A 72,089-nucleotide genomic window follows, 5' to 3' on the forward strand; every position below is an offset into this window, starting at 1 on the left:
TGACCGTGAAGAGACATGTTATGTTTATCCCTCTTATAAATCAAGTTGTTCAGGAGTCAATATGCCAGATTTAGACTACAGATATAACGGGATTAGTTGTGATAATCTAGGAGTGTAATCCAGCCCTGCCCTGCCCGGCACCTCAGATCTCAGACCAGTGTATCTGCTGTTTCTTAACTAGAAGCTTTGGACCGATGCCAGATAATTAATCCCTGAGTGACTGCAGTGTTGTACCACTACTACTGTTCTACTCAATCAAAACCTGTAGTTTTTGACTGAAGGTTTTGATTGAGTGGTGCAGCAGTCTAAGGCACTGCATCTCAGTGGTTGAGGTGTCACTACAGACACCCTGGTTTGAATCCAGGCTGTATCACAACCGGTCGTTGTGATACAGGGCGGTGCACAATTGGCCCAGCGTCGTCCGGGTTTGGCCTTCATTGTAAATAAGAATTTGTTCTTAACTGACTTGCCTAGTTAAATAAACTAGAAAAATTAAAAACAGCAGTTTCAGGAGTAGTCAACACAGCATTGATTCATTATGATTGTCTTTCACTGTCATTATTTACAGTCAACATTGTATTGTTTTTATAAAATCAGTAGGTGCAGTAACCTGATGTAAATAGTGGAAGAAACCTCACAGAAACTATATGGCTGATTTATATTTAGGGATACTATACTACCTGCCGCCCCACGCAGGTAGCCTAGTGGTTAGAGCATTGTGCCAGTAACCCGAAAGGTTGCCAAATAGGTAAAAATATGTCGTTCTGCCCCTGAACAAGGCAGTTAACCCTAGGCCGTCATTGTAAATATGAATTTGTTCTTGCCTAGTTAAATAAAAATACAAAATAGTTGTATGGTTTTGGACAAGAGCCCAAAGATTTCCGTATCACGGTGTTGCTTATGCATATATCAGTTTTGGACATATTGAACTGAGCTGTGATTCCATTATCTTTTCCAGCGTCTTCTCCTCATATACAAAATGGGGGGCGGTGGCGTCTATTTATACCGGCGGTCTAAAAGCTGCGAAACCAGATGAGATTTGTAACTTCCCCTTTTAAGATAGCGCTGTAACGAACGAGGGTTGGTCGGTGGAGTCGGAAGGTGTAGCAGCGTAGCATATTATAAGAAGGCTACTATATTTGGAAAACGGGGTATCTAACTTTATACATTATTTATTTGTTGAAACAGAGGAGTGGGACATGCTTTTTCTGCTGTCCTAATCGATGACGCCTCGGCAGCTGAAAACGTGTGGCCAGAATGTCATTCTGCATGATCTGAACGGAATATCGCTGCACTTTGTATTTTTCCCCAAGGACGGGTGAAAGCCTTGGATCGGTTATTATTTTCTGCAAAAATAATGGCGTTCTTGTTGAATAGGATTATGAAACGATGCCCTCTGTCTCGCTGACCTGACTCATCGCCGTCGCTCTGGACTGTTTATTATTTTGTTTTCAATTTTCACAAAAGATCTTTGCCCCTCATACAAATATCGCACGACAAAGGCGCATAATACTATGCTATGGGGTTGAACGAGTGATGTCAGTTTATTGTGCTCAGACGGGAAATGCTGATCTCAAGGATTTTATTGTGCTCAGACGGGAAATGCTGATCTCAAGGATGTGACTCGACGGGAATACGGTTCAGCGATTTACCATCCCAGCCCGAGCGCGTCCTAATCGCCCATGATGCACAGAGGTTTACGGAGACTCGTGCACCTGGTGCTGTTTTGCCCTCTGTCGAAGGGGCTGCAGGTGGGACCAGTACCTGAGATTTGGCTGCGTTTTTGTGCCATCAGATAATCACCAATTGAGAGCTCTTTCTGTATAATTAGGTCGGCCTAATAACACCATAAACCAGTGTGTGAATTTTATTTTGGTTGAACAAATGTGAAAACAGGTTATTTGCCTTATGGACAATGAGGTGCTATTGATTATCAATGTGGAAAGATTTGAGTGATATAAATCTGTGGTATTCATTTTGGAGATGGATGCACAAGCCTCCGTTTTTGGCTGCGGTCATGGCGCCTAAACTGAATGGTGGCTTGGCAAATTGCATGAAAATCGAGACAAGTTACTACCCCCACAGCATATGGGCTGCACATAGCCCTACTTCACTTATGTATTAAAAGTTATTGTTCATATGTCATATTCATATGACAATCAACCCGTTTGAGGAGTAAAAGAATGGTGCCAGAAATGGCATGGCTAGTTTCACGTTTTTTATGTCACCTGCACAAGTACAGTGAAATGCCTTTCTTGGAAGCTCTAAACCCAACAATGCAGTAATCTTTAACGCTGTAATACTACAAATAACAAGGTAGAACAAAAACACGAGAAATAAAAATAACAAATAAGGAACATGAGTATGCAAGTAAGCATACTATTTACAGGGGCAGTCAGTTTCAGGTCAATTTACTGTGTGTGTGTGGGGGGCGGGGGGGTTTAAGGTGAAGAGCCATCGTGAGTGCGTGTGTGTAGAGCCATTATTAATGTATGTGCATATTATGTGTGTGTGTTGGAGTGAGTGTGTAGGGCCCTGTCAGTGTGCATAAAAACAGTGCAAAAAAAATGTTTGTAAACTCAGTCCGTGTAGCCATTTTGTTAGCTATTTAACAGTCTTATGGCTTGGGTGGCTGCAGATTTCTTTGCACATGAGATGGTTCAACAACAGGAAATCTGTTAAAAATAATGTGTACTTTGTTAATATCCCACTCTGGCACGGCACTACAGATAACAGTAAATACAGGTGCCAATGGCCCAGTAAGTTAGAGCATGCTGCTGGCAATAAGTTGATTCCCGCGTGCGCCACATACAATGCTGACACTTCTGTAAATTGCTTTGGATAAAAGCATCTACTGAATGACCATGGTGTCTTCCTCTCTCCCATGTAGAGTCGTCTCCCGGTGTTAAAGGTGAAGTACCTGCTGCTGGCCTGGTTGGGTATCCTGGTGGCCAGCTGGGTCCTCTACATGCAGTATGCCTCCTACTCCGAGCTCTGCCGAGGACATGTCTGCCACATGGTCATCGTAAGTATGAGTGTGCTCACAAGATTGGATAGCTTACTTTCTAAATGTAATCCATAACAGTTACTAGTTACCTGTCCAAAATTGGAATCAGTAATGTAACTTCTGGATTACCTTCTGTTACTTTTAGACTACTTTCCCTGAAAGAGGCACAGGTTAGTATCTGACACAGCAACAAAGTTATAAAATCTGATTTTAAACCTAACCCTAACCACGCTGCTAACCCTAATGCCTAACATAACCTTAAATACTGTAACGACCCTGGGTTTATAAGCGCGGAAATCAACTCTGCCGCTTGAGCATGCTTTTGCGGCACAGTCGATAGCGCGCCGAACCCTCGACCTTCAAGCCCGAAGTCCGGCGCGCTATCGACTGTGCCGCAAAAGCATGCTCAAGCGGCAGAATCGATTTCCGCGCTTATAAACCCAGGGTCATTACAATACATTTTTGTTTTCATACATTTTTACAATATAGCCAATGCAAGTAGTCTTACTCCCATCGGCTACGGAGAACGTGATCACAAAGTCGTCCGGAACAGCTGATGCTCTCATACATGCTACAGTGCTGCTTGCCTCGACACGAGCATAGAACTAATTTAGCTCGTCTGGTAGGCTTGTGTCACTGGGCAGCTCATGGCTGTGCTTCCGTTTGTAGTCTGTAATAGTTAGCGAGCCCTGCCACATCCGACGAGCGTCGGAGCTGGTGTAGTACGATTCAATCATAGTCCTGTATTGACGCTTTTCCTGTTTGATGGTTCGTCGGAGGGCATAGCGGGATATATTATAAGCATCTGGGTTAGAGTCCCGCTCCTCGAAAGCGGCAGCACTACTCTTTAGTGCAAATGTTGCCTGTAGTCCATGGCCTCTGTTTGGGTTATCTTTAAAAAAATATATATCTATTTAACCAGGTAGGCTAGTTGAGAACAAGTTCTCATTTACAACTGCGACCTGGCCAAGATAAAGCAAAGCAGTGTGACACAAACAACACAGAGTTACACATAAACAAATGTACAGTCAATAACACAATAGAAAAATATATGTACAGTGTGTGCAAATGTAGAAGATTAGGGAGGTAAGGCAATAAATAGGCCATAGAGGCGAAATAATTACAATTTAGCATTAACACTGTGGTGATAGATGTGCAGATGATGATGTGCAAGTAGAGATACTGGGGTGCAAAAGAGCAAGAAGATAACTATCAATATGGGGATGAGGTGTGCTATTTACAGATTGGCTGTGTACAGGTACAGTGATCGGTAAGCTGCTCTGACAGCTGTTGCTTACAGTTAGAGAAGGAGATATGACTCCAGCTTCAGTGATTTTTGCAATTCGTTCAAGTCATTGGCAGCAGAGAACTGGAACGAAAGGCGGCCAAAGGAAGTGTTGGCTTTGGGGATGACCAGTGAAATATACCTGCTGGAGCGCGTGCTACGGGTGGGTGTTGCTATGGTGACCAGTGAGCTGAGATAATGCGGGGCTTTACCTAGCAAAGACTTATAGATGACCTGGAGCCAGTAGGTTTAGTGACAAATATGTAGCGAGGGCCAGCCAACGAGAGTATTGGAGGCTATTTTGTAAATGACATCGCCGAAGTCAAGGATCGGTAGGATAGTCAGTTTTACGAGGGTATGTTTGGCAGCATGACTGAATGAGGCTTTGTTGTGAAATAGGAAGCCGATTCTAGATTTAATTTTGGATTGGAGATGCTTAATGTGAGTCTGGAAGGAGAGTTTACAGTCTAACCAAACACCTAGGTATTTGTAGTTGTCCACATATTCTAAGTCAGAACCGTCCAGAGTAGTGATGCTGGGCGGGCGGTTGCGGGCAGCAATTGGTTGAAGAGCATGCATTTAGATTTACTAGCATTTAAAAGCAGTTTGAGGCCACGGAAGGAGTGTTGTATGGCATTTAAGCTAATTTGGAGGTTTTGTTAACACAGTGTCCAAAGAAGGACCAGATGTATACAGAATGGTCTCGTCTGCGTAGAGGTGGATCAGAGAATCACCAGCAGCAAGAGCGACATCATTGATATATAAAGAGAAAAGAGTCAGCCCAAGAATTGAACCCTGTGGCACCCCCAATAGAGACTGCCAGAGGTCTGGACAACAGGCCCTCCAATTTGACACACTGGACTCTGCCGATAAGAATGCGGTGATTGACAGAGTCGAAAGCCTTGGCCAGGTCGATGAAGACGGCTGCACAGTACTGTCTTTTGTCGATGGCGTTTATGATATTGTTTAGGACCTTGAGCGTGGCTGAGGTGCACCCATGACCCGCTCGGAAACCAGATTGAATAGCGGAGAAGGAACGGTGGGATTCTAAATGGTCGGTGATCTGTTTGTTAACTTGGCTTTCGAAGATTTTGGAAAGGCAGGGCAGGATGGTTATAGGTCTATAACAGTTTGGCTCTAGAGTGTCTCCCCCTTTGAAGAGGGGGATGACCGTGGCAGCTTTCCAATCTTTGGGCATCTCAGACGATATAGAAGAGGTTGAACAGGCTAGTAATAGGGATGGCAACAATTTTGGCGGGTCATTTTAGAAAGGGTCCAGATTGTCTAGCCCAGCTGATTTGTAGGGATCCAGATTTTGCCACTCTTTCTTAACATCAGCTGTCTGATTTTGGGTGAAGGAGAAGTGGGGTGGGGGCTTGGGCAAGTTGCTGCAGGGGGTGCAGAGCTGTTGGCCGGGTAGGGGTAGCCAGGTGGAAAACATGACCAGCCGTAGAAAAATGCTTATTGATTATCGTAGATTTATCAGTGGTGACAGTGTTTCCTAGCCTCAGTGCAGTGGGCAGCTGGGAGGAGGCGCTCTTATTCTCCATGGACTTTAGTGTCCCAAAACAATTTGGAATTAGTGCTACAGGATGCAAATTTCTGTTTGAAAAGCTAGCCTTAGCTTTCCTAACTGACTTTGTATATTGGTTCCTGACTTCCCTGAAAAGTTGCATATTGCGGTGGCTATTCGATGCTAATGCAGAATGCCACAGGATCTTTTTGTGCTGGTCAAGGGCAGTCAAGTCTGGGGTGAACCAAGGGCTATATCTGTTCTTAGTTCTACATTTCTTGAATGGGGCATGCTTATTTAAGATGCTGAGGAAAGCACTTTTAAAGAGCAACCAGGCATCCTCTACTGATGGGATGAGGTCAATATCCTTCCAGGATACCCGGGCCAGGTTGATTAGAAATGCCTGCCTGCTGAAGTGATTTAGGGAGCGTTTGACAGTGATGGGGATGGTCGTTTGACCACGGACCCATAACGGACGCAGGCAATGAGGCAGTGATCGCTGAGATCCTGGTTGAAGACAGCAGAGGTGTATTTAGAGGGCAAGTTGGTCAGGATGATATCTAAGAGCGTGCCCATGGTTACGGATTTAGGGTTGTACCTGTAGGTTCCTTGATATTTTGTGTGAGATTGGGGGCATCTAGCTTAGATTGTAGGACGGCCGGGGTCTTAAGCATATCCCAGTTTAGGTCACCTAACAGTACGAACTCTGAAGATAGATGGGGGGTGATCAATTCACATATGGTGTCCAGGGCACAGCTGGGGGCTGAGTGGGGTGTATAACAAGCGGCAACGGTGAGAGACTTGTTTTTCTGGAAAGGTGGATTTTTAAAAGTAGAAGCTTGAATTGTTTGGGCACAGACTGGGATAGTATGACAGAACTCTGCAGGCTATCTCTGCAGTAGATTGCAACTCCACCCCCTTTGGCAGTTCTATCTTGTCAGAAAATGTTGTAGTTGGGGATGGAAATTTCAGGATTTTTGGTGGCCTTCCTAAGCCAGGATTCAGACACGGCAAGGACACCAGGGTAGGCGGAGTGTGCTAAAGCAGTGAATAAAACAAACTTATGGAGGAGGCTTCTGATGTTAACATGCATGAAACCAAGGCTTTTACGGTTACAGAAGTCAATAAATGAGAGCGCCTGGGAAATGGGAGTGGTGCTGGGGGCTGCAGGGCCTGGGTTAACCTCTACATCACCAGAGGAGGATAAGGGTATGGCTAAAGGCTATAAGAACTGGTTATCTTGTGTGTTCGGAACAGAGAGTAAAAGGAGACGATTTCTGGGCGTGGAAGAATAGATTCAAGGCATAATGTACAGACAAGGGGTGTCTGTAGGATGTGACTACAGTGGAGGTAAACCTAGGCATTGAGTGACGATGAGAGGTTTTGTCTCTTGAGGCACCAGTTAAGCCAGATGAGGTAACCGCATGTGTGGGGGCTGGGACAAAAGGGTAATCTCAGGCATATTGGGCAGGCCTGGGGGCTCTACAGTGAAATAAGACGATCACTAACCAAAACGGCAATAGACAAGGCATATTCACATTAGGGAGAGGCATGTGTAGCCAAGTGATCATAGGGTCTAGTGAGTAGCAATAGGTGAGTCAGGGTGCCGATTCAGTAGTCGCTACTACGCTAGGCGAGCAGGAGACCCAGCGATTCAGACAGCTAGCGGGCCGGGGATAGCAGATCGGCCTTTGGCGATGTCGCAACGGAAGAGCCTTTTGAAACCACCTCGGACGATTACGTTGGCAGACCAGTCGTGATGGATCGGTGTAGCTCCGTGTCGGCAGTGAAGAGACCTGGCCAATTGGCAAAAGAGGTATTGTAGCCCAATAATTAGCTGGCGGACCTCTTTGGGAAGCCGGAGATGGGCCTAGCTCGAGGCTAGCTCAAGGCTAATTGGCACTTGCTTCAGGACAGAGACGTTAGCCAGGAGTAGCCACTCGGATTGCAGCTAGCTAGCTGCGATGATCCGGTGTAAAGGTTCAGAGCTTGCGGTTGGAATCCGGAGATGTGGTAGAGAAAAAGGAGTCCAATATGCTCTGGGTTGATATAGCGCTGTGCAGACTGGGAGGTATTGACCGAGCTGAGGCTGGCTGGTGTCCGAGTTAACGTTGAAGACCGCTAGCAGTGGCTAGCTAACTAGTAGCTAGTTAGCTGGCTAGCTTCTAATGGGGGTTCCGGTTCTAAAGTATAAAAATCGCAGATCCGTACCACATTGTGTGAGGCGGGTTGCAGGAGAGTATGTTCAGTCTGTAGATGGAAAGTGAGATTAAAATATATATGGGAAAAAAACGAGGAAAACGGTATTTACACGGGACAGGACCTGGCAAGACAAACACACGTCCGACTGCTACGCCATCTTGGAACTCTGCACTATGTACGTACAATCACTGTGGGGACGACGTCACCGATGCACTTATTGATGAAGCCAGTGACTGATGTGTACTCCTCAATGCCATCGGAAGAATCCCAGAACATATTCCAGTTTGTGCTAGCAAAACAGTCCTGTAACTTAGCATCTGTGTCATCTGACCACTTCTTTGTTGACCGAGTCACTGGTGTTTCCTGCTTTAGTTTTTGCTTGTAAGCAGGAATCGGTAGGATAGAATTATGATCAGATTTGCCAAATGATGGGCGAGGGAGAGCTCTGTACGCGTATCTGTGTGGGGAGTAAAGGTGGATGCACATTTAACAGGCTGGTAGAAATGAGGTAAAACTGATTTAAGTTTCCCTGCATTAAAGTCCCCGGCCACTAGGAGCGCCGCCTCTGGATGAGCGTTTTCCTGTTTGCTTATGGCCGTATACAGCTCACTGAGTGCGGTGTTTGTGCCAGCATCGGTTTGTGGTGGTAAATAGACAGCTACGAAAAATATAAATGAACTATCTTGGTAAATGGTGTGGTCTACAGCTTATCATGAGATAGTCTACCTCAGGTGAGAAAAACCTTGAGACTTCCTTAATATTAGATTTCGTGCAACAGCTGTTTACAAATATACACAGTCCCCCACCCCTTGTCTTCCCGGAGAAAGCTGTTCCATCTTTCCGATGCAGCGTAAAACCCCGCCAGCTGTATGTTATTCATGTCGTCGTTCAGCCACGACTTGGTGAAACATAAGATATTACAGTTTAATGTCCCGTTGGTAGGATATTCGTGATCGTAGTTCGTCTATTTTGTTATCCAATGATTGTACGTTGGCTAATAGGACTGATGGTAGAGGCAGATTACACACTCGCTGTCGGATCCTTACAAGGAAATCGCTCAATTGCACTGTCTCTTAAGGACAAGACTTGTCAACCTGCTTAAGATGCATTAGAAGAAGACTAAAATTAGTATTACCAATTTAATGACATCTATTGCAGGATACATCAATGTTAGAGGTTACATAACTGGCCATAAATGGATGTTGCCTTTTACTTTATGGGTTGGTTATGGAGGCTTCTTTAACCCATTGCTTTCTACTACAGATAGTAATACCGTTAGGAAATATTTTTACATAAAAATCAATAAAAAACGGTCAGATTTCCAGTCATTCCAATTAATTTAATACCCCTTGATCTTTAAGAGTAGGACTTGGAAATATAGATTAGCTAAATTGTTTTACCTGAGGATAACCCCAAAACCAATGATTAATTAGCCTTATCTTTTGTAGTGATTTGTAATTGTCATGGAGGACTGATTGGGCTCATTGCTTGTAGTTGGAAAAATAAACGCTGGTTTTGTCTTGTTTTGTGCTGTTTGCGTCCGTAAGGATACGCCCCTTTTTTAAAACAATTTTTGCCTAAAATGACATACCCAAATCTAACTGCCTGTAGCTCAGGCCCTGAAGCAAGGATATGCATATTCTTGGTACCATTTGAAAGGAAACAAGTTGAACTTTGTGGAAATGTGAAAGAAATGTAGGAGAATATAACAGAATAGATCTGGTAAAAGATGATACAAAGAAAAAACCAACCGTTCTTTTGTATTGTTTTTGTACCATCATCTTTGAAATGCAAGATAATGGCCATAATGTATTATTCCAGCCCAGGTGCAATTTAGATGTTGTCCACTAGATGGCAGCAGTGTATGTGCAAAGTTTTAGACTGATCCAATGAATCATTGCATTTCTGTTCAAAATGTTCTATCATGACTGCCCAAATGTGCCTAATATGTTTATTAATAACTTTTCATGTTCAAAATGATGCACTCTCTTCAAACAATAGCATGGTATTCTTTCACTGTAATAGCTATTGTAAATTGGACAGTGTAGTTAGATTAACAAGAATTTAAGCTTTTTGCCAATATCAGATACAGTGAGGGAAAAAAGTATTTGATCCCCTGCTGATTTTGTACGTTTGCCCACTGACAAAGAAATGATCAGTCTATAATTTTATATTATATTTTATTTACAAATATTTTTTATATAAAAAAAATCTTTGGTAAACATAATTCCACTTTGATGTTATGGGGAATTGTGTCGGCCAGTGACCCCAAAAAAAATTGGGCTGTAATACAACGAATTATGAAAAGTCAAGGGGTGTGAATTCTTTCTGAAGGCTCTCGGAAGTGGTTGGGAGTGCTTGTGTTTGTTGCTCAGCAGTCAGCACACATATTCAAGTAGTGAAGGATCATGAGAGAAAAAGAGGCGAAGTGTGAAGATTAATGGACAGCCTGAGGTGGTCCTGTTTTGGTTTCTCTATCTTTGTATTGTGATCAATACGGCAGCACTGTTGTGCCCAACTCTTCTTTGTGCTGCGAGAGGGAGGCAGGCTCTCTGGACTTACAAGACATTGAAAACAGTGTCTGAGAGAGGAGAGTAAGGGAAGGAGGATTGTTCTGCCTCAAAGCACAAAAAATAGGATTTCGACACCCACCATCTCTGATTGTGCTGAATTTGTTTCTGTAGTTCGAAACGTAACATTAGTATTCTTGAAACAGTATTTTGTTGCAATGTAATTTGATCTCTGTGAAATTAAGCTAATTAATTGCACCCAAATTGCCCATTTTAATTTATAAGATTCATATAATCTTCAATAAATATAGTACCTAAAATCCGATTTGGAACAATTCTTCCTATCAATGAGTAAGGCATGCGGAATCCAATAAAATGCTCAAAAGCCACTCACGGAGCCTCCATACCCCACGCTAATCCCACCCCAATTGATATTAGATCGAAGAAGTTTACACAAGGGAACTTTACACAAAGTAGTGTGGTGCTGCAGCTTGGAGTATTGCTCTTTCATCCTATGTAATGTATTCCCTGTGAATGTCTTTTTTCGCCATTCAGAGAAATTTGCCATTGAAGTCGCTTGCATTATTTACCATAAATTAGTGTGAAAGTACTAGGTTTTGCCCACTATATGCCGCTGTTTGTGCTATTGCCACATCCTTTTCCATTTTGCTGGTCTCTTGTGTTTATTAAATGGATACCTCTACCCAACATTGAGCAGAAAACCAATAGCTTTTTCTCATGATGAAAATAAGTTGTGGTCATCCTTACAATTCAAGCCAGTCCTCCATGAAAGCAATTCAGTTTGTCTTTCTCTTAGGTTTAATCTGTGTCAAGGAATCGGCCCCTCTGTGTGGTTTTTTCCCTTCAAAAAGATCTGGATTAGTTAGACCATCCCTGGTGAACAAGCAAACCATTAACCAAACCAACCAGCAGTTGTAAGTACATTTACATTTTAGTCATTTAGCAGATGCTCTTATGCAGAGTGACTTTATGGATCAATTAGGGTTAAGTGCCTTTCTCACCTGGGTACTATATTATGTGAATCCTAAAATGTATTTTTTAAATAAGGAAAAATAAGCATACTGTCTTAATAAAAGCACAATTTTCCACCACCATGCTAGAGTGGCTAATGGTACTTCCTGATGTTCAACCAATCAGGTTGCAGCAGTCTATTGTTTGCCCCTGGCTTTACCCCGTGTGCATTTTTTTGTTCGGTGGCTCGCCAATAAAGCTAGTTAAGGAGGAAATTGACGCCTTTGCAGCCTGAATGCAGGATGTTTTAACCCTGTGTGCATTTTTTGGTTCGGTGGCTCGCCAATAAAGCTAGTTAAGGAGGAAATTGACGCCTTTGCAGCCTGAATGCAGGATGTTTTATGTACGAGCCTGTCACCAGGGGACACAAGTGTATAGCTGGCTGCATACATTCCAGTTGTATGCAGATGACAAACAACGTAAAAGGAATAATAGCGCCATCTACCGACCGGTTGGGCTACTTGACTTGAATGATGCAATTCATATTCCACTTTCAAAAAATATAACATAAAATTCTAATGAACAAATCCCCCTGTCGTTTTATAAGATATAAACCACAGTAACATTTAATTTGGGAGGTATTTCATGTTTTACATGTGTGAAATCTGACAAACAAATGCACGTAATTAGGCACGCTTCTCCATTATTTTGTGTGAAATTGCGCAAACTCAAAAATAACAGTCCTGGGATTCCATTTTGTTCTGAAGCTGGCAGCTTTGCTGGCTCGGTCTGAGTTGTTATTGGAGGGTCTAATTATCCCCTACACCCTCCCTAATTTTCACTCCCTTAGCTTTGTGGACACTTGTGCATATGGCGGAGGCGAGGGCCGAGGATAAGGAGGTAATTTGGGATTCTGTGTGTGTAAGAGAGTGTTGGCAATGTTGTGTACTCCCAGGGTAATCTGCACATTACTGTGACATTAAGGACAATAGAGTAGCTGGGCCTGCAGAATTACCCCCCCCCCCCCCCCCCAAAAAGGAAGATAAACAAATAATTTAAAAAAGTCCTTTAATTGGTTGGCTCGCAATCCATAGTGTCCATAATTAAGTCATATTACCATAGCAACCACCATACAGTGGAGGAGGAGGTCACAGCCTATAGTCTTAAGTATTTTTGTTTGGTATGATTCATACTGTTTGGCTGGATCTCATTTTACTGGAGCTAGCTCTTAGAACAGTGGAGTTAGCTCCAGGCTGGCAGGGTGCCTGGATGTTTCCCAAGCAAGATTATCTCACACCCCAAAAGCATGCTATTTTATGCTGTGGTTAGGGTTGCAAATGGTCAGAAACGTTCCGGTAAATTTCTGGAAATTTTCCATGGGAGGTTAAGCCTGGGGATTTTGCTTAAAACCTCTTACATCTAGACGTTCCGCTAGCGGAACACCTGCTCCAATATCCAATGATGGGCGTGGCGCGAATTACAAATTCCACAAAAATCCCAAAACTTCAATTTTTCAAACATATGACTATTTTACACCATTTTAAAGACAAGACTCTCCTTTATCTAACCATACTGTCCGATTTCAAAAAGGCTTTACAGCGAAAGCAAAACATTAGATTGTCAGCAGAGTACCCAGCCAGAAATAATCAGACACCCATTTTTCAAGCTAGCATATAATGTCACAAAAAAACAAAACCACAGCTAAATGCAGCACTAACCTTTGATGATCTTCATCAGATGACAACCCTAGGACATTATGTTATACATTACATGCATGTTTTGTTCAATGAAGTTCATATTTATATCAAAAACCAGCTTTTTTTACATTAGAATGTGACGTTCAGAACTAGCATACCCCCCGCAAACCTCCGGTGAATTTACTAAATTACTCACGATAAACGTTCACAAAAAACATAACAATTATTTTAAGAATTATAGATACAGAACTCCTTTATGCAATCGAGGTGTCCGATTTTTAAAATAGCTTTTCGGTGAAAGCACATTTAGCAATATTCTGAGTAGATAGCTCGCCATCACGGCTAGCTATTTTGACACCCACCAAGTTTGACCCTCACCAAACTCAGATTTACTATAAGAAAAATTGGATTACCTTTGTTGTTCTTCGTCAGAATGCACTCCCAGGACTTCTACTTCAATTACAAATGTTGGTTTGGTTCAAAATAATCCATAGTTATATCCAAATAGCGGCGTTTTGTTAGTGCGTTCAAGACACTATCCAAGGGTGACGAAGGGTTACGCGCCCGACGCGTTTCGTGACAAAAAAAAATCTAAATATTCCATTACTGTACTTCGAAGCATGTCAACCACTGTTTAAAATCAATTTTTATGCAATTTTTCTCGTAAAAAAGCGATAATATTCCGACCGGGAGTCGTTGTTTTCGTTCAAAGAAGAAAGAATAAAAACATGGGGTCGGCTCGTGCACGCGCCTCAGTCTCATTGTACTCAGATCGACCACTATCAAAATGCGCTAATGTTTTTCAGCCAGGGGCTGCAAAGACATCATTCAGCTTTTTCCCGCCTTCTGAGAGCCTATGGGAGCCGTAGGAAGTGTCACGTTACAGCAGAGATCCTCAGTTTTCAATAAAGAGAGTCAAGAAGCCCAAGGAATGGTCAGAGAGGGCACTTCGTGTACAGAATCTTCTCAGGTTTTGGCCTGCCAAATGAGTTCTGTTATACTCACAGACACCATTCAAACAGTTTTAGAAACTTTGGAGTGTTTTCTATCCAAATCTACCAATTATATGCATATCCCAGCTTCTGGGCCTGGGTAACAGGCAGTTTACTTTGGGCATGCTTTTCATCTGGACGTGAAAATACTGCCCCCTACCCAAGAGAGGTTAACCAAAACATGCCACAAGACCTAGAATTGCCTTATGTGTATCCCACAACAAAGGTTCACTGTTATACGCTAACTTTTTTGATGAATTTAACCTGTTATGGATAGGGGGCAGTATTTTCACGGCCGGATAAAAAACGTTTCTAAAACTGTTACAATTATGTCTGTGAGTATAACAGAACTGATATGGCAGGTGAAACCCCGAGGACAAACCATCCCCCCCCCAAAAAAATCAGCCTACCACTGTTTTCAATGGCTGTCACTTTTATTATAAGGCGAAATCCTCCCAGATTGCAGTTCCTAGGGCTTCCACTAGATGTCAACAGTCTTTAGAAAGAGTTTCATGCTGGTTTTTGGAAAAGTGAGCCAGAAATTGTAGTTTTCTAGGTGGCTCCCATTTTGGAGTGCCAACAGAAGAAGATCATCAAAGGTAAGGCATTTATTATATCGCTATTTCTGACTTTCGTGTCGCACCTGCCTGGTTGAAATATGTTTTTCATGGTTTTGTATGCAGGGCGCTGTGCTCAGATAATCGCATGGTGTGCTTTCGCCGTAAAGCCTTTTTGAAATCTGACACAGCGGCTGAGTTAAGCTTTATTTTGATGTATTACACTTGTGATTTTATGAAAGTTAAATATTTATAATTCTGTAGTTTGAATTTCGCGCTCTGCAATTTCACCGGATGTTGGCCAGGTGGGATGCTACCCTCCCACCTGCCCATAAGACCCACCTGCCCCTCCCCATTAAACTATCCCCAATTCAATGGAATTGCAACCCTTTGCGTGCACGGTGCATTCTTTCATCACATGTACAGCTGATTCTCAAGATCTTGCACGCTAATGAGATGCTATTGAACCGACACTACTACACTGTCTGAGCCATGGACTAAATGCTTTCTGGTAAGGTTTTGATTACAATACTTTGTGGGGTGAATGTCATAAAAAATATACATTATTTTTTGTTAACTAGTAAATAGTAGCCTACAGCAAAGTGTGTTTAAATCATTTCTAACATGTTAACAATTTCTGGCAGTTAGTTTTTGCTACCATGTGGGTTTTAGCTTGCTTGAGCCTGCTAACTGAGGAGTGTTAATTCACCTGTTTCCATACATGTTTCATTTTGAAACATTTATCTTACAAAGGAGTTTTTAATCGAACTGCTTAACTATATTTGTACATGGAATTGTATTTTTGTTTTTTTTACTCTTTTTTTTTCTAATCTTTACATGTGGAGACATTTCACTGCAGCTAATGTAGAAGGAAAAGCTGTGCACATTTGCAAATACTGTGCCAAATCATATGTTAAGAATGCAACAAAGATGCAGAATCATCTGGCCAAGTGCATAAAATTCCCTCAGCGCTCACAACAAGCAGTCTGACAGAAGTCCCTGGAATCAAAAGTTTTTTTTGACAGAATGGAGGAACGTAGTCATAAAAATGCTGATGAATGTCTTGCTCGAGCTGTGTATGCAACTGGTTCACCTCTGATGCTCACAGGCAATGTATATTGGAAGAGATTTCTGAATGTTCTTCGCCCAGCATACACCCCTCCAACCAGACATGCTTTATCTACTCATTTGCTGGATGCAAAGTTCAACAGAGTTCAAGGTAAGGTCAAGCAAATCATAGAGAAAGCAGACTGTATTGCAATCATCTCTGATGGGTGGTTGAAATGTTCGTGGGCAAGGAATAATTAACTACATCATCTCCACCCCTCAACCAGTATTCTACAAGAGCACAGACACAAGGGACAACAGACACACCGGTCTCTACATTGCAGATGAGCTGAAGGCAGTCATCAATGACCGTGGACCACAGAAGGTATTTGCACTGGTGACAGACAATGCTGCGAACATGAACGCTGCTTGGTCTAAAGTGGAGGAGTCCCACCCTCACATCACATGCATTGAATCTGCTCCTCAAGGACATCGTGGTACTGAAAACAATGGATACTCTACAAGAGAGCCAAGGATATGGTTAGGTATGTGAAGGGTCATCAAGTTATAGCAGCAATCTACCTCACCAAGCAAAGTGAGAAGAATAAGAGCACCACATTGAAGCTGCCCAGCAACACCCGTTAGGGTCGTGTTATCATGTTTGACAGTCTCCTGGAGGGGAAGGAGTCTCTCCAAGAAATGACTAGATCACAGTCTGCCGATATGGACAGCCCCATCAAGAGGATCCTCCTGGATGATGCATTTTGGGAGAGAGTGGTAAGCAGCCTAAAACTCCTGAAACCTATAGCAGTAGCCATTGCATGGATTGAGGGAGACAATGCCATCCTGTCTGATGTTCAGACTCTGCTTACAGATGTAAGAGAAGAAATCCATACTGCCCTGCCCACTTCACTGTTGCTCCAAGCAGAGGAAACTGCAGTTCTGAAATGCATCAAAAAGCGTGAAGACTTCTACCTGAAGCCCATGCATGCCATAGAGTACATGTTGGACCCCAAGTATGCTGGCAAAAGCATCCTGTCTGGTGCAGAGATCAACAAGACCTATGGTGTCATTGCTACTGTGTCTCGCCACCTTGGCCTGGATGAGGGCAAGGTTCTTGGCAGTCTGGTGAAGTACAAGGGCTTTGGGATGGCGATGCAATATGGCAGTCTTGCCAACATATCTCATCAGCCAACTGGTGGAAGGGACTTTGTGGATCTGAGACTCTTTCCACTGTTGCCTCCATCCTCCAAATCCCACCAACATCAGCCGCCTCAGAGTGCAACTGGTCCTTGTTTGGAAACACACACACCAAAGCACGCAACAGGCTGACCAATACAAGAGTTGAAAAATTAGTTGCCATCCGGGCAAATTTGAAGCTTTTTGAGCCTGACAAAGAGCCATCCTCAACAAGGTTGGAAAGTGATAGTGAAGATGAGGCCTCAGTCTGACGTTCAAGAGGTGGACATTGAGGAGTTCCAGGGAGAAGACATGGAAGCCTAAGAGGATGACAACGAAAGCTTTAGTTTCTAGACTATCATTTTACAGATGTATGTTGAAAATGTTTTGGGGAGATGCGATGGATCATTGGGATCATTCAATATTCTCTTTTGTTGTTCAGTGAAATCATCCCATGTGAAGAGTCAACTCATTTAAATAAAGTTAAATTCTAAACTAAATTGTTTTTTAAAATGTATATTGGAAGGATTTAATAATTTGCAATTGTCTGCTTATGATAAGGTGAAAGGTTTCTGTCTCCATATGATATGGTAAATATATCCAATGCAAAAAACATCTACATTTAAATGGTATTAATATTAATTTGCATATATTTCCATTAATTCCCAAATATTCCCGTTAATTCCTACGGAAAGTTTCCACCTCTGAATATTCCCCAAAATGTACAAACTTTCTTTTAGAGATCTTTTTAGTGTGTGTGTGTGTGTGTTACATCACTAAAGTGTCAACAATGAAGCTCAGTCCTGGGACGACTACATATGGACGGGTTTGTTGTTTAGCAACAAAACCAACTTGTGTGCAACTATGGGGTAAAATAGACTGGGTTGGCTTAGATTGTTGTAAGCTATGTTTAGTCTCCAGTGTTTATTGAAAACATAAATAAATGTGCACAATGAGCACTTGTCTCTCAAGTACATTGTTAGAGTTGTTGCTTAGCAAATGTTTTGCTATATTAGCATTGACATGAAATCAGTGAAAACACCTCAAAACAAGACATAAAATAAAACATTACATTTTATTGGGCACATGCGCCAAATACAACAGGTATACAACAGATATATTTGTATAAATAAAATTATCTTCTTTATCTCAAAATCATTGTAAATTGAAGAAAAAAAATTATTCAAATCTAAAAGAAGAATTAAATTAAACCAACGAGCGTGCGCACTTAGATCGCGGGAAAAGGCCGCACTTGAATCACAGTGAATCGCTAGGCCTGCTACGCTGCTGCAAAATGGACCACCATCGGCTAGTGGGATAGAATGGTGGGCTTTTGCACAGAGTCGGCTCCATTTATGGTGGGACAGTGGTCAGGCCTCTGCACTCTAGTTATGCATTTGTCTCCCTCTGCCATATGGACGCATTGTATGATACACCAAGAGCGAACCGCATCCACTGTGTGCACGCCTGCTTGCAAAACTGTGTAGAGATATGGGATCAGAGCATGACAATTTGCTATTTCACACCGAGGCTCATATTTTGTTAATTGAGGAACTGTTGTCATTCACAATGGATGTAAAAAAAAACAAAAAAAAAAACGGACTTTGTTGACGTTTTGTGTGATGAAAAGAAAATGTGTCTCCTTGCCTATGTAACAGACATATTTGGGAAACTGAACGCAAGCATGCAGGAGAAATACAAAAACATTAAATAGATGAGTGACCAAATCAGTGGATTCTGAGGAAAGAGTGTCCCACACGAGTGATGCCCGCTCACCTCCAACGTTTGGAAGAGCACTTTGGGACCTAAACTCAGCAAAAAAAAGAAACGTCCTCTCACTGTCATGGTTGAGCAGGGAGTACAGGAGGGGACTGAGCACGCACCTCTTGGGCGGTATGCGAATTGTAGTGGGTCCAGGGTTTTCTGGGATGATAGTGTTTACTTTGAATACTTTCGCAAGCCACTGTACGTATGGTCACTGTGGGGACAACGTCGCCGATGCACATATTAATGAAGCCGGTAATTGATGTGAACTCCTCAATGCCATCGGATTAATCCCTGAACATATTCCAGTCCTGTAGCTCAGCGTCCACTTCGTTGGACGACTTCCGTATTGAGCACGTCACTAGTACTTCCTGTTTGAGTTTTTGCTTGAAAGCTGGAATCAGGAGGATAGAGTTATGGTCCTCTGTATGCATCTCTGTCTGTGGAGTAAAGGTGATCTAGAGCTTTTATCCCTCTAGTTGCACAGGTGACATGCTGGTAAAACAGATTTCAGTTTTCCTTTGTTAAAATCACCGGCCGCTAGGAGTGCTGCCTCTGGATGAGCATTTTCTTGTTTGCTTATGGCCCTATACAGCTCATTGTGGTCTTAGTGCCAGCATCGGTTTGTGGTGGTAAATAGACAGCTACAAAAAAATACAGAAACTCTCTTGGTAAATAGACATGGTATCAAGAACAAGATGAAATGAGCTGAAACGAACCACTTACGATTCCCCAGTTGTCATTCTTGCTAGCATTCAACGAGCCACTTACGATTCCCCAGTTGTCATTCTTGCTAGCAATCAGGCCATTCAGAATCACAAAAACACGCTGGCTTCTGCCCCATGGAAGCACAGCTAACCCATTCATAACTCACTAGAACAGATAGGATTTTTTCTATTTTCACCCCGTGAGATTCTAACTTGACATCTATGTGGGGAATCTTGAAATTCCCAATTGACATCTACAGTATACATGACTTGTTTGCGGGTGGGATTTGGGCCATAGTACATATGAGCAAGAGATTGTAGGATCCTTGGGTCCTCTTCCTGTTGATTAATGTATTTCTGGTTTCATGTCTGTCTGTGCCAGTGTGACCACTACAGAAGCGGCATTGTCTCAGGGTCGTCCTGCAAGGCCCTATGCGAGGAAAGGACTCTGACCCTGCAGCGATGCATGTCCACCTCTTCCACACATCAGGTAATACGCACACACACAGCCCAGTGATTACACATGCACGCATACCACTTGACAAAACCCCACACACTACCTAATGACTGTCTACCTGAGGTGGCAGGTAGCCTAGTGGTTAGAGCATTGGACTTGTAACCGAAAAGTTGCAAGATCTAATCCCTGAGCTGACATGGTAAAAATCACGTTCTGCCCCTGAACAAGGCAGTTAACCCACTGTTCCTAGGCCGTCAGTTCAACTGACTTGCCTAGTAAAATAAATAAATGACGAAAAAAAATCTGTGTTTTGTAGGTGTACAGTGGTGTGTGGAAGGAGAGGCCTGTGGTCATTAAGTGTGGTCTGGAGGAGCCTCTGAAGGGAGACGTTGCTCCTGACTCTGTTCTGAGACAAGAAATGACTCTGTTTGACAAGCCCACCCGCGGGACCTCCATGGACGAGTTCAGAGAGATGCTGCACAGCTTTCTGAAGGTCTGGCTGCTCATTTCCCTTCATCTCAGTCCTCACAGTTAGATATAAGAACTTTCCACAATGGAACTGTTTTTTTGGTTATGTTAGGCAGTATTACAGACAGGCACATTTGAATACAATACCATCACACAAAATATGTTACTTGTAGTATTATGAGAAATTTTACAGATTTAAAAGATGTACTGTAATTTACACATTGACCGCGGGACCAATAATAGAAAAGTGAGGTGAGGACCATAATTGGAAATTAGTTTGACTTTGTGGCGGAGGGAAATTAGGGCATTTTGATACAGTATATTGAGTCGGAAGCTAACATTACATTGTAACTGATAATCACAGTGAAGCTGAGTCTCTCTGAGGGACGGTTCCTCTGTAGACAGGCTTCATGTAGCTGGTGCTGGAAATGAACAAAAGGCAGGGCAGAGTGACCTTATTACTAGTGTGTGTGCTTTCAGAATGCTGCTGGCTCCCCAGAGAGAGAGAGGAAAAGAAAGAGGGAGGAGGGGTTAGTGTGCGATGGAAGGAGGCAGTAGACATAGGGGGAGAATCTCAATTGCATACTCCTCGTGTCCTCTCTTCTCACCTCATTCTCAAACCCCATTGGAGGAGAAGGTCAGAGGGTAGGTACCTCTGGCTTTCTCGTCCAATGGGTTTTGAGAAGAAGGCGAGGAAAGAGGACACGAGGCGTATGCAATTGAGATTCTCCCAGGGAGTGTGCGTGACGGAAGGAGGCGGTAGGGGGAAGTGAGAGAAAGAGCAGGAAGCTAAGGGTTACAGCCCTGTGCCAAATATAGTGCAAGACAAGGTGCTGAAATAGCAGTCATTTTTCAGCACAATGGATCCACCCAAATGTAGTGAGATCGAATCATATTAGTGTCCCCCCCTGCCAATTATCTAATGGAAGTCACATGGAAGAAATCCAGCACATTTCAATCATTCCACAGTCTTGTTTTAATTATAGTGTGTATGACTATATGAACTAAAAAGTGACCTGTTGTTTAGTTTCTCTTTACATAGCATTATATACAATGAGTGTATAAAACATTAGGAACACCTGCTCTTTCTATGACAGACTGACCAGGTGAAAGCTCTGATCCCTTATTGATTTCACTTGTTAAATCCACTTCAGTCAGTGTAGATGAAGGGGAGGAGACCGGTTAAAGGATTTTTAAGCCTTGAGACAGTTGAGACAAGGATTGCAAATGTGTGTCATTCAGAGAGTGAATGGGAAAGACAAAATATTGAAGCGCCTTTGAACGGGGTATGGTAGTAGGTGCCAGGCGCACCGTTTTGTGTCAAGAACTGCAATGCTGCTGGGTTTTTCATGCTCAAAAGTTTCCCGTGTGTATCAAGAATGGTCCACCACCCAAAGGATATCCAGCCAACTTGACACAACTTGGGAAGCATTGCAGTCAACATGGGCCAGCATCCCTGTGGAACGCTTTTGACACCTTGTAGAGTCCATGCCCTGATGAATTGAGGCTGTTCTGAGGGCAAAAGGGGGTGCAACTCAATATTAGGAAGGTGTTGTAATTTTTGTACATTCAGTGTATATTTCAACTTGTTTTCTAGTCTTTACTGGCTGATACTTACCCCCCCTTGCGTAGTTGACGGAAAGTTTAACATTAGCTATGCAAGGTTTGAACATTACTCACCTGTAAACATTTCCTCACTTCCTATTTTCTTCTCTCCATCCTCCCTGCAGTCTAAACTAGGGGAGCAGCCCTCTCTCACCACCTTGGTAGGGCGTGTCATCACCCTGGCTGACGTCAACAAGGACGGCAAGGTGTCCCTGGCCGAGGCCAAGTCTGTGTGGGCTCTCCTCCAGATTAACGAGTTCTTGCTGATGGTGGCTCTGCAGGAGAAGGAGCATACCCCTAAACTGTTGGGCTTCTGCGGGGACCTGTACGTGACTGAGCGCGTGAGCCACAAGTGAGGACCACTTTGGAATCAGAAAGCTTAATTACAATGCAACAAATATTGTTCCGGTTTTTCTCTTGGCTTTGTAACCAACAGTCAAATCCAATCGTGTTTTCATTTATGCTTTCAAGTGATATCCTCTGGGATCAAATGCACATCTTGTTTATATAGACCCATTTCCCGGCCGCATCGTCAAAAATTGCACTCGCAGTTTCGAATCAAAAAGGGTTTTGTTTACATTCATGGTGAGTGGATACAGAATCCTCTGACTTCAAATGCAGCTCATGCAAGTTAACAAACACGTAATCCGATGGTTATTGTCTACATACATCACCGATGTCATCGCAGGGTTGATTACCTAGCAAATTAGCAAGCCAGCAAGGTACAATATCACAAATAGAGCTAGATAAAGCCAGGAGAATAATATACCTGTTGAACATAGCCATCAGACATGCGTGTTTTCATGGTCATCACTAACTCACTGCTAAGTTTATCAAGGTCCCGACATCAGTTAGCTATGCTGCTAGAGCATCTTTGGTGTAAGGATGTGCATGCATCACTCGAACTTAACATTTGCTTGTAAACAAAAGAATTCTCTATATACAGTACCAGCCAAAAGTTTGCACACCTACTCATTCAAGGGGTTTTTCTTTATTTTTACTATTTTCTACATTGTAGAATAATAGTGAATACATCAAAACTATGAAATAACACATGTAGTAACCAAAAAAGTGTTAAACAAATCAAAATCTATTTTAGATTCTTCAAAGTAGCCACCCTTTGCCTTGATGACAGATTTGCATTATCTCAACTAGCTTCATGAGGTAGTCACCTGGAATGCTTGTCCAACAGTCTTGGAGTTCCACAGATGCTGAGCACTTGTTGGCTGCTTTTCCTTCACTCTGCGGTCCAACTCATACCAAACCATCTCAGTTGGGTTGAGGTCAGGTGATTGTGGAGGCCAGGTCATCTGATGCAGCACTCCATTACTCTCCTTGGTCAAATAGCCCTTACACAGTCTGGATGTGTGTTGGGTCATTGTCCTGTTGAAAAACAAATGATTGTCCCACTAAGTGCAAACCAGATGGGATGGCGTATCACTGCAGAATGCTGTGGTAGCCATGCTGGTTAAGTGTTCTATGAATTCTACATAAATCAGTGTCACCAGCAAAGCACCCCCACAACATCACACCTTCTCCCCAATGCTTCACGGTGGGAACCACACAAATAAAATGTTATTGTTCACATACACATGGTTAGCAGTTATTGCGAGTGTAGCAGAGATCATCCGTTCACCTGTCTCACAAATTTGGACTCATCAGACCAAAGGACAGATTTCCACCTGTCTAATGTCCATTGCTTGTGTTTCTTGGCCAAAGCAAGTCTCTTCTTATTATTGGTGTCCTTTAGTAGTGGTTTCTTTGCAGCAACTTGACCATGAAGGCCTGATTCACAGTCTCCTCTGAACAGTTGATGTTGAGATGTGTCTTTTACTTGAACTCTGTGAAGCATTTATTTGGGCTGCAATCTGAGGTGCAGTTAATTGCTGATTTCTGAGGCTGGTAACTCTAATGAACTTATCCTCAGCAGCAGAGGTAACTCTGGGTCTTCCTTTCCTGTAGCGGTCCTCATGAGAGCCACTTTCATCATAGCGCTTGATGGTTTTTGCAACTGCACTTGAAGAAACTTTGAAAATTCTTGATATTTTCCAGATTGACTGACCTTTATATCTTAAAGTAATAATGGAATGTCGTTTCTCTTTGCTTATTTGAGCTGTTCTTGCCATAATATGGACTTGGTCTTTTACCAAATAGGGCTATCTTCTGTATACCACCCGGTGGGTAGACTAGTGGTTAGAGAGATGGGCCAGCAACCGAAAGGTTGGGGGATCGAATCCCGAGCTGACAAGGTCAAATCTGTTGTTCTGCCCCTGAACAAGGAAGTTAACCCCCTGTTCCTAGGCTGTCATTGTAAATAAGAATGTGTTCTTAACTGACTTGCCTAGTTAAATAAATACCTTGGCACAACACAACTTGATTGGCTCAAACGCATTAAGAAGGAAAGAAATTCCACAAATTAACTTTTAACAATGCACACCAGTTAATTCAAACACATTTCAGGTGACTACCTCATGAAGCTGTTTGAGATAATTCGAAAAGTGTGCAAGGCTGTCATCAACTCAAAGGGTGGCTACTTTGAAGTTTCTCAAATATAAAATATATTTTGATTTAACACTTTTTTGGGGGGGTTACTACATGATTCCATATGTGATATTTCATAGTTTTGATGTCTTCACTATTATTCTACAATGATGAAAATAGTAAAAATAAAGAAAAACCCTTGAATGAGTACCAAACTTTTGACTGGTACTGTGTGTGTGTCTGTGTGCGTTCTTCTTTAAAACATTTTTTTTTACCCAAAATAACATTGAATTCACAGCTCCCTCTACAGGCTGGAGGTCCCCAGCTACCTGCAAGCGTTAGTCCCGGAGGCCCTAAGCTCCAGCATGAACCAGTGGCTGGCCCCGGCGTGGCCCCGGAGGGCCCGCATCACCATCGGCCTGCTGGAGTTCATAGAAGAGGTAAAGATAAGATACTGACCGTGTCTGAATGCCCATATACCGTACTACATACCATGTATTCAACGTCGCACACTATTTAGCACGTACCATTTAGTAAAAAGTATGCAATATGCCACGGCTGAATAAACAGCATGATCAATACACAGGTGCACCTTGTGCTAGGGACAATTAAAAGGCCACTAAAATTAGAAGTTATGTCACAACACAATGCCACAGATGCCTTTTAGTTTTGAAGGAGTGTGCAATTGGCATGCTGACTGCAGGAATGTCCACCAGAGCTGTTGCTAGAGAATTGATTGTTCATTTCTCTACCATAATCCGCCTCCGTCGTTTTAGAGAATTTGGCAGTATGTCCAAACGGCCTCACAACCGCAGACGACGTGTATGGTGACATGTGAGCGAGCGATTTGCTAATGTCAACGTTATGAACAGAGTGACCCATAAGTTACGGACATCTAACACAATTGCATTTTATCAATGGCAATTTGAATGCACAGAGATAAAGTGACGAGGTCATGAGGCCCATTGTCGTGCCATTCATCCGCAGCCATGTTTCAGCATGATAAATCATGGCCCCATGTCGCATAGAAAATGGCATTTCTTCCATGGCCTGCATACTCACCAGACATGTAACCCATTGAGCATGTTTGGGATGCTCTGGATCGATGTGCACGACAGCGTGTTCCAGTTCCTGACAATATCCAGCAACTTCGCACAGCCATTGAAGAGGAGTGGGACAACATTCCACAGGCCACAAACAACGGCCTGATGAACTCAATGCTAAGGAGATGTGTCGCACTGCATGAGGCAAATGGCGGTCACACCAGATACTGTCTGGTTTTCTGATCCACGGCCCTACCTTTTTTTAGTTTTTAAGGTATCTGTGATCAAAGGCCTGTTGTGTCAAGTCACTCTGGTTCACACTGACCGTGTGAAATGCCATAAGAATCATAAGCTTTAGCCCCCACCCGAACTCTGACCATTTTACTTGCCCTAGCAGAGCTGGTTAGGCTGTTTTCATGTTATCCAAAGCGTTGGTGACTAACTGTGCTCCTGGCAACAATTGAATTATGCTTTTTTGCTGCACATTTACTGACACCGGCGATATTCAACCGGTGTTGAGCCTTCGTAAATACATCTGTTTTTCTGCGCTCTGGCACACTGACAAGAGTGCTCTGAAATAGTTGTTGCAGTGACATTCTATTGAAATGGATACTTGCATAGTGGAGTCTTTTGTTTTACTACGCGATACATTTCATAAAAAGCATCGTTAAGACATGATTACCTACACATACTGACCAGCTTAAATAGACAGAAGCGTGCTATATGGCAGACCAATCCAAATTAATCTCTCAGCATGTCCAGCCCAATCATGGCTAGCGGGAAGGTTGCTCACTTTGTGGTTTAATTTAACCATTTTATTCATATTTACAGATGGCATACAAGTATTATTTATTATTATTATTTTACCCCTTTTTCGTGGCATCCAATTGGTAGTTAGTCCTGTCCCATAGCTGCAACTCCTGTACGGACTCGGCGAAGGTCGAGAACCGTGCGTCCTCTGAAACAACCCAGCCAAGCCGCACTGCTTCTTGACACAACACCCGCTTAACCCGGAAGCCAGCCGCAACAATGTGTCGGGACGAAGCACCTTACACCTGGCGACTGTGTCAGCATGCATTGCACCCGGCACAGGAGTCACTAGTGTGCGATTGGACCCTCCCCTAATCCGGATGACGCTGGGCCAATTGTGCGCCGCCCCAGGGGTCTCCCGGTCGCGGCCGGCTGCGACAGAGCCTGGACTCGAACCAGGTTCTCTAGTGGCACAGCTAGCACTGAGATGCAGTGCCTTAGACCATTGCGGCACTCGGGGGGGGGGGGGGGGGGTCAAAATCCAAAAGTAACAGTCAATGCAGTTGGTGGCCACACCAGATACTAAGTACTGCAGTGCATCTCCTCCTCATGGACTGCACCAGATTGGCCAGTTCTTGCTGTGAGATGTTACCCCACTCTTCCACCAAGGCACCTGCAAGTTCCCGGACATTTCTGGGGGGAATTGCCCTAGCCCTCACCCTCCGATCCAACAGGTCCCAGACGTGCTCAATAGGATTGAGATCTGGGTTCTTCGCTGGACATGGCAGACCACTGACAGTCCTGTCTTGCAGGAAATCACGCACAGAACGAGCAGTATGGCTGGTGGCATTGTCATGCTGGAGGGTCATGTCAGAATGAGCCTGCAGGAAGGGTACCACATGAGGGAGGAGGATGTCTTCCCTGTAACGCACAGCGTTGAGATTGCATGCAATGACAACAAGCTCAGTCCGATGATGCTGTGACACACCGCCCCAGACAGAGTCAGTAGAAAGGCCTCTCTAGTCTCCATAACGGTGACTTTAATTGCCTACCTTCTGTAAGCTGTTAATGTCTTAACGACCGTTCCACAGGTGCATGTTCATTGAACAAGCATGGAAAACAGTGTTTAAACCCTTTACAATGAAGATCTGTGAAGTTATTTGGCTTTTTACAAATTATCTTTGAAAGACGGTCCTGAAAGACGTTTGTTTTGCTGAGTTTATTTTACTAGATGAAGAGCCGAAATGAGTATACATCCGGGCATTTAAACCATACTCCGTTTTCAAACATTCACATACTATGAAGCTTTCTATTTTCGCATACTGGTAATGCACAATTGCGTTGTTTCCCGTTATTCGATGATTTCAGTAGCGCATCCCCATATCTTGTTGATCAACTGTTGTCAGAGCCGAAATCAGTATGATATCTGGCATTTTAAAGTATACTAGATTTTCACATACTCAAACGGCCTACTATTTAGTATAGGTATTCGGATGCGACCACTGTGTTATCCCCATGACATTTTTGTTTTGCAGCTTTGTGCATACAGACAATTACAGAGACTGAATACAATCATTGGGAATAGAAAAAGTTCAGTTAATGTGTGATTCAGTTACCTAATTATATACCACATTATCAACAGGTGTTCCACGGGGCATATGGCAGCTTCCTGATGTGTGATGCCAGCCCGCGCCACGTGGGCTACAACTTCAAGTACGACTGCAAGATGGCCGACCTGCGCAGTGTGGCGTCTGAGACGGCGGTCCGCGGGTTCCTGCGGGGGCGTCACTGCGAGACCAACGCTGACTGCACCTTCGGGAGTGACTGCACGGCAACCTGCGATCGGTTGGTGAAGCAGTGTAACACGGAAGTGGTCCAGCCCAACCTGGCCAAGGTGTGTGTGTTGCTACAAGACTACCTGCTGTTCGGGGCGCCCCAGGACCTCCGCACAGACCTGGAGAAGCAGCTCCGCACCTGTGTGACGCTCAGCAGCCTGGCCAGCCAGATGGAGGTGCACCACTCATTGGTCCTCAACAACCTCAAGACCCTGCTATGGAAGACCATCTCCAACACACAGTACTCCTGAGGACCACAGAGATACTAGGATCCTGCCTCAGACCTGGGTCATATTCATTAGAAAACTTGACTCAGGGGTAGACGTAACATTCATTTGTGGATGTCCATCTATTTCATGTTACAAATTTCAATTTGTGGCCAATGTTAGCTAGGCGGCAGTTATGCTAAGTAGTTGGACATCAGCATTATACACACACCCAGCTACCTTGTTTTTTTGCCTGGCGTGTCCCGGATTTGTTTACTGTTACATCTAGTCAGGCACGCTGCGCTCCTGAGTGGCGCAGCATCTGTGCTGGAGAGGGGGTGTCACTGGGCAACCTGGTTGGAGTCCAATGGGGCGGCACACAATTGGCCCGTGTTGGCTGTCATTGTACATAAGAATTTATATAAAGCTAATTTGACTTGATGTTGATAGTGTGCCCTGATGAATAAAACCCTGGAGTCCCCCCCAAATAGAACTTCAACCAGGGAAAAACTACAGGACCTGCCGATAAGTGAAGCATGTCCAAACTACGTCATTTACTCTAGAGGTACTTGTACTTTTCTTAGAGCTATGCTGGAAGGTTGATGTATGCTCTGGGCCTTGCGATGATCATTTTAAACTACTCTACTTTAAGAGAAGTAATACTGAATAAACTAGTGCCATGAAAAGATGATGTAACTGTATGGTGAGTTTTTATACATTTCCTGTCCGGAACATGATCCACTCAGACAGCCAGGGGCATGAAAAAGGATTTCTCATGGGGAGATCCCGTAACCAATCTCATGAACATATCTGGAACAAGTAGACTGCACTCAAACAACGGCCACATACAGCCACTTATGGGGAAGTTTGAAAGCCATCCTGTTGAGGTCGACTGATTATGATTTTAATGCCGATTAAATCGGGCCTTTTATTTTGTAATAATGACAATTACAACACATCAATAAATTATACCTCAAATAATGCAAGTGTTGGAGAAGAAAGTTAATGTGCAATATGTGCCATGTAAGAAAGCTAAAGTTTAAGTTCCTTGCTCAGAACATATGAAAGCTGGTGTTTCCTTTTAACATGTCTTCAATAGTCCCAGGTAAGAAGTTATAAGACTCTATACGTGTTGTATTTCATATACCTTTGACTATCGGATGTTCTTATAGGCACTTTAGTATTGCCATTTTAACAGTAGCTTCCGTCCCTGGGCTTGAACCAGGAACACATCAGCCACCCTTGAAGCATTACCCATCGCCCTTGCAGAGCAAGGGGAACAACTTCAAGGTCTCAGAGCAAGTGACGTCACTAATTGAAGCGCTATTAGCGTGCACCCCACTAACTAGCCATTTCACATCGGTTACACCAGCCTAATCTCGGGAGTTGATATGCTTGAAGCACAGCGACGAGCTGCTGGCAAATGCACAAAAGTGCTGTTCGAATGAATGCTTACGAGCCTGCTGCTGCCGCCTACCACCACTCAATCAAATACTTAATTATAACACAGAAATACAAGTCTTAGGTCATTAATATCGTCAAATCCCGAAACTATCATTTCAAATACGGAACCGTTCCATATTTTATCTAATGGGTGGCATCCGTAAATTTAAATACCCTGACTGTTGCACAGAACGAAAGAAAAGTGACAATTTCCCTAGTTAAAACAACTTAATGTTAGCAGGCAATATTAACTAAATAAGCAGGTTTAAAAAGATAGTGTATTAAGGCATTGTTTAGGTACACATTGGTGCAACGACAGTGCTTTTTTTGCAAATGCGCTTGTTACTCATTTGGCGAAGTATTCAATGATAAATTAACAGGCAACGCAGCACAAACTAGTAATAGCAACCATGTGTTGTTAACTAGTGATTATGTTGAGATAAAAAAAAAGATATGTTAAACGCTAGCTAGCACCTTACCTCCTTGCTACATTCGCATAACAGGTAGTCAGCCTGCCACGCAGTCTACCCGTGGAGGGCAATGTAACCGGCCATGATCGGTGTCCAAAAACGGCGATTGTTATGAAACTTGAAATCAGCCCCAATTAAGTCGGCCATTCCGAATAATCGGTCGACCTCTAATCCTGTTGCTATCGGTGTGTATTTTGTCCCTCCATTTCACAGTCAAGGCATGAAGGTCACACTGAAACCATGCTCAACTTAATTTCCATCCATTCCAGCAGACCTGTGACTTCACACTGGTTTGTCAATTCAATAAGTTCACATCAACAACTTTCAGGTCTCTGTAGTTGTCATAGTGAAGGGCATCTGAAGAAAAAAAGCTTAAATTTCAACCAACCACTGAGACCAGCTTTTGTTTATTTCAATTATCTTGAAAGCAATACATGTATTTAAATCAAACAGGCCAGGTACATTGTTTAATTAGTATTTGTTGAGCCAATTACACCAAGTCAAAAGGGTTTTCGCATGATGAGCATGCTGTGGTAAACGGCATCTAAAGGCTATAATAGTGGCAGCTGCATACACATAAAATCAGATGGCACCCTAGTCTAGGACCGGCAACTGAACAATCTGCTTTCTTCTACTAAGGTACAACCCATTACTGCCACCTTACATCTTCAACTGAAACGGGTCACAATCTTCATTTGTTCTTCAGCACCTCTCCGATCTATCAATGAATCAGGAAGTGGGTGAGAATTAATGCCAAAAAAACCCTGCAACCTTAAGTGACCAAGTCCCAAAACCTCTGGTTAGTTGAATCAACTAAGTATTGGCCCAATGGCAATTACCTGTCGGTAATAAAATTGGTTTTGGCAAAACAAGATCAAGTACCTCAGTTTAAAACAAGCACTCAGACACCTGTTCAAGCACTATAAGATAACATTTGTCTACGGGTCTCAATACAGCCAAATATCGGTGCCATGATCACGCCAAGTACCCACTGTTCTGGGTCCTTGGCGTAGACATAGCCCTGTCACTCTCCGCCCCTCATGACACAGGCTCAACACGTACAGTCGGACTGCAACACCTCAAGGGGCAGATTTCGTTGAGACCAATATACATTCAGCCAGTGTGTAACCGAATGAGGCGGACTTACAATGACTTGCGGCTCCATGTCAACCCCACTACGACCAGTGTGCACTGCTACACCTCCAGACCATCTGAAAATAACAGATGTTACAGTTAAGTTTGAAAAGCCACAGATCAAGGCAACAGCATACATATTAAGTAGTGGGTCCAAATACATTGATGCTAGTTCTAGAGTATTGCACCACTAACAAACGTGATTAATAGGTTAGTACACTCTGCCCTCCTGGCGAGGGTCTGGGTACCTGGAAGTGTTCCGTACCCGCTTCCCACTAGAGGGCAGTCAAGTCATTGTGGGTCAGTTTGTCATGCAATGAGCAGGCAGACAGTGGCATTGGAGCCACAAGTACATCAAGGGGTAGGAAACACCATTAATACATGTGCTGAAAAACAAACCTATTAAACATTGGGGCCTACATGGATTCTCCATTGAAAGAGCTTTAGTCCATGAGTAGGTTTAATCTATAAATTCAAAATGTCATAGTTTAGTCACAAGGAAATCAGTCAATGGTACTAAATTCATTAGGCCCTGATCTATAGATTTCACAAGACAGGGAATACAGATTTTGGTCACAGATAAAGGCTCGCACGACAACCATTTACCTCAATCATCACAACATCTTCACATAGAGTGGATCAGATGATTGAGTGTGGCCTGTTCCACTTAAATGGCTGTGTGAAGTTGCTGGACATTGCAGGGAGACGCCATCATACACTTCGATACAAAGCATCATCCAATTTGTAAGTCGCTCTGGATAAGAGCGTCTGCTAAATGACTAAAATGTAAATGTAAAATAAACATGCTCTGGTGAGTATGTAAGCCATGGAAGAACCGGGACATTTCAGCTCACAGGAACTGTGTACAGATCATGGCGACATAGGGCCATGCATTAGCGCTGAAACACGAGGTGAGGCAGATGGCGGCACAACAACGGGCCTCAGGATCTCATCACGGAATCTCTACATTGAAATTGCCATCGATAACATGCAATTGCGTTTGTTGTCCATAGCTTATGCCTGCCCATATCCTAACACCACAGGGCACTTCACAACTTTCCCTGCCATCTACCCGGTACAGTTAAAACTGGGATACACCTGTGAAGGGCACACTCCTCCAGCGTGCCAGCAAAGGTGAGCATTTTGCTGCTAAAGACACCGAACTGTAGCCAGGTCAAGACAACGATCGTCCTGAGACTGTTTGACAGAAATGAATGTTGCGCAAACCCAGTTTCAGCTGTCCGGGTAGCCGTCTCAGATCCTATAGGTGAAAATACGGCAGTCCTGACAAATTCTAAAACGTCGGGAGGCTGCTTATGGTAGAGAAATGAATATCCAAATCTGGCAACAGCTCTGGTGGACATTCCTGCAGTCGGCATGCTAATTGCACTCCCTCAGCTTGAGAGATCTTTGGCATTGTGTTGACAAAACTGCATATTTTATTGTCCACAGCACAAGGTGTACCTGTGTAATGATCATGCTGTTTAATAATGACGCTTATGTCATATCAGGTGGATGGATCATCTTGGCAAAGGAGAAATGCTCAAAGAAGTTCGTGCAAAACAGAGAAATAAGGTTCTTGTGCACATGGAAATTTCTGCGATCTTTTATTTCAGCTCATGAAACCAACCCGTTCATTTGCTCAGTAGCATTAACAAGCTTTGAGAATTTGTAACCATGTCTCTGCAGGCCTCAGATAATGTGGTAGAGGTTATCCATCACAAGTTCAGCGTGGTGCATGATTTCTCATCACAGACCTATTAGACATTTATTTTAAGACTTAGTTAAAATGCCATGGATGTTGTTTACCGTTATGTGCACACTGCACAGCATTCTTTCAGGAAGGAAAGGCAGCAATTATTTTGCTACTTCCAGGTTACATCCGCTAGGACAGGACACCAATCAGTGGTACTCCAATTTCTCATTGGCAGCTTCACATCTGAAGGACAACCAGAGAAAACGGGACATTACATGTATGATATGAACCCCAGTCATTTAGCCGTATTACATTTCATATACTGTTGCTGAGCCGTATTACATTTCATATACTGTTGCTGATGTTGGCGCTATGATCACTCCAAGTACCCACTGTTCTGGGTCCTTGGCGTAGACATAGCCCTGTCACTCTCCGCCCCTCATGACACAGGCTCAACACGTACAGTCGGACTGCAACACCTCAAGGGACAGATTGCTAGGGGAATACATTCAGCCAGTGCGTAACCAAACAAGGCAAGGACTTACCATGGCTTGTGGCACCATGTCATGACCCACTATGACCAGTAAGTCAGCACTGCTGCACCTCCAGACCATACTTTAGCTGAAAAGATGGTAAAAGTTAGGGCAACAAAGCCAACAAATAGTCAAAGTGTAGATATAATAAGTAGTTAGTCCAAGTAGATAGCTGCTAGTTCGACAGCCCTCAAAGTCTGGACCTCAAAGCCACTTCTGAGTTTGTTTCCTCTAAAATCAGGGACTGATTTAGAACTGTGATCCCAGGTGGGTCCAATAATCAGGTAGAACAGAACACCAGCAGGCTCCAGACCTCAAAGGGTAGCGTTTTTTTCTTCACCAACAGAACTGATTGAAACTAGCAAAGCTTGATTAGTTGATTATTTAAATCAGCTGTGCTTCGACAAAAGCAAAACCAGCACCCCTTGGGGTCAAGAGGGCAGTTTGGGAAACCCTGTCTTAGGGCAAGGGTTGAATACCCCTGTTCTAAAGCGTCAGCCATATCAAGATCAAATGTGCTTGACTAATAGGTCAGACATCCTTTCCTCCCGGTGAGGGGGTGATACCTGGGCCTACCAGGCCTGGTTCCATGCCCACTGAACAGGGCAGCCGTGCCATCGTTGGTTAGTTTGTCTGCCCGCTCAGTGTAACAGTGGCATTGTAGGCACAGCTACATCGCAAAGGGCAACAACCACCAAGAGGTACCATTAGTAACTGGTCTTCTGAAAAACAATCCCATTAAACTGTTAGGGGCCTATGTGGATTCTCCACTGAAATAGCTTTAGCCCAGAAGTAGGCTTAATCAATGTCTGGGAAACCCGAACCAAGCATTCACAACCTAGCCTTATGAATTAGCATTTATTTGTAACCACGTCTCTGCAGGTCTCAGATTATGTGGTAGAGGTTATCCATCACAAGTTCAGCGTGGTGCATGATTTCTCGTCACAGACCTATTGGACATTTATTTTAAGACTTAGTGAAAACGCCATGGATGCTGCTTACCGTTAAGTGCACAGCATTCTTTCGGGGAGGAGAGGCGGCAATCACTCTGCTACTTCCAGGTTACATCCGCTAGGACAGGACACCAATCAGCAGTATGCCAATTTCTCATTGGCAGCTTCACATCCGAAGGACAACCAAAGAAAACAGGACGTTACACGTATGATATGAACCCGTCATTTAGCCGTATTACATTTCATATACTGTTGCTGATGTTGGCGCTATGATCACTCCAAGTACCCACTGTTCTGGATCCTTGGCGTAGACATAGCCCTGTCACTCTCCGCCCCTCATGACACAGGCTCAACACGTACAGTCGGACTGCAACACCTCAAGGGGCAGATTGCTAGGGGAATACATTCAGCCAGTGCATAACCAAACAAGGCAAGGACTTACCATGGCTTGTGGCACCATGTCATGACCCACTATGACCAGTAACTCAGCACTGCTGCACTTCCAGACCATCCTTTATCTGAAAAAAACAAGATGGTAACAGTTAAGGAAACCGATCTAGGCAACAAAGCCAACAAATAGTCAAAGTGTAGATATAATAAGTAGTTAGTCCAAGTAGATAGCTGCTAGTTCTGCAGCCCTCAGTCTGGACCTCAAAGCCAGTTCCACTGAGTTTGTTTCCTCTAAAATCAGGGACTGATTTAGGACTAGGACCCCAGGTGGGTCCAATAAATCAGGTAGAACAGAACACCAGCAGGCTCCAGACCTCGAAGGGTAGCGTTTTGGTCTTTGCACCAACAGAACTGATCCAAATTAACAAAGATTGATGATTAGTTGATTATTTAAATCAGCTGTGTAGTGCTTAGACCAAAAACATGCACCCCTTGGGGACAAGAGGACATTTTGGGAAACCCTGTCCTATAGCAAGTGTTCAATACCCCTGTTCTAAAGCATCAGTCATACCAAGATCAAATGTGCTTGATTAATAGGTCATAGACATACACTCCATGCCATCATTGGTTAGTTTGTCTGCCCACTCACTAAGTGGCATTGTAGGCAGTTACATCACAAAGGGCAAGAACCCCCAAGAGGTACCATTAGTAACTAATCTTCTGAGAAACAAACCCATTAAACTGTTAGGAGAGGCCTATATGGATTCTTCAATGAAATAGCTTTAGCCCAGAAGTAGACGTAATCCATGTCTGGGAAACCAGAACCAAGCATTCACAACCCAGCCTTATGAACCAGCATTTATTTGTAACCAGGTCTGTGCAGGTCTCAGATTATGTGGTAGAGGTTATCCATCACAAGTTCAGCGTGGTGCATGATTTCTCATCACAGACCAATTACACTTTACTTCTTTAGACTGGACAGAGTTCCAAATGCCACCTGGTGTAACTTACCACTATATTAGATTTTTTCAGGGAGAAAAGGCAGGCATTACTGCTACTTTCATGTGCCATCTGCTTGGCTAGTGACACCAATAGATTATGGCGGTATCTAATGTTCCCCTTAGTACTCTTCACCTCCGAGACAACTATAAAAAAAGAACACAGGACATTAGTCATTCTTTACCCTTAAAAAGAGCAACTCCGCCACAAACATTCACAATCTCCAGCACTAAAACAGTCTACATATGTGGAAACGGCACAGTTACGTTATAGCCGATAACAGAAATCGTAAGGACTGATTTTCAAACACTGATATTCGCGGGTCATGGGGAGCAAGAAAATAGACTCCCTCTGGTTAAATGCTATTATATCGTTTTTTGGGTTTTTTTTTTAAACAGTTTCTTACTTCTAAGCCTACCGTGATGTCAGAAGCATTTAGGACCTTTATCTTAACCACAGAAACGCAACGTTTTCGCACATGTAGACACTGGTTTGGTGCTGGAGATAATGAGTTTGAAAAGTGGAGTTGCCCTTTAGTTTACATATACATAAAATGTAGACAAATCTATGAGGGCCCAGGTGGCCGCCGCAATCGAAAAAACGGAAACGCCACAAACCGAGCCTGCAACGCCTCTAATTAGATAACATTTTAAAGAAATAAGGCATAAAAAGCATGCATACCCCGCTAGAAATGAAACGCATACGACGTGAGTGACTGGCAGTCAGTGAGCTCCTTTTGCTAGCCGCAATTGCCAACAGCCAATGTCAGACTAAGTTACATGCGTTAATTTGAACCAGCAACATGTTACTTCGAATATTTATCAGACGCTCCAGAAACATCGTTGCCAAACGTATCAGAAACCGTCTGTACAGTACTACAGTAGGTAGGCCTGAAACTAAAAACACGTAAACCAACATGTGCTACTCACCATACTCAGACCTCTGAGTGAGAACAGAAGACAAGAGAACGAGAAACCGGGAGGTATCTATTTATAAGGATCACCTACGGAATCTTTGAAGGACAATTTAAGGCAAGCAAATATGCGTTCGAGTGGTTTCATCCAATCGCATACAGGTCCACTAGCTAGGTTTCCATTCAACTGGCGGCAGGTTTAAGTGAATACTCCAGAATAAGCAAAAAGTAAATATGCGCCTTTTCCACACCAGTGGGGTTTCAACCAAATGTACTTTTTGCGGATCAAAACCAGTGCGTGGTTAAGTAGTGCACACCAAATGTACGTTTTCGCGTAAGTCTTCATGTACCCAATAAAAGATTATAGTTCAATATGTTTCCATCGCATTTTCAACTCTACTGATAATTTTGTCACTAAAACTGTTGCATTAATTAAATAGCAAATATTCCTACTCTGGCCTTGGCATGTGCACTCTAGCCCAAGGTTTCCCATAGTCGGTCCTGGGCCCCCAGGTGCATGTTTTGTTTTTTGCCCTAGTACTACACAGCTGATTCAACTTACCAACTCATCAATCTTTGATTGTTTGAATCCGCTTTGCAGTGCTTTTGCAAAAAACAAAACGTGCACACAGGGGAGGGGGGCCCCAGGACCGACTTTGGGAAACCCTGCTCTAACCAACAGCTCACAGTGCTGGTAGGCTGTAGACGCAGTGGCCCAAATGTATTTATTTTTTAGGAACTGTCTGGGTCTCAACCTACTGTTGAGAGTTAGCATAATAGAATACACAAGGTGCCATTTCGAAATTTGGTTGCGCATCAGCAGTCACTCGATTAGCTCGTGTCAGCTAAATGTATTTAGATTGGTAAATGAGTCTAGAGGCCAGCTATCTAAACTTGTAATCATGGTCGAATTACTGACCAGGGTGTGGCCCATTGATCGTCAGTGACCATATTAAAAGCTGCATTTTTTCTATCCGCTCCACGGCAAAATTAGTAGAATTACAGCAAACTTGCTTTAAAACGGCAACATTTTCTCGACGTCCCATGGCAGAATTGTTTTCTCTTCGCTGGCACGAGGGGGGCCTATAAAATGTTTTGCTCGCAGAGGGGAGGGCAGGGGTGGGGTACGCAGAGCCACTGCAGCCCCCATGATTTCCCATTCCTGATCTACATGAGATTATGGATAAGAGTGAGAATATTTGTGTTTGTCAAACGGCAGTCAAGCATCAGTCATGTCACCAGAATAAGACCCAGGATATTTTTTGGAAAGGAGCATGAAGATCACAGTGCACCTTCACCGTCCTGTGAAGTTCATCATTTACAATATTTAATCTGTAGCCTAATAAACGGCATGGTCTCCCGAGTCGTAGTGGGAGAAACACACACCATGTTATCACGACTCCAAATTTACTACGATAGGATGGTTATATCAATATTTGCGCATAAAGGCGTTTCCACTGCCATTTCACACATAATGAACTTTACAGACACAAAAAGATCACACCATGAACGAACAAATTATTTGTCCTCATTTATAAAATTCAACCTAAATTTCCTGTTTCCATAACAGCTGTCCTGACTTTAAAAAAAATAAGATATGACTTTACTCACATAAACTGTAGATGGAAACATGGTTAAAGTTGATCCAAAATAGAAGCTACGATGAAGACATCTGATATGTTGATTGCTATACAGTGGGTGCAATAGAGTCACCATGATCACTCTCCTTGGTGTAAGTGTCATGTTTTCATATGTAATAATAAATATGCCATAGCTATACATTTTATTGGCACAATGATAAGGATTAGATAAATTTAGTCATTGCCAAAGTAATTGTTTTTTATACTAGTTGGACATGAACACTTTTAGCCCAGTATTAAAATCCACGAAAAAGTGTGCGTGAAGACAAATGCTTACAAAAGAAGAGACCAAACAAATTTAGTGAAAATAAAATGTACTTGATAAATAGAATGAGTGTAGTGCATTCATGTCATTTGATACAGAAATGCTATTATTTCATTGAATTTGACCAGACAATGAAAAACAAACAGATTTAGCAATAATCTGGAAACATGCTGATCAAATCTGGATCATTTGATGGAACAAACATAGGAATTACACATTTTGTACACCTCAGCTTCTCCAGATACATCTAGAAAAAGAGCAACAATTCTGTACAAATTCCCCAAATCTGTTGCTGAAACATGATGCTTCAGAGTATTTTAGCAGTAATGTCCTTGTCCCTGTTCAAATACTGAAAATTAATCCTCCATCTTCTCTTCTTTGTCATAAATCCATAATCTGATATCCATGTGTTGGGGCAAACTAATAAGTGGAACACTTGCCTCCAGATACTACTCTCTTAGCCAAAAGGTAAAGATTTCACCTATCCTGTTACTTTAGATCAGGTATTTCTTCAAGGAAGGGAGTAAAGAAGAATGCATTTTCAAAGAACTCAAACAGGGGCCCTTCATTCCCCCTTGTTGATGCTCACTAAGAGCCTGGTGTGAGGCCCACTGCCGATAGACGCTCCATCTGTCTCCTTTTGTCCTTGGCTCGGTTGATGGTCATCTTGAACAGGCGGCAGTACAACTCCATAGCGGCTGGTGTGTCATCATTCCAAGTCACCAGGCTGGGGTTGCAGTTAAGAGTCCACCAGCCCCACTGTGGGTATATTCATCTTGGCCGCGTCACGGACCCCCACGTGCTGCTGGAAGACGTTGTTCAGCATTGAGAGGAAGACGATGAGGTCAGGCAGCCGAACCCCAGGGCCATACTGGATGGGTGCGTTGGTGAGCAGGCCGCCCTGCCAGTAGCGTGTGTGGGCATATTCTCCGCAGTCTTACGCCGTGCTCTCCACCAGGTGACCAAACTGGCGGCGGCGGGAGACGAAGCGGATGACGCCGCCACGGTAGGCGATGTGGGCGGTAAAGTTCAGGGCGCTCTGGAGGTGCTCCACTGTCTGGTCTAGGTCGATGATGTCTTGGTCCAGACGACTGCCGAACATCTAGGGCTCCATCAGCCTACAAGAGAGGGAGGTAGAAAGAGCGGGAGCAAAGGAGAAAGCGAAACCAGAGATTGTTTGTGTGGGAACGTCATTCTGTTTATACTTACATGTTGTCTCTAATATCTGAAAGCTGAAACATTTTGCCCAATGGAGATTCTTTATTCTACTCGTCTAATCCAAGATGGTAGAGAAGAGTCATAAGTCTAATGTGAACCACAATGACAAGTTGACAAAAAAAAATCATAGTGCAACTGTTAGATGAAATCATAGTCAACACACCTGTGTCTGCAGCCTTTCTTGTGGCCGAGGTGAACTCTGGCATCGAATAGATCTTTCAAGGAGAACAGTTCTGACAAGCGGAAGAAATCTGGCATTTCAACAGGAAGGTTCAGGATCTTGTCAGTGACATCTACAAAAAAAAAAAAAGAGAGAAGAGATTATCGCCTTGTGATGGTGGAGTAGAGAATGTTTATGAATGCGTGTAAAACTTAATATCCATACCTATAACTAATGTAAGATAGCTAAATGTACGTGTCGCTGACAACTGCCTACCTGTGCTGTCAGTTTGCAAGGGGAGTGTTTTGACGGCCGCAGCAGTCGCACAGAGCGGTCCAATACAGGAATATCCGGCTGCAACAAGCCAGGGGTGGTGGAGCCTGCACAAACCTAAGAAACACACCAGCATCAAGTTAGCTAGCAGTCATAAAATTACAACAGTAGCTAACTACAACATATCAGCGATTACATTGTAGCGCTGACTATCCAACTTGATTTGAATGTGTGATGTAGAGGGCTGCATTCCCGATGGACCCGACAGAGATTATTGCGGTGCGCCAGGAGCGGGAAATCAAACAGATTACTTTGGCATTCAAATATTTGTTGTCCCGCAGATTATTTGAAAATGTTTGTCATGATGCTTTGCATGCATTATTTTAAGCCTACCTATTGTATTAAAAGCATAATTTTTTTGGCATAATTCACACATAATTCACTGGTTCAACTTCAGTAGCCTACCTCTCCTCTATAGTTGGGTATGTAAGTTCAAGTGTGCCTAGTATGTGTGGTCTCATTGAAATAGAGTAGGCTGCCTACATGGGCAGAGAATCAAGTGGCAGTTAAATATGAAATTAACTACATATGATTAGACTGTTGTTTACTACCGTGTCTGTAAATAAATATTGATAACGGAAAAAAGTGTAGGGAGCTCAACCAACGTGAGCCGAGGTGCAGTAAAAAATACATTTAAAAAAAATCATTAAAAATGAAAAGGCTGCAGTGCATTCAGAAAGTATTCAGACCCCTTGACTTTTTCCACATTTTGTTACGCTACAGCCTTATTCTAAAATTGATTAAATCGTTTTTTCCCCTCAATCTACACACAATACCCCACAATGACAAAGCAAATACAGGTTCTTAGCAAGTCGCCCTAAATCTTGTGAGATGCTAATAGCCAGCAAATAAATGTACTGAGTAAGAGCAAACGTAGCTAGCTAATACAGCCTGATAATACCAGTGATGGTGTAGACCTAAATCCACATGTTGTTTGTGCAACAGTATCTTCTAAATCAAAGAGGAATATGCAAAGCAAGAATATGTTAGCTACATTAAGTAGCTAAGAGAAAACATGCAATGTAGCCAAAGCTTATAGTGTCCACTAGAAAACACTTAAGTTCCTACCATGTCACAATAACTCCTCCCTGGCATTTTTATTTATTGTCATCTCAAACACTGTATTCAAAGTGTTCACTATTATAACAATAGAATTAGAATGACTATTCTATTTCCATGATTCCAGCAGTTTTGCTCTAATTCGCAAGTCAAATCACAATTGCAACATTTGGTTAAAAATAAGTCCTCGATTATTTGCCCATGTCGTGCAGCGCTACGTGGCAGTGTGGAAATTCTCTCAATTGAGCAGTGGCATAAAGTACTTAAGTAGTACTTGAAAGTATTTTTTACTTAAGTCGTTTTTTTTTTTGTATCTGTACTTGACTATTTTTGACAACTTTTACTAAACTACATTCCGAAAGAAAATACTGTACATTTTACTCCATACATTTTCCCTGACACCTAAAAGTACTTGTTACATTTTGAATGCTTAGCAGGACAGGAAAATGGTCCAATTCACACACTTGTCAAGAGAACATCCATGGTCATCTACTGCCTCTGCTCTGAAGGACTCACTAAACACAAATGCTTTGTATGTAAATTAAGTCTGAGTGTTGGAGTGCGCCCCTGGCTAGCAGTAAATAATTTAAAAAAAGAAAATGGTGCCATCTGGTTTGCTTAATAAGGAATTTGAAATTATTTACACTTGTACTTTTGATACTTAAGTACATTTTATCAATTACATTTACTTTTGACACTTAAGTATACTTAAAACCAAATACTTTTAGACTTTTACTCAAGTAGTATTTTACTGGAGGACTTTCACTTGAGTAATTTTCTATTAAACATATCTTTACTTTTACTCAAGTATGACAATTGGGTACTTTTTCCACCACAGCAATTGAGTGCAGGAAATGCAGAAATGATAAGTGCTGAAATTTGTTTTGGTTGAATTGAACAGTATAAAACAATCAGAATGGAGAAAGACTCACTGAAATCACTTAGATTGTATGTGTTGCCACCCTAGGATCACTCACTACTCATAAAGCAAATGTACAACTTTCACTATTCAAAAACTAAAAATACCATCCAATTAAAAAAAAAAAATACTGTGATATAATATTTGGGCCATATTACCCAGCCCAACTGAGGAGTGACTTCCATCTGGCCACTCTACCATAAAGGCCTGATTGGTGGAGTGCTGCAGTGATGGTTGTCCTTCTGGAAGGCCCTTCTCCCCCGAATGGTCAGTTTAGCGGGGCGGCCAGCTCTAGGAAGAGTCTTCGTGGTTCTAAACTTCTTCCATTTAAGAATGATGGAGGCCACTGTGTTCTTGGGGACCTTCAATGCTGCAGAAATATTTTGGCACCCTGCCCCAGGTCTGTGCCTCAACACAATCCTGTCCCGGAGCTCTACAGACAATTCCTTCGATCTCATGGCTTGGTTTTTGCTCTGACATGCACTGTCAACTGTGGGACCTTATATAGACAGGTGTGTGCATTTCCAAATCATGTCCAATCAATTTAATTTACCACAGGTGGACTCCAATCAAGTTGTAGAAACATCTCAAGGATGATCAATGGAAACAGGATGCACCTGAGCTCAAAGCAAAGGGTCTGAATACCTATGTAAATAATGTATCTTTAATTTTGGGGGGAGTTGTGTATAGATTGAGGGGGGGAAAAGAGAGAATGTAATCAATTTTAGAATAAGGCTGTAATGTAACAAAATGTGGAAAAGGGGAAGGAGTCTGAATATTTTCCCAAATTTTAATGATATCCTATATGCAAAACGTAGCAAGTGTTGCTGTCATCATTCTTGTTGCTTTAAGTTCAGTAGCCATACGTGAGAGTTTAGGTGCGCGTGTGGTCTCAATTAAGTAGAGTAGGATATAGCCTATGCATGGGCGGAGAAGCATGGGGCAGTCATCTTTCCAAGGAAATGTACTTCCTAAATATGATTAGGCTATAGTTTACTCCGTCTGAAAATCTTCCCACTCCTAAAAGGTAGGCTATGAAAATAGCTCAAGAGAAAGTGCAAGTCTCCAACTCTGCACTCTTCAAACTACATCTACAATATTGTCTGATATAAACTCAGCAAAAAAAATAAACGTTCTCTCACTGTCAACTGTGTTTATTTTCAGCAAACTTAACAAGTGTAAATATTTGTATGAACATAACAAGATTCATCAACAGACAAACTGAACAAGTTCCACAGACATGTGACTAACAGAAATGGAATAATGTGTCCCTGAACAAAGGGGGGGGGGGGGGGGGGGGTCAAAATCAAAAGTAACAGTCAGTATCTGGTGTGGCCACCAGCTGCATAAAGTACTGCAGTGCATCTCCTCCTCATGGACTGCACCAGATTTGACAGTTCTTGCTGTGAGATGTTACCCCACTCTTCCACCAAGGCACCTGCAAGTTCCCGGACATTTCTGGGGGGAATGGCCCTAGCCCTCACCCTCCGATCCAACAGGTCCCAGATGTGCTCAATAGGATTGAGATCTGGGTTCTTCGCTGGCCATGGCAGAACACTGACATTCCGGTCTTGCAGGAAATCACGCACAGAACGAACAGTATGGCTGGTGGTATTGTCATGCTGGAGGGTCATGTCAGGATGAGCCTGCAGGAAGGGTACCACATGAGGGAGGAGGATGTCTTCCCTGTAACGCACAGCGTTGAGATTGCCAGCAATGACAACAAGCTCAGTCCGATGATGCTGTGACACACCGTCCCAGACCATGACGGACCCTCCACCTCCAAATCGATCCCGCTCCAGAGTACAGGCCTCGGTGTAACGCTCATTCCTTCGACGATAAACGCGAATCCGACCATCACCCTTGGTGAGACAAAACCGTAACTCGTTATTGAAGAGCACTTTTTGCCAGTCCTGTCTGGTCCAGCGACGGTGGGTTTGTGCCCATTGGCGACGTTGTTGCCTGGATTTCTGGTGAGGACCTGCCTTACAACATGCTTACAAGCCCACAGTCCAGCCTCTCTCAGCCTATTGCGGACAGTCTGAGCACTGATGGAGGGATTGTACGTTCCTGGTGTAACTCGGGCAGTTGTTGTTGCCATCCTGTACCTGTCCTGCAGGTGTGATGTTCGGATGTACCGATCCTGTGCAGGTGTTGTTACGTGGTCTGCCACTGCGAGGATGATCAGCTGTCCGTCCTGTCTCCCTGTAGCTCTGTCTTAGGCGTCTCACAGTACGGACATTGCAATTTATTGCCCTGGCCACATCTGCAGTCCTCATGCCTCCTTGCAGCATGCCTAAGGCACGGTCATGCAGATGAGCAGGGAGCATGGGCATCTTTCTTTTGGTGTTTTTCAGAGTCAGTAGAAAGGTCTCTTCAGTGTCCTAGGTTTTCATAACTGTGACCTTAATTGCCTATCGTCTGTAAGCTGTTAGTGTCTTAACAACACTTCCACAGGTGCATGCTCATTATTTGTTTATGGTTCATCGAACAAGCATGGGAAACAGTGTTTAAACCCTATACAATGAAGATCTGTGAAGTTATTTGGATTTTTAGGAGTTATCTTTGAAAGACAGGGTCCTGAAAAAGGGACGTTTCTTTTTTTGCTAAGTTTATGTGCAGACAGAGCTCCCTGCCTACCAGGACCTCTACATCATGCGGTGTGAAAAGTATACCTGGAAAACTGTCAAAGACCCCAAGCCATAGACTATTCTCTGTACTGCAGCATGGCAAGAGGTACCGGTGCATCAAGTCTGACACCAATATGCTCCTGAATAGCTTCTATCCCCAAGGAATACAACTGATAAATAGCTATAAAAAAAAGTTTAAAAAAGAGCTTCACGGACTGTTTACCTTGTATCTTTATTGACCTTATTTCAATATTTGCGCTGTCTCTATGCACACTCACAGGGCCCTACACACTCACTGTCACTCCAACACACAAAGACTCACTGCATAATTTGCTCACTCACACATAATATTCACATACATTTATACAGACTCTACACACCCACTCACATACAAGCTGCTGCTACTGTTCTTATATCCTGTTGCCTAGTCCCCTTACCCCTATACATGTCTACATCCATCACTCCAGTTTCCCTGCACATGTAAATATGGTATTGGAACGGACTTTTTAAATATTTCCTGTATATTGTATGCTTGCTTACTTTGTGTATTTCATATTTTCTATTCCTCGTGTTTTTTTCTAGTAATAGATTGTTATTGATTATTGCATTGTTACTTATTATTACTTGTACATGTCAAATACTAGTATACTGTAGCCCAGTAATACAGATAGCCTAAAATAATGGGCCACCTGAGAATCTCTGGTAAATTAACCTATTTCTTAAATTATTTTTGCACATTTGATACAGCCTATAGGGGGAAAAATTGCTGGGACTAGGTCGGGTTTTGGACAATTCTTGCGGTTGTGGGTGGGAGTCGGACAGAAAGGCAGAGGGTGCGGGCGGGCGGGAGAAAGACGAAGAAATCAGGCCCAGGCAGACCTCTAGTGTGACGCTACTGCTAGCTAGCCAGTATGCATTGGTTGTGTAATGGAATTATCGGCCTATCAAACGAGCAAAGGTTGTACAGTTTTACAAGGTAGCAAAATAGATTTATAATCTATTTTCTTTAGAAACATAACCAACATACATAAATTGATTATATCATTTAAATAAACTGTACCTTTGGTAAAAACTCCGGCTGCCATGTTTGATTGGGCTCTGTACCCTCCCACTGAAGGTCAAATAAAAATGTGACTGGGTAGTTGTAGTCCATTGGCTGTTCCGTGGGCGCTAGATCAAGCGTCAATAATTTATATTGGACCACAACTCCCATGAACATTCATTAATTTGAATGTTTATTCAAAAACTTTATTGAAATGTAATACAAAATAAATGTACAGGTAACTGCCAAAATAAAGGAAACACCAACATAATGCGTCTTAAATTGGGCGTTCGGCCGCCACGAGCCGCCAGAACAGCATCAATGCGCATTGGCGTATATTCTACAAGTGTTTTGAACTCCATTTGTGAGATGTGCAGTAGCGGTGTCTGTATAAAATCACTGGGGAAGTCAAGCTTGTAAAAAAGCCATTTAACAAGTTAGTTTGTGATAACTGTGTTGTTTGCTCTATAACCCATTCCTTCATAAGCCACCGTGATATAGCCTAAAATAAGGCAGAGACAACAAAAAGACAACTGGCACACAGTGGCGGAATAAATTGAACGACACATACCTTTGTTTAATCACATAACCTGAGAGCAATCTGTCAGTTGAAGTCCGCAAAACAAATATTGCATGTAACAAACAGTTAGACCAACAGCGTGGAAAAACAAGTTAATGTTTTTGACAGTTTCCTAAACAACCATACTGAACAAAAATATAAACGCAACATGTAAAGTCTTGGTTTCATGAGTTGAAATAAAAGATCACAGAAATGTACCATACACACAAAAAGCTTATTTCTCTCAAATTTTGTGCACAAATTTGTTTACATCTCTGTTAGTGAGCATTTCTCCTTTGCCAAGATAATCCATCCACCTGACAGGTGTGGTGTATCAAGAAGCTGATTAAACCGCATGATCATTACACAGGTGCACCTTGTGCTGGGGACAATAAAAGGCCACTTGAAAATGTGCAGTTTTCCCACACAACACAATAGCACAGATGTCTCAAGTTTTTCTATTGGCATGCTGACTGCACGAATGTCCACCAGCGCTGTTGCCAGAGAATTGAATGTTAATTTCTCTACCATAAGCCACCTCCAACGTGGTTTACAAAAATGTGGTAATACTTTCAACCGGCCTTACAACCGCAGACCACGTGTAACCTAGTCAACCCAGGACCTCCACATCCAGCTTCACATCCAGCTTCTGAGACCAGCCACTCAGACAGCTGATGAAACTAATGAGTATTTCTGTCTGTAATAAAGCCCTTTTGTGATGAAAAACTAATTCTGATTGGCTGGGCCTGGCTTCCCCAGTGGGTGGGGGCCTATGCCCTCCCAGGCCCACCCATGGCTGCACCCCTGCCCAGTCATGTGAAATCCATAGATTAGGGCCTAATTTATTTATTTCAATTGACTGACTTCGTTATATGAACTGTAAATATATTTCTAAACTGTAAATAATATATTTAAATGTATAAAATCGTTGAAATTGTTGCATGTTGCATTTAGATTTTTGTTCAGTATAGAACCACCGAGTTAGCACAAAGACAACAGGAGCACTGCCTCCACTATTCCAGCACCATTTCAACATCATCAAATCAACTAGGCTACATATCATTAGTTTAATACCGCGAAAACAAAATTAAATATACCAAAAACGATTTAGTCCAATCAATGTTGCTAAATATAATGTGGCTGTCCATGGTAATGATTTGTTTCGTGCTCAAGAAATAAAAAACAAAAACAAGTTGACTTTTATTTTTATTTTTTATTTCACCTTTATTTAACCAGGTAGGCTAGTTGAGAACAAGTTCTCATTTACAACTGCGACCTGGCCAAGAAAAAGCACAGCAGTTCGACACATACAACAACACAGAGTTACACATGGAATAAACAAACATACAGTCAATAATACAGTAGAAAAAAGAAAAATGTATATACAGTGAGTGCAAATGAGGTAAGATAATGGAGGTAAGGCAATAAATAGGCCACGGTGGCGAAGTAATTACAATATAGCAATTAGACACTGGAATGGTAGATGTGCAGAAGATGAATGTGCAAGTAGAGGTACTGGGGTGCAAAGGTGGAAGATAAATAAATAAATACAGTATGGGGATGAGGTAGTTGGATGGGTGCAGGTGCAGTGATCTTTGAGCTGCTCTGACAGCTGGTGCTTAAAGCTAGTGAGGGAGATATGGGTCTCCAGCTTCAGTGATTTTTGCAGTTCATCCAGTCATTGGCAGCAGAGAACTGGAAGGAAAGGTGGCCAAAGGAGGAATAGGCTTTGGGGGTGACCAGAGAGATATACCTGTGTGCTACGGGTGGGTGCTGCTATGGTGACCAGTGAGTTGAGATAAGGCGGGGCTTTAACTAGCAGAGACTTGTAGATGACCTGGAGCCATTGGGTTTGGTGACGAGTATGAAGCGAGGGCCAGCCAACAAGAGCGTACAGGTCACAGTGGTGGGTAGTATATGGGGCTTTGGTGACAAAATGGATGGCACTGTGATCGACTGCATCTAATTTGTTGAGTAGAGTATTGGAGGCTATTTTATAGATGACATCGCCGATGTCGAGGATCGGTAGGATGGTCAGTTTTACGAGGGTATGTTTGGCAGCATGAGTGAAGGATGCTTTGTTGCGAAATAGGAAGCCGACTCACTCTACTTCTAGACTAGTTGAACGCCAATGCCATCCTCTTCTTTCATGTTGGCAAAACGGTCTATGGCTCTGTCATACAGTACACTTTTAGTTTTTGTTGTCATAGGCTACGAAGCTAAAATGCTTGCTAGCCTAACTTCTTCGCATGGGCAATAATGAACAAGCTATGTTAACTAGCTAGTTATGTGAGCCTACTAGGCTACATCTATGCTACATATTGAACTTCAATCATCTCAAGCCAACATTAATTCATGATTAGATCAGAATCGCCATCATAATCATTTTCCTGTACAGATAATTAAGTCAAAACCACAAGTCCAAATCCCCATCTCCATCGAAGGCTTAGAAAAGGGATTATTTAGCAAGCTAGCTACTGCAGGATATCAACACAAGCAGACCAGAAACAGACACGTTATTCTGACAATGTGATGTGATTTGATTGTTGTGAAGCCAAATCCATACTAGCCTCCCTTGGGGGATTGCTGCCGCAGGACAACCCACAGTTGAGCTCAGTGTGTCCAAACGTTTGACTGGTACTGTATATATTTTTTAATTAGTCTAATATTTGGTGAAGCCTGGCTTTCCTTGACATCCATGAATACACACCACTGGGGATGCAACACCATTCATCCACAAGAAATTCCATCCACTTGATATTTTGTTGATGGTGGTGGAAAATGTCTCAGGTGCTGCTCTACAACCTCCCATAAGTGTCCAATTGGGTTGACATCTGGTGACTGACATACGTTTGTTTTACTATACTTTGAGGACCAACAATTGATTCCCATTAAAAATAATTTTCCCTAACCTTAACCCCAAACCCTAAGCTAAAGTAGCTTTTTTCCTTGTGAGGACCTGCAAAATGTCCTCACTTGTCAGCATCTTCCTTGGTTTACAATTGTGAGGACTTCTGGTACTCAGCAGTATAGTAAAATGCACGTACTTTAAATCCCCTATGCACCTTTGAGACCCCTCGTTCAAAGTCATTGAGATCTCTTGTTCTAGCCATGGTAGCCAAAATAATGGGTAGCTGGGCATATTTATACATGACCCTAAGCATGATGATATATTAACATGCTTAATTAACTCAGGAACCACACCTGTGTCAAAGCACCTGCTTTCAATATACTTGGTGTCCCTCATTTACTCAAGTGTTTCCTTTACTTTGACAGTAACCTGTACATTCCTCTTTCTTGTCAAATTCTAGCCAGATTTTCCAGATCTGTTGATTTCATAACCTTGTTTTTACCAAAAGTGTCAAGAAATTATATTTCAACATTAATATGAACATGATGTAGAAGAAAATTTATTGGCATTTAAAACATTCAACAACTCTCAAAATGTTAATATTTAAGATCAATGGCCTAATCAAAATAGCCTACTATGCAAATACGAAACAAGTATAAATAATACAAATATTGTTGAACAAACCAACAAAGAGCTGAAGTGCAATTTCAACACAACTAACATACTCCCCAATCAAACAATTCAACCAACGATAACAGTTCAACATTTCATTGTTTGATAAGAATTCTTGAAGATGTGCTTCACTTCCAAGTTGATTCATTTTTCCTGCAAAGCAGAATCATTTATCATTACACTCATTTTTTCTCTCTGCATTGTTGGGAAAGGCCCATAAGTAATCATTTCACTGTTTGTTGTTAACTAAGCAGGTGACAAATAAAATTTGATTGGACTCAAGGAACCCCTTAAATTCTAATCATGTAATTTCCTACTCCTTTATTTATCTCCTTATTGTACTATTGTGTTATCAAGTATGGTAAATGTGACAAGATGAGACTGACAAAATGTACCTGGATAGTGGTAGAAATTGGAGCATTCTCTTGACAGGTTTTTTAATCTTGATCTAATGAAAAAAAGCAACCGAAAGATTCCATTGTCAACAAACCCCAATTCATCACAAACCTATTCCAGACAAATCAGAACACACCCTAAAGCTCCTTGCACAATGCCCATACAATACCCAACACGTAGACACACCTAGCCAACTCAGTTTCTGTTGGTGTTTGTTTGGCATTGTATGGGCAGTGTGCAACAGGCTTAACTGTTCCTGTATGTCACTGTACCTTTGGCTGCTTTACAGCGACTGCTTTATACATCAATCCTCTCCTCTTGCTCCTCTCCTCTGTGTTCAGTGCTATGTAAGGGCTGAGGTCGACACCAGGGTCAATGGCGCTGGATAGAGACCTGGGGCAAGGTAGGGGAAGTAGCATCAGTGCATGTTTAAGACTGGCTACATTGCAGCCGGCAACAGCAGACTGACTGACCTACACGTCACCCTACGTCTTAAATGACTACTCATTATAATTTGGAGATTAGACAATCTGCTCAAGAATAATCGAACACAGCCTTATTTCCATACTCCTTAAACAGTGACTGCTTATGCACTACACGTTATGAAAAGTATGATCATATCATTCTCAATCTCAACATTAGAGAAATCTAAATAGTCAGGCCGCAGAACAGAGTTACATGCGGTTACCAGAGGGAGATGTTAAGAGATCAAGCAGAGACCTTGGAGTTTCTCATTCATGTCTTCCAATCAGTCTGTCTGATAAAATGTATCTGGGCCCAAGGTACTGCTGAGTAACTTTGATTTGATACAATAATGAAAGGAGAAGTAGGAGACTGAGGCCTTTAACATTAGCTAAATGAGTCATGTACATGGACAACATAGCAAGGGTTACATACAGTGCCTTCAGAAAGTATTCGCACCCCTTGACTTTTTCCAAATTTGGTTGTGTTACAGCCCTTATTTAAAATGGTTTACATTGATATTGTTTGTCACTGGCCTACACACAATGCCCCATAATGTCAAAGTGGAATTATGTTTTAATGTCTACACATTAACTAAAATTAAAAAGCTGAAATGTCTTGGGTACAATAGGTATTCAACCCCTTTGTTATCGCAAGCCTAAATAAGTTCAGGGGTAAAAATGTGCTTAACAAGTCACATAATAAGTTGCATGGACTCACTCTGTGTGCAATAATAGTGTTTAACATGATTTTTGAGTGACTACCTTATCTCTGTACCCCACACATAAAATGATCTGTAAGGTCCCTCAGTCAAGCAGTGAATTTCAAACACAGATTCAACCACAAACACCAGCAAGCTTTTCCTATGCCTCGCAAAGAAGGGCACCTATTGGTAGATGGGTAAAAAAAAGCAGACATTGAATATATCCCTTTGAGCATGGTGATGTTATTAATTACACTTTGAATGGTGTATCAATATACCCAGTCATTACAAAGATACAGGCGTCCTTCCTATCTCAGTTGCCGGAAAGGAAGGAAACTACTCAAGGATTTCACCATGAGGCCAATGGTGACTTTAAAAAGTTATGTAGTTTAATGGCTGTGATAGGAAAAAACTGAGGACGGATCAACAACATTGTAGTTACTCCACAATACTAACCTAATTGATAGATAGAAAAGAAGGAAGCCAGTACAGAATAAAAATATTCCAAAACATGCATCCTGTTTGCAACAAGGCACTAAATTAATACAGAAACAAATGTGGCAAAGCAATTAACTTTTTGTCCTGAATATAAAATGTTATGTTTGGGGCAAATCCAATACAACACATTACTGAGTACCACTGCATATTTTCAAACATACTGGTGGCTGTATCATGTTATGGGTACGCTTGTAATCCTAGAGGAAAACCTGCTTCAGTCTGCTTTCCACCAGACACTGGGAGATGAATTCCCCTTTCAGCAGGACAATAACCTAAAACACAAGGCCAAATCTATACTCAAGTTGCTTACCAAGAAGACAGTGAGTGTTACTGAGTGGCCGAGTTACAGTTTTGACTTAAATTTGCTTGTAAAATCTATGGCAACCTGAAAATGGTTGTCTAGAAATGATCAACAACCAAGTTGACAGAGCTTGAAGAATTTTGAAAAGAATAAATGGGCAAATGTTGCACAATCCAGGTGTGAAAAGCTCTTAGACTTAAGACGTCAGCATGCTTCAGTTCGGCTGGTGTCTAGCCGAACGGAACGAGTGTGCTCGCATACTCCCTTTAAAGACCTTTACTTGTATAATGAGAAAAAAGTGGCAATAGTACTTTGTCCGTCCATTTTGAGAAGCGGTAAACAGTACACACTTCCTCAAAATAGTATGTATTAATCTAAGATAACTCAAGAAATATGTCATTACTTTCAACACTTTTGCCAAGGAGATTTTAGTCACGCAATTGTACATCTAAAATGTTTGGTGCAGGACCGTAGACTTCAGCTCCAAACTTTGTCTTGCCTCCACCCAAATAATTGTGGGCTTGAACAGCCGAAAAAACCCTCACCAAAACAAAACAAACAAAAAAAGTCACAAAATGTCATCATAATATACGCATGAACTCTTCCTAACTGTTTCGGCTGGGAAGCATGCGGATGCCTTTACCCAGAAAGACTCACAGCTGTAATCGCTGCCAAAGGTGCTTCTACAAAGTATTGACTCAGGGGTGTGAATACTTAAGTAAATTAGATATTTCAATAAATTTGCTAAAATTTCTAAAAACATTATGGGGTATTTTGTGTTTGAATTCAGGCTGTAACATGTGGAATAAGTCACAAGGTATGAATACTTTCTGAAAGCACTGTAGATATTGTTGTTTAACAGCAATTCACATTCCTCGAGTGGCAAGTGTCCTGAGGAGTAACAGCTGGTGGGTACATCTTGAAGAGCTCTTCCATTGAGGCTTCCATTTAATTTTAAACTATATTAAAAATACAATATGATTGTCTTTTGACATTTTCTCATTGGTTCACAAATACATGCGCACATACTCATACTGACCATATCAATCTTGAATTGTTAAATCAGATAAGAGGCACCACTGTTGTTGAAATTCACTCTTTATTATACAGTTGCACTTTAAAGATACAGTCAAAGTATCCTTCCTCTGACAGGGAAAACCGGTGAAAGTTCAATATTTGCAAAATATTTATGAAAACTGGCGATGCACAGCATGTTCAGTAAGTATTTTTTCCTCCTTTTATTTTCCATAAACAAAAATAAATAACATTCTTTTCACATATGAAAATTCAAGAAAAAACTACTGGAACATAAAACAAGCAAACAAAGAAAGAAAAAAACAAAACACCAAATGGCAAGTGGAGAAATACGAAGAGCCCGATGAGTTTGTGTGTGTGCTGTTGACAGTTTGTGAGCGGGAAATGAACCATTGATATGGGCAATGTGCCTATGATTGTAAAGAAGACAATCTCTTCATGATAGGCCACAAATTCAGAAAGTATTTGTATATTTTCAGAGACAAAACAGAGCAAACATACAAAAAGCATGTGTAAAAACAGCATCTGAACGGGTGTTGGTCGCTTTTGCTAATTTAACCGCTGCTGACAGAATCCTTCAGAACAGAAACGTAGCTTATGATAAGGGCTTGTTATGAGAATGATACTTTATATTTTTTTTTTCATGCGTTTGTGTCATTAAATGGGGGAAGACTGTTAGAATGCACAGGGAAGATTTTAGTCTATTAAAACATTACAAAGAAGGGAACACAGACACACACGGCAATATTAGGCTAGTTGAATGCAGAGTTTGAAGTATTTGCATTATAAAAAGGAGTCCCTTAAGCAACTCATCCATGGAGCTACAAAACACTTCTACCTCACTGCTCCCTGTTAAAATGTCTTTATAATTCTGTATTTGACCTAACATTTTATAGTACTAGTGTAGTATTTTAGGGTGGTTAGGTTTATATATTTGATAGGGTTTGAAAGTTTAGCTTTTTTTTTTTTTAAATGTCAGTGAGACAAAAAAGACCAGTTCCTGTATTAAATGACCAGACACACACAGCTGTGCATTGGTGGTATGAACCTTCATGCACTAGGCTTGTTGTTTCAGGGTGGTGATTGATATTGCTTTTAAGAGCTTGAACGATAAGAATGTAACAGAAAATGGAATCTCAGAGCACAAATGAAAAAACAAAAAAAGGTAGGTTTGTCTTAAATTCTTGATGACATTGTGTTATAGTATTTTAAATAGATGTATAAAATGTACAAACATATAAAAATAAGCTTTGTACTATGCTCATTTTGTGTATCAACAACAAACTATCCCTTGGAACCGTCAAATGAACAAATGTACATGATATCCACTAGGAAGGAGGGCACACTCAATAGGTTGACTAAAATAAAGGCTATGTGATGCTACTATGTGAAGTTACAAGGAAAAAGCCTGAACTTACAAAGTAGGAAAGCCCTGCTTCTTCTCTGGGCTCGTCCTCTCGTCTGACTCGCTGACATCTGTCTCATCTACACACTCCTCTCCTCGTCTTTCTATCTGCTCTCCTCCTCTCTCCTCTGGCTTTCTGCTCTCCCTTTCGCTTTCCTTCTCTCCTGCTGGCAAGTCACTTCTCCTTTCCTTCTTTCCCTCAATCACTGTCACCTCCCTGCTCCTGACCTGTACATGGTTGGTCTTGTTCTCGGACAGTTCGACAAACGTGGTCTGGTTCTTGGCCACGTGTACCACGCTGCTCTCCGACAGCCCTGGGGTCAGAGTTGGAGGTTGACCCCAACGGCTGCCCGGCCCTGACCCATGACCCTGGAGGAAGTACCTCCCTGACGGCCCAGTCTCCACAGGTCTCCTGGTTAGGCTTGGGAATGGAGAGCTGAAGACGACGGCCGTCTCTGAGGATGAGGGGCAGTGGAAAGGAACCAGTGGTGATTTGATGATGCTCCCAATCCGTACAACATCAGGACAGGTGGAGACAGGTGTGTCCAATGCAGGTGCAGGCTCAGCTCTCCTCCTATGTTGATAGATACTGGCTGGTACTCCACACTGATACGCTGGCGTGGTGGCTGTCTTCTCACCAAAACTAGGTGAGCTGTACTGGAATGGGTTCCGGTTATGGATCTTCTCTTTTGTCTCAGTGGGGGGGAACACTTGGCTCTTAAGCCACTGCTCTGAGTCAGTCCTGGGCAAGGGGGTGCTGGGGCTGGGAAATGACCTGTGGCTGTGACCCCTTGCCATCTCTGAGCTGGCATACTGGTGGGCATCACCGCTTCCTGAACCCGAACTGGATCTCCTCCTCTTGTCAGCTCTGGCAACCCCAGCGCCATCAGCAGGCTCCAGGGCTGTAGGATAGGAGCTGGGGGTGAGGGCTGAAAGGAGGCACGATCCCCTGGCTGTTCCTAGGGTGGAGGTGGGGTTTCCTGGGGGTGTGTTGGGAAAGACTCCTCTGTCTGGAACTCCTCTCTGCTCAGAACTGCTCTGACGAGGCGGGTCAGGGAATTGGGTAACATCCATTCTTGGAATTTCAGCCAGCTGATTTTCCGTTTTGATGCGTTTCTCTGTGAGAGGGACTGTAGTTTTGCCCTTGCCGATCTCCTTTCCATCTCCTGTTTTCCCTGCGGTAGTAGAAACTTTAGCCTTTTCCGCCAGGAACTTTCTGATCTCCTGTTCAATGCTGTCATCGCTGTCCACTGAACTACTATCTTCCTTTATCTGAAACACCCCTGGGTTAACAACTCCCGACAGGCATTCTACACCTTTTGTCCCTTCAGATCGGTCTCTCTCATATGCCTGGTGAAGGGGCTCTTTCTTCTTATTGCTCTGTGGATGCTTTGACACATTCTTACTCACTTTGCACTTCTCTCTGTTGTCGTTCCCACTCTGGGCTGTAGTAGTAGTGACTTTAAGGGTTGTTTTCAAAAGCCTGGTGGTCTTGGGCTCAGGCTCCGTTCTGAGCTTCTTTAGCGGTGATGCTGTTTTTCTAGACAAATACTCATCATCCTTGAGGCCCTTCCTTGACTTCAACTTCATATCTCTAGTCTTCTTTTTCAACTTCTTCTTTGTCTTGAGCAAGTCTTTTATTGCAGTGTCCAGGTCTTCGTCACTGTCCAGTGAGCTACTCTTCTCTCCACTCTGTTCCCTCCTCCTCTCTGAGCCCTTCACTGATTTCAGTGGAGCTTTCTTCAGGGATAACACGGATGAGCTTGACCCTCTGTCATGCCCAGTCAAGGGTTTTGGGACTGCCTCTTCTTTCATCTTGAGATCAGTCTCTCGTTCCTCCTTGGAACCGTTCCTGCTGCCGCCTTCCTCTCTGCGCTTTCTTCTCTGCGTCAAAGACAGCCTCAGTGTTTTCTTCTGGGCCAGACTCAGTTTGGTGTTTTTCTCTGGTTCAGTCATAGTGTTAGTTCCACCCTGACTTGTAGTACCAACAGCTGAACCAGGCAACAGTTTGTGCATTTGGGCCTTCTGCTCGAGAAACTTCCGGATTTCCTGTTCGATCCCCTCCTCACTGTCAACGGAGCTCTCATCATCACTTTTATTATTATCATCAGGACAGTTTGTGGAGATGAGGAGGGAAGTGGTGGTGGTGGACTCTGTGGAGCTGCTGTTGATATTGATAAGGTCTGCTGCGTTAGGGTTAAAGGCCTCTGGAATTTTAATGACAGCTTTAGAGATGTCCAGAATGGCCTCAGCACACATCAGCTCAGCTGTGGTGGTAGTGATGGTGTTCACCTTCAGGGTGGCTGGGCCTGGGGTGGTGTGCTGCTCCTGCTCCCTCTCTCGCAGGGGCTCCACATGAGTCAACAGGAGGAGGCCGTTCCCTTTGGGACTGCTAGCTGCTAATCTCTTCTTGATAAGAGAGAGTGAGGAACCTGGAGTTTGTGAGGGTAGATAGGATTTTACATTCCTAGTCTCAGGTTTATTTTTTTTATTTTTAGACAGTTTGTGTTTTTTCATGGCCCCTGCCGGAGTGCTGATGCTCTCTGGACAGCACAGGGAAGTGGCTGCTTTACTCACTTGCTTATGTTTGGGGGGTAGAGATAGAGAGAGTTTGGGTACACTCTTTTTCTCTTTCTGCTTCTCCAGCTGGTAGTGGCGGATAGCCTCCTCAATTCCGTCATCGCTGCTGCTGGAGTCTGACTCCTCTTTGAGGAGAAGAAGGGGCTTGGAGGACTGTCTGCCTCCTCCTTCATGTCTCTCTTTCTTCTTCTCCTGCTGGTAGCGTTGAATAGCCTCCTCTATACCGTCATCACTACTGCTGTCACTGTCAGACAAGTGTTCCTCCACTGCTTTCACCAAGGGACACTTCAGTTTGTCAGAAAGAGGGTTCGAAATAGAGGGGCCTCTCTTCCGTTCGAAAGAGGACAGTTTTTTGACCACCGCTGCTTTGCTTGTTGTGCCCAATTTCTTAAAGGGATTCTCCTTGCAGGTGGGTGTCTTACTTTTTACACGTTTTTTCATGGGTTGTGGTGTGGTGTTTTGCGTTTCTTTTTTGACAGTTCTCGGGACCTGGTTGCTGGCAGTTAAAACCTTATTGCTGTCGGATTGTGGTTTGGGAGATTCTGGAATGGTTAGAGGAGACTTCCTCCGCGGCATCTTGGGTGGCTGTAGAATATTAGTGGATGGCTCTGGCTCGGCCTTGCGTTTGTGGTCGTCCTTTTCCTTCAGGTACTCCTGTATGGCCTCCTCGATCCCTCTATCCACCGAGTCATCGCTGTCAGAACTCTGGCTCTCCGAATCAACATTTGAGGAAACTTCTGGCACTGCCAGCAAGTTATTAATGTGAGTGGCAGGAAGAGGTCCTCTGAATTTGGGCTTGGGCCCCATCACCACAGGAGGCCCCCTCCCGGCCTTGAAGCCCTGGCCCTGGGAGCCGCGGGCTCCGACATCCTGTCCTGGTTGTCCTGACAGCACCTGGTTCCCCTCTGTCTCATTGCCCATGTCGAGTGAGGAATGGGTGCTCCTTAGGCTCTCTATGATCATCTGGACCTTCTCTGGGATGGGTGTTCCAGTGGTGGACAAGTCGCTGTCAGAGTCATTGAAGCAGATGGGCAGACCGCTAAAGCCTCCGGGCGGACCGCCGCACGATGACTTCCATTCTGTGTGAATAGCCGCGACTGGAGGCACGTTCATCAAGTACATTCTAGTGTGGTGCTGGGGTGGGTGGGAGCATGGGAGCACATCTGCCTCTGGCAATACTCACATTTTTACATCTGAAACAAAGAGAGAAATGAGAGGGGGTCAAAATACAGCTTTTGTATGCATATCATACAACATTCTTTATGTACAGCTGAAGTCGGAAGTTTACTTACACCTTAGCCAAATACATTTAAACTCAGTTGTTCACAATTCCTGACATTTAATCCTAGCAAAAATTCTGGTCTTAGGTCAGTTAGGATCACCACTTTATTTTAAGAATGTGAAATGTCAGAATAATAGTAGATAATGATTTATTTCAGATTTTATTTCTTTCATCACAGTCCCAGTGGGTCAAAAGTTTACATACACTCAATTAGTATTTGGTAGCATTGACCTTTAAATTGTTTAACTTGGGTCAAACGTTTCAGGTAGCCTTCCACAAGCTTCCCACAATAAGTTGGGTGAATTTTGGCCCATTCTTCCTGACAGAGCTGGTGTAACTGAGTCAGGTTTGTAGGCCTCTTTGCTCGCACACGCTTTTTCAGTTCTGCCCACAAATTTTCTATAGGATTGAGGTCAGGGCTTTGTGATGCCCACTCCAAAACCTTGACTTTGTTGTCCTTAAGCCATTTTGCCACAACTTTGGAAGTATGCTTGGGGTCATTGTCCATTTGGAAGACCCATTTGCGACCAAGCTTTAACTTCCTGACTGATGTCTTAAGATGTTGCTTCAATATATCCACATAATTTTTCTTCCTCATGATGCCATCTATTTTGCGAAGTGCACCAGTCCCTCCTGCAGCAAAGCACCCCCACAACATGATGCTGCCACCCCCATGCTTCACAGTTGGGATAGTGTTCTTTGACTTGCAATCCTCCCCCCTTTTCCACCAAACATAACAATGGTCATTATGGCCAAACAGTTATATTTTTGTTTCCTCAAACCAGAGGACATTTCTCCAAAAAGTATGAACTTGGTCCCCATGTGCAGTTGCAAACCGTAGTCTGGCTTTTTTAATGGCGGTTTTGGAGCAGTGGCTTCTTCCTTGCTGAGCGGCCTTTCAGGTTATGTCGATATAGGACTCGTTTTACTGTGGATATAGATACTTTTGTACCCGTTTCCTCCAGCATCTTCACAAGGTCCTTTGCTGTTCTTCTGGGATTGATTTGCACTTTTCGCACCAAAGTACGTTCATCTCAAGGAGACAGAACGCGTCTCCTTCCTTAGTGGTATGGCGGCTGTGTGGTCCCATGGTGTTTATACTTGCGTACTATTATTTGTACAGATGAACGTGGTACCTTCAGGCATTTGGAAATTGCTCCCAAGGATGAACCAGACTTGTGGAGGTCTACAATTTCTTTTCTGAGGTCTTGGCTGATTTCTTTTGATTTTCCCATGATGTCAAGCAAAGAGGCACTGAGTTTGAAGGTAGGCCTTGAAATACATCCACAGGTACACCTCCAATTGACTCAAATGATGTCAATTAGCCTATCAGAATCTTATAAAGCCATGACAATTTTCTGGAATTTTCCAAGCTGTTTAAAGACACAGTCAACTTAGTGTATGTAAACTTCTGACCCACTGAATTATAACTGAAATAATCTGTCTGTAAACAATTGTTGGAAAAATTACTTGTGTCATGCACAAAGTAGATGTCCTAACCGACTTGCCAAAACTATAGTTTGTTAACAAGATATTTGTGGAGTGGTTGAAAAACGAGTTTTAATGACTCCAACCTAAGTGTATGTAAACTACCGACTTCAACTGTATGTTGTTCAAATAGTCACTGTAAACTATAGGCTATCCATCATCGCATTTCGATTATGGACCTATAAAGGACTACATCACATTAATGCTGAAATGCTCCTTTATTGAATATCATGATTATTCCAATGCTTTTTAGAGCTACAGCAATGCAGTAAGGGCATAGGCCTAAATTGGCCAAAATACAAAATCTGCCAGAATATGAATTGCTTATAATTTACTAAATCACTCAACCAATTAGGGTTAATCTACAGAGACTATGGCATGCACGAATACACTGTATTAAACTAGCAGCAGGTGGAGGGGTGGTCATGTGTAGCGCGATACTCAAACCCGCCATACTGTATCTCCACTGTCTGAAGCCTACCAATGAGAGTGATCAACAACGTTGCCGACTTTCAAGGCTGCAGTAAACCGCCGAGGAAGGGCCGCAAGCTCGGAGAAGACCATGCCTAGGCTACTGTTTCATTCAATAATACTTCACAAAAACGCCAATATCATGTGATACACGAATAGAACGGGATATGAGTCAATGTACATGTACAGCCAGTGTATGACGGTAGAAAGTCAAACTAGACGACAATCTGTCCAAATAGCCATCATCATCATACATAATTTAACCCGAGAACGACTTCACACTGGATCCAAAAATGATTTGTTAAAATTGAACTTTACCTGTGACAACATTAACATAGTCTGCATAAGGCTATAGCTGATAAATAGGACGGTTTTCTTTCCAACAAAATCATTCACGTACGTCGAGGACATTCTCTCCGTACCTCAATGCATCGGTTGTCGCAACGCCACCCCCGGCAGTCCCCGTATCCCTCTAGCGGCCCAGGCTGCACTTATGGCCGGTGTGTATCACTAGGAGACACCGCAGACCAACCAATGTTCCTTCGCTACCCGGCCACTGATCATCCAAACCCTCACTTTACGTTGTCATCTTCTCAAAGGACACGGGTTGCTCGACAATATGTTTTAATCACTAACAACAATATTAAGTTAAATGTATAAAACAGGCGGGATTGGGAAATCTCATTGAACCTTATCGTTGTCTTGAGAAATAAGATACTTGCGGGCCTCTTCTGTACAACCGGCATTTTTTCTGCGAAGAAAACCTTTGTATTGTGCTCCTCAACCACCTCTATAGTCACACAGAACTGTAGTGTCGGCACAAGATATATCAGAACATCAACTTAGCTCGATTTACCTGGTTATGGTTGAATCGCTCGTACGCGTTAAATGTCCACCAGTTTCGCTGGTTTTCCTAGTAGCTAATTCTATAGATTTCAGCAGTATTCACACACAGAACTGACACAAGCAAACAGCGCACGGTCTCTAGCACCCCTTCCTCTCCACCTCGGTCAGCTATTTTTTTTTAAAGGAACATAACCTAACTCTCAAAGTTGACCAATGACCGTAAGGACTATGTTAGCTTATGTAACAGCTCCAACCTGATATTAACCTACAAACCTTTTCATATTCAGATTTCATTGATATGGACAGATATGTTAGACATTAAACAGGGAGGCCGCAGCCTAATTTAATTATAGTAGCCTATGATTTTACAAATCATGTCCACAGAGGGGTTGGCTGTTTAGCGTGCACAACTATGGTGTGAAACTTATGGCGTTGGCTTGGGTTGTTGACAACATGCATGCTATATTTTGTCTCCAATGTTTTTTGAAAACGTAAATAAATTGGCACGATGAGCACTTGTTGACTTCGAAATACATCGTTAAAGTTGTTGGTTAGCTAGCTAGAACATGTTTTGCCATATTAGTATAGACTTGACATCAGTCAAAACACCTAAAAACAAAACATGGTAAATATCAATAACAAGATAAAACGGTCTGAAACGAGCCACCTATGATTCCCCACATTGCACATTTCTGTAATTGTTGCTATCTGTTGCTATCATCAAGAATCACAACAACAACACGCTGATTTCTACCCCATGGATGAGTGCACGATGTACTTACATTTTAAGAAATATTGTGGCTAATTATATTTTGTAATAATTACACCTTATTCAATGTGAAAAGCACATCACAACACCTCAAGTTAAAAAGTAAATAATCACAATAGTATGATAAATTGATTCCACTTTTATTCCAACAAAGCTGCAGGGTCAAACATTATACAGTTATACATTTAGTGCAGTTCAAAGTAGTAATAGTAGCCTAATAGAAAGTAATGGTCAAACCTTGATGTTTATAATTCATAAAAATTGAAATATGTATTGTCTACTATGTTTCATGCATTTACTGTAGGTTGATGAAGATACAGTAGGTAGATGAATACTACATGGCTATACTATACATATTCTGTATCTCCAGTTGTTTCAAATACCACAAGATGGTGCTATATGCAAACATAAAACATATATCTTATTTTCTTCTCATCCGCTCCCCTCTCCTCACCTCTCCCCTTCGTCTCTCTTTTCTCACCCTCTTCTCACCCCTCTCTCTTTCGCTCTCTCCTCCAGCTCTTCTCACCTCCCTCTCTTCCCACCTTTCCTCATATCTCCTCTGTTTTTCTTACTCCATCTTCTCACCACGCTCTCTCCCTCAGGTGCAGTTTCACCTCATGTTCAAAATACTGATTCTTCTTGTCTCCTTTAGCTTCTTTCTGCTATTTCTTAATGTCTGTCTGCTTGTCTTTCTCTCTGGGTGCGTCCCAATAATCTCTCCTTCTTTGTGAAGTGAACACTTGTTCACTACTCTGCACACATTTAGAAGCATTTGATTGGTGTAGGCATGGTCTAGACTAGGGGGACTTCCCATACCAGTCATTTACTTTAAAATCCACGAAGGTAAGCGAACAAGTGCATACTTCAGGAGAAAATAGAGATTATGGGAACAACCCCTCTCACCTTCTATCCCCTTCCCCCCTCCCTCCCTCTTTATTAATGATTCACTGGCTGGATACTACTTGCAAAGGAAGGCAACTCTTCCTTGTTGTTTACAAAATGAAAATACAAAAATAAAAAACATTGCTATCACCCCTTTGGGAATGGGAATAGGACCATCGAGGATATCATGTTACCAAAAGGTGTTCGCTACTCCAAAAATCCCACTCCTCCCACGTGCAAGCATGCACGTAGATCAACAGAGTGGAGCTTGTAGTAACCTTAACAGGCTTCTATCACAGTGATTCTCAGTGGAGTCGGTCACTTTCTCTCTTCCTCTGTAATTAATCACTGTTGTGTCCTAAATGGCACCCTATTCCCTACAAAGTGCACTACTTAGCCCTCTCGTCAAGTAGTGCACTTTGTAGGGAATAGGGTGACATTTTTGAGGCAGACACTATCTCACACACCAGTTTAAAATATCTTAAAGCTACAGTCTGGGATCTGGGAATCTTTACAATTCTTAGCCAAAACCCATTGATTCTTGAATAATATAACTAAATATATGCCTCATGACTCATGAGATTAGCACAGTCTTTGGATCTAGAGTGATGTCTTTGAATTTGAGAAGGCTTACATTTCCCACCTAAACCCCTTCTCTCAGATGAATACCAAAATAAGTGGTAAGCGGCGCTGCTATTTGGCTGAAATACGAATCCCAGATTGTATCTTTAATGACGACAAATTCCGATTGGTTCCCAGGAACTCAGTAGTGAGAGTATATGTGTTCCAAATGGTAACCTATTCCTTATATAGCGCACTACTTTTGATCAGGGCCCATAGGGAGTATGGTGACATTTGGGAAGAAGAGGGCCTGATTAGGGAGTTGGGAGCAGTTTTCTATTTTTAGGCCCAGTATGAGGAATGTTTCATATTCAGGTCGAGCAGTTTCTTGAGTTGCACTGTTAGTATCTCCATTAAAAACTTCTCAAAGTCTCTCACCGCGCCGAAAACTTTTCCCCCTTCTGTATATTTTCCCAAACTGTGTGTGAGATCCACCAAACATTGTATTGATGCAGCCTTAAATAACGAATGGGTACTCTAATACCAAGGCTCATGAATGTTCAGGAGGATGAGTCTTAGTATTAGAGTACCCATTCCTTATTTAAGGCTGCATCAGTACAATGTTTGGTAGGCCGTCACATTGGCTGTAGTAGTGAAGAGGCAGACATGTTTTACAAAAAATCTGCCCTTAGGCGAGGCTGTTATTAACAAAAGTGCAAAAATAAATAGGCACCAAACATCCAAACATAGGCTACTACTTACAATATTTACAAAATGATAAACAGGATGAAGAGCAAAAAGTCATAGCACGGACCTAATCCAGGCCTCAGTAATGCATTTGACCCGTAATGCATTTCACCATCGGATATTCCATTAGGCATAAATTAGCAAGAACATCAGTGAATGAAAATATAAATATAAACTTCCGGCAATACACATAAGCTTACATACCAATAGCACACACTTCAATCAAGGTGCTAAACCATGCTTTAATAAGCTGCACATTTCAACGTTTTCCAATCACACCTGGAGTAGCATGGTGGTGATTTAGTCAAATTTGCATTTTTCTCTGCTCTGAATGGGATTTAGTTAAGGAGTTGTTGCTGTGTTTATAAGAATGCAACACACACATTGTTGCAATTTCCATTATTTGTTAGTGTGACACCACAGAAATAATATTTATGAGGATAGCATGCCACCAGCATTAATGAATTAATTATTAATTAAACGTATAAATGACATAATGATTAGTTAAAAAATGTTTGCTCCTGCGGACATGTCATTGTTTGTTGACAAGAACGCCCTTGAAAATCCTTGATGGCCGTTAGTGAATTAATGAATTTGCACATCGAGCGAGAAAACATACATTTATTTTCCTCTCTGGTGGACAGATGACTTTGTTGTAGGTCACGCAGAGACAGATGTGAGAAGGGCTGATTTAGCGAAGTTCCATTTATTTGCCCAAAGTTTGCAAATAAATTGTCAAACACACACACACACACAAAAGTGACCCTTGGCTGGCTGTGAGGATAGTTTCATGTCAGATAAGAGGCAAAGTGTCTCTTCATCCCACTGTGTGTGTGTGTGTTTCAGCCCACGGCCCTCTCCTTATGGCTCCTCTCCCAGTCCACTCCCTGCCCCACAGTGTGATATTGATCGTTGGAGAAAATACAATTAATATCTCTCACAGCAGGTTGTCTGTTGTGGCCAACTGTCCTTGAGGCCCCCATTTGACTTATTTTAATAGAATATTACAGAGAGAGAGGGAGAGGGAGGAAGAGATAGGGATAGGGAGGGAGGGAGGGAAGGAAGGAAGGAAGGAGGGAGTAGGAGAGTGAAAAAAAGGGAGAGAGAGAAAGGCAGAGAGAGAGAGAGAGGGAGATATGCCCCCTAAAAATGTTACTCTCCAGTGGAAATATTGAGTTGATGGGTTTCTGTCCAAAAAAGTAATGATGCACTTTGCAGTGTATCCAAGACGGCGTAGCAGTCGGATGTCTGTTTTGTTTGTCTTGTCCCGTCCCGTGTATATATTGCTTTTCTTCGTATATATTTCATATATTTTTAATCTCAATTTCCATCTACCGACTCAACATACTCTCCTGCTACCCGCCTCACCCAATGTGGTACGGATCTGCTATTTTTTATACTTTAGAACCGGAACCCACTTCAGAAGCTAGCCAGCTAACTAGCTACTAGCTAGTAGTCAGTTAGCTACTGCTAGCGGTCATCACCGTTAACTCAGACATCTGCCAGCCTCAGTCAATTTCTACCAGTCTGCACAGCGCGATATCAACCCAGAGCATATCAGCCTGCTTTTTCTCTACCACATCTCCGGATTCCTACCGCAAGCTCTGAACTTTTACTCCGGATCATGGCAGCTAGCTAGCTGCTATCCGAGTGGCTACTCCTGGCTAACGTCTCTGGCCCGAAGCAAGCACCAGTTAGCCAGGAACTAGCCTCCCTCTAGGCCCATCTACTGGCTAGCCGAAGAGATCCATCAGACAATTCCTGGGCTTCAGTACCTCTTTTGCCAATTGGCCTGGACCCTTGACACGGAGCCCCGCCGATCCATCACGTCTGGTCTGTCGACGTAACCGTGCGAAGGGGTTTCAACAGACTCTTCAGTTGCGACGTCCCGCTGAGGTCCATCTGCTAGCCTGCGATCCCCGGACAGCTAGCCTGCTAGCCCCGGCCTGCTAAATGTCTGAATCGCTGTGCCTCCAGCTCGCCTAGCTACTCACTGGACCCAATGATCACTCAGCTACACATGCCTCTCCCTAATGTCAATATGCCTTGTCTATTGCTGTTTTGGTAAGTGATTTTTGTCTTATTTCACTGTAGAGCCTCCAGCCCTGCTCAATATGCCTTAGCTAGCCCTTTTGTTCCACCCCCCACACATGCGGTGACCTCACCTGGCTTAAATGGTGCCTCTAGAGACAAAACCTCTCTCATCGCCACTCATTGCCAAGGCTTACCTCCACTGTACTCATATCCTACCATACCCGTGTCTGTACATTATGCCTTGAATCTATTCTTCCGCGCGCAGAAATCTGATCCTTTTATTCTTTGTTCCGAACGCACTAGACGACCAGTTCTTTTAGCCTTTAGCCGTACTCTTATCCTACTCCTCCTCTGTTCCTCTGGTGATGTAGAGGTTAGCCCAGGCCCTGCAGCCCCCAGCATCACTCCCATTCTCCAGGCGCTCTCATTTGTTGACTACTGTAACCGTAAAAGCCTTGGTTTCATGCATGTTAACATCAGAAGCCTCCTTTGTTTTATTCACTGCTTTAGCACACTCCACCAACCCGGATGTCCTAGCCGTGTCTGAATCCTAGCTTAGGAAGGCCACCAAAAATCCAGAAATTTCCATCCCTAACTATAACATTTTCCGACAAGATAGAACTGCCAAAGGGGGCAGAGTTGCAATCTACTGCAGCGATAGCCTGCAGAGTTCTGTCATACTATCCAGGTCTGTGCCCAAACAATTCAAGCTTCTACTTTTAAAAATCCACCTTTCCAGAAACAAGTCTCTCACTGTTGCCACTTGTTATAGACCCCCTTCAGCCCCCCTTCAGCTCCCAGCTGTGCCCTATCTTCAGAGTTCGTATTGTTAGGTGACCTAAACTTGGACATGCTTAACACCGTCCTACAATCTAAGATAGATGCCCCCAATCTCACACAAATTATCAAGGAACCTACCAGGTACAACCCTAAATCCATAACCATGGGCACCCTCTTAGATATCATCCTGACCAACTTGCCCTCTAAATACACCTCTGCTGTCTTCAACCAGGATCACAGCGATCACTGCCTCATTGCCTGTGTACGTAACGGGTCCACTGTCAAACGACCACCCCTCATCACTGTCAAACACTTCCTCAAGCAGGCCTTTCTAATCGACCTGGCCCGGGTATCCTGGAAGGATTTTGACCTCATCCCATCAGTAGAGGATGCCTGGTTGCTCTTCAAAAGTGCTTTCCTCACCATCTTAAATAAGCATGCCTCATTCAAAAAATGTAGAACGAAGAACAGATATAGCCCTTGGTTCACCCCAGACTTGACTGCCCTTGACCAGCACAAAAACATCTTGTGGCATTCTGCATTAGCATCGAATAGCCCCCACGATATGCAACTTTTCAGGGAAGTCAGGAACCAATATACAAAGTCAGTTAGGAAAGCTAAGGCTAGCTTTTCAAACAGAAATTTGCTTCCTGTAGCACTAATTCCAAAAAGTTTTGGGACACTGTAAAGTCCATGGAGAATAAGAGCACCACTTCTCAGCTGCCCACTGCACTGAGGATAGGAAACACTGTCACCAGCGATAAATCTACAATAATCAATAATTTCAATAAACATTTTTCTACGGCTGGCCATGTTTTCCACCTGGCTACCCCTACCACGGCCAACATCTCAGCACCCCCTGCAGCAACTTGCCCAAGCCCTCCCCCCGCTTCTCCTTCACCCAAATCCAGACAGCTGTGGTTCTGAAAGAGCTGCAAAATCTGGATCCCTACAAATCAGCTGGGCTAGACAATCTGGACCCTCTCTTTCTAAAATTATCTTCCAAAATTGTTGCAATCCCTATTACTAACCTATTCAACCTTGCTTTCGTATTGTCTAAGATCCCCAAAGATTGGAAAGCTGCCATGGTCATCCCTCTCTTCAAAGGGGAGACACTCTAGACTCAAACTGTTATAGACTTATATCCATCCTGCCCTGCCTTTCTAAAATCTTCGAAAGCCAAGTTAACAAACAGATCACTGACCATTTCAAATCCCACCGTACCTTCTCCACTATGCAATCTGGTTTCCGAGCTGGTCATGGGTGCACCTCAGCCACGCTCAAGGTCCTAAATGATATCATATCCGCCATCGATAAAAGACAGTAGTGTAGCTGTCTTCATCGACCTGGCCAAGGCTTTCGACTCTGTCAATCACCGCATTCTTATCGGCAGACTCAATAGCCTTGGCTTCTCAAATGACTGCCTCACCTGGTTCACCAACTACTTCTCAGATAGAGTTCAGTGTGTCAAATCGGAGGGCCTGTTGTCCGGACCTCTGACAGTCTCGTGAGGGTGCCACAGGGCTCAATTCTCGGGCCGACTCTCTTCTCTGTATATATCAATGATGTCGCTCTTGCTGTTGGTGATTTTCTGATCCACCTCTACTTAGACGACACCATTCTGTATACATCTGGCCCTTCTTTGGATACTGTGCTAACAAACCTCCATACTTTTTCCACATTTTGTTACATTACAACCTTATTCTAAAATGGATTATATATATATATATATATATATATATATATATATAAAACTCTGCAATCTACACACAATACCTAATAATGACAAAGCAAAAAAAGGGTTTTAGAAATGTTTGCAAAGTAAAAAACAGAAATAGCTTATTTACATACGTATTCAAACCCTTTGCTATGAGACTCGAAATTGAGCTCAGGTGCATCCTTTTTCCATTTATCATCCTTGAAAAGTTTATAAAACTTGATTGGAGTCCACCTGTGGTAAATTGAATTGATTGGACATGATTTGGAAAGGCACACACCTAGGATTGCAAAAGGTTGGAAACTACCCAGTAAATTTCCGGAATTTTTCCTCAAAAAAGTTAGCATACAACAGTGAACCTTTTTGGTGGGATACACATAAGGCAATTCTAGGTCTTGTGGCATATTTTGGTTAAACTATCCCCAATTCAATGGAATTGCAACCCTCTGCATGCACTGTGCATTCTTCCATCACATGTACAGCTGATTCTCAAGATCTTGCACACTAATGAGATGCTATTGAGCCCACACTACTACACTGTCTGAGCTAAGGACAACATGCTTTCTGGTAAGTTTTGATTACAATACTGGGTGGGGTGAATATATTTTACTTGACATACATTATTTTTTGTTAACTAGTAAATAGCAGAGTGTGTTTAAATAATTTCTAACTTCTGCAAGTTAGTTTTTGCTACCATGTGGGTTTTAGCTTGCTTGAGCCTGCTAACTGAGGAGTGTTAATTCACCTGTTTCCATACCATGTTTCTTTTTAAAACATTTATCTTACAAAGGAGTTGTTTAATCTAACTGCTTTAACTATTTATCTGTACATGGAATTGTTTTGGGGTTTTTCTTTACATTTTTTTCTAATTTTTACAGGAAAATGCCACGGGCACTATCTGATGTGTGGAGACATTTCACTGCAGCTAATGTAGAAGGAAAAGCTGTGTACATGTGCAAATACTGTGCCAAATCATATGTGAAGAATGCAACAAAGATCCAGAAGCCGATATGGACAGCCCCATCAAGAGGATCCTCCTGGAGGATGTATTTTGGGAGAGATTGGTAAGCAGCCTGAAACTCCTGAAACCTATAGCAGTAGCCATTGCATGGATTGAGGGAGACAATGCCATCCTGTCTGATGTTCAGACTCTGCTTACAGATGTAAGAGAAGAAATCCGTACTGCCCTGCCCACTTCACTGTTGCTCAAAGCAGAGGAAACTGCTGTTCTGAAATACATCAAAAAGCTTGAAGACTTCTGCCTGAAGCCCATACACGCCGCAGCGTAGATGTTGGACCCCAAGTATGCTGGCAAGAGCATCCTGTCTGGTGCTGAGATCAACAATGTCTATGGTGTTATCACTACCGTGTCTCGCCACCTTGGCCTGGATGAGGCAAGGTTCTTGGCAGTCTACATTTACGTCATTTAGCAGACGCTCTTATCCAGAGCGACTTACAAATTGGTGCATTCACCTTATGATATCCTATATCCAGTGGAACAACCACTTTACAATAGTACATCTATATCTTTTTTTTTTGGGGGGGGGGGGGGGGTTAGAAGGATTACTTTATCCTATCCCAGGTATTCCTTAAAGAGGTGGGGTTTCAGGTGTCTCCGGAAGGTGGTGATTGACTCCGCTGTCCTGGCGGCGTGAGGGAGCTTGTTCCACCATTGGGGTGCCAGAGCAGCGAACAGTTTTGACTGGGCTGAGCGGGAACTGTGCTTCCGCAGAGGTAGGGAGGCGAGCAGGCCAGAGGTGGATGAACGCAGTGCCCTTCTTTGGGTGTAGGGACTGTTCAGAGCCTGAAGGTACGGAGGTGCCGTTCCCCTCACAGCTCCGTAGGCAAGCACCTGGAAGCTGGAAGCCAGTGGAGTGTGCGGAGGAGCGGGGTGATGTGAGAGAACTTGGGAAGGTTGAACACCAGACGGGCTGCGGCGTTCTGGATGGGTTGTAGGGGTTTAATGGCACAGGCAGGGAGCCCCGCCATCAGCGAGTTGCAGTAATCCAGACGGGAGATGACAAGTGCCTGGATTAGGACCTGCGCCGCTTCCTGTGTAAGGCAGGGTTGTACTCTGCGAATGTTGTAGAGCATGAACCTACAGGATCGGGTCACCGCCTTGATGTTAGCGGAGAACGACAGGGTGTTGTCCAGGGTCACGCCAAGGCTCTTAGCACTCTGGGAGGAGGACACAATGGAGTTGTCAACCGTGATGGCGAGATCATGGAACGGGCAGTCCTTCCCCGGGAGGAAGAGCAGCTCCGTCTTGCCGGGGTTCAGCTTGAGCTGGTGATCCGTCATCCACACTGATATGTCTGCCAGACAGGCAGAGATGCGATTCGCCACCTGGTTATCAGAAGGAGGAAAGGAGAAGATTAATTGTGTGTCATCTGCGTAGCAATGATAGGAGAGACCATGTGAGGATATGACAGAGCCAAGTGACTTGGTGTATAGCGAGAATAGGAGAGGGCCTAGAACTGAGCCCTGGGGGACACAGTGGTGAGAGCACGTGGTGCAGAGATGGATTCTCGCCACGCCACCTGGTAGGAGCGACCTGTCAGGTAGGACGCAATCCAAGAGTGAGCCGCGCCAGAGATGCCCAACTCGGAGAGGGTGGAGAGGATGATCTGATGGTTCACAGTATCAAAGGCAGCAGATAGGTCTAGAAGGATGAGAGCAGAGGAGAGAGAGTTAGCTTTAGCAGTGTGTGACACAGAGAAGAGCAGTCTCAGTTGAATGACCAGTCTTGAAACCTGACTGATTTGGATCAAGAAGGTCATTCTGAGAAAGATAGAAAGAGAGCTGGCCTAGGACGGCACGCTCAAGAGTTTTTGGAGAGAAAGGAAAGAAGGGATACTGGTCTGTAGTTGTTGACATCGGAGGGATCGAGTGTAGGTTTTTTGAGAAGGGGTGCAACTCTCGCTCTCTTGAAGACGGAAGGGACGTAGCCAGCGGTCAAGGATGAGTTGATGA

General features: G+C 43.0%; 2 protein-coding genes, 2 long non-coding RNA genes, 3 other non-coding genes and 1 pseudogene across 9 annotated transcripts; 1 reads left to right on the forward strand and 7 right to left on the reverse strand.

Moving 5' to 3' along the window:
• The first annotated feature begins 1,073 nt into the window (after positions 1-1,073).
• On the forward strand, positions 1,074-28,968 carry fa69b (FAM69B). The gene is given in 7 exon segments (NM_001139836.1): positions 1,074-1,751; positions 2,891-3,025; positions 19,815-19,922; positions 20,206-20,382; positions 22,088-22,314; positions 24,742-24,883; positions 27,879-28,968. Coding segments are annotated over 7 exon segments (1,302 nt in total). The 5' UTR covers positions 1,074-1,682; the 3' UTR covers positions 28,323-28,968.
• LOC145859179 (uncharacterized) lies at positions 18,023-23,495 on the reverse strand. The gene is made up of 2 exons (XR_014379430.1): positions 23,135-23,495; positions 18,023-22,237 (listed from the first exon to the last, which is right to left on the reverse strand). It is a non-coding gene; the product is annotated as an uncharacterized LOC145859179 (long non-coding RNA).
• Positions 28,969-30,567: 1,599 nt separating the features above from the next.
• On the reverse strand, positions 30,568-36,912 carry LOC106562957 (uncharacterized). 2 transcript variants are annotated; one of them, XR_001319149.3, is made up of 8 exons: positions 36,825-36,912; positions 35,908-36,041; positions 34,949-35,024; positions 34,556-34,670; positions 33,566-33,641; positions 33,134-33,263; positions 31,338-31,401; positions 30,568-30,908 (listed from the first exon to the last, which is right to left on the reverse strand). It is a non-coding gene; the product is annotated as an uncharacterized LOC106562957 (long non-coding RNA). The 2 variants fall into 2 exon arrangements; XR_014379429.1 differs by lacking the exons at positions 35,908-36,041; positions 36,825-36,912 and adding an exon at positions 35,630-35,880.
• Positions 31,150-31,281, reverse strand: LOC123725271 (small nucleolar RNA SNORA17). Its single transcript, XR_006757772.1, has one exon. It is a non-coding gene; the product is annotated as a small nucleolar RNA SNORA17 (small nucleolar RNA).
• LOC123725273 (small nucleolar RNA SNORA17) lies at positions 33,381-33,512 on the reverse strand. Its single transcript, XR_006757774.1, has one exon. It is a non-coding gene; the product is annotated as a small nucleolar RNA SNORA17 (small nucleolar RNA).
• On the reverse strand, positions 34,764-34,895 carry LOC123725272 (small nucleolar RNA SNORA17). The gene has a single exon (XR_006757773.1). It is a non-coding gene; the product is annotated as a small nucleolar RNA SNORA17 (small nucleolar RNA).
• A 1,408-nt stretch (positions 36,913-38,320) lies between the features above and the next one.
• On the reverse strand, positions 38,321-46,144 carry LOC106562958 (small ribosomal subunit protein uS2m-like; annotated as a pseudogene). The gene is made up of 4 exons (XR_014379431.1): positions 46,093-46,144; positions 40,368-40,481; positions 40,095-40,224; positions 38,321-39,831 (listed from the first exon to the last, which is right to left on the reverse strand). The product of XR_014379431.1 is annotated as a small ribosomal subunit protein uS2m-like (transcript).
• Positions 46,145-50,069: 3,925 nt separating this feature from the next.
• On the reverse strand, positions 50,070-61,810 carry LOC106562960 (protein phosphatase 1 regulatory subunit 26). Its single transcript, XM_014128091.3, has 5 exons — positions 61,634-61,810; positions 54,970-58,729; positions 50,825-50,945; positions 50,552-50,604; positions 50,070-50,309 (listed from the first exon to the last, which is right to left on the reverse strand). Exons 2-5 carry the CDS (start codon positions 58,656-58,658, stop codon positions 50,285-50,287), a joined length of 3,888 nt encoding a protein of 1,295 aa, XP_013983566.3. The 5' UTR covers positions 58,659-58,729; positions 61,634-61,810; the 3' UTR covers positions 50,070-50,284.
• Between the last annotated feature and the right edge of the window lie 10,279 nt (positions 61,811-72,089).

The sequence above is a fragment of the Salmo salar genome, chromosome 11, assembly GCF_965601325.2.
Source record: "Salmo salar chromosome 11, fSalSal1, whole genome shotgun sequence".
Taxonomy (NCBI): domain Eukaryota; kingdom Metazoa; phylum Chordata; class Actinopteri; order Salmoniformes; family Salmonidae; genus Salmo; species Salmo salar.

Bases quoted from the DNA above. Each gene is read 5' to 3' on its own strand.
- LOC106562960 (XM_014128091.3), bottom strand. From the start codon at position 58,658: ATGTACTTGATGAACGTGCCTCCAGTCGCGGCTATTCACACAGAATGG. The intron at 50,946-54,969 runs GTAAGTTCAGGC...ACCTTGCCCCAG, and splicing joins AAGCAGGGCTTTCCTACTTT to GTCTCTATCCAGCGCCATTG. The intron at 50,605-50,824 runs GTACAGTGACAT...TTTTTTCATTAG, and splicing joins TCGCTGTAAAGCAGCCAAAG to ATCAAGATTAAAAAACCTGT.